Raw genomic sequence first — 72,089 nt, 5'->3', positions numbered from 1 at the left:
TTTCTTTTGAAAATGGACAATATCAGACCTAACAGGAGAACAAGATCCATTGGTTAACCTCGGACAGGGTTAGAGCCACCCACAGCAATGTCAAACAGTTTGACAGCTGTGACTTATTAGCATTAGGGTATGTTACAGTCAAGATTCTAAAATCCATTGTGTTCCCCACTGTTTTAGCCACAGTGATTGGTGTTATATTAAGATTAAATATTCATGAATGCTAAAATAAGTATCCGCTGAACTTGTCCTACCATTGATTACGTAACAACGCTAGAACCAAATATTATCAGAGCTATTTAACAGACAACTTCCCAATCAACTATGTTTTATCGTCTGCACATAGTATATATTGCTGTCATTCTTTGTGAGAATGATGTCTGATGGACATGTGATAAGATCAAGTGGACAAAGCAGTGCCATTTTATTGTCTCCTTTTAACGCATGGCTGTCATTTTTCCAATATGAAAATATATCATACAACTGCACTGCTATATTTCTCCATGACAGTAAATTGTGCAAGTGTAGAAGCACTCTCTATACAGTTTACCTGACACTCACCCTGTACCCTTCTAAGGGAGGTTTGGAGATGCATCAAAAAACAAGATTCAATTCAGACACGGGTTGGTCCATATGCAGCATGATGAATGTTTATTGGAGACTCAACACACGTAGGAACTCAGAAGTGCATTTTGCTATGGTGCCACACGTAATGTATATTTTACAACTGCATATCAAATACACACTGTCATATACAGTGGGGCCCGAAATTATTGACACCCTTGATGAAGATGAACAATAATGACTGTAGAAAATAATTTATAAAAATACTGAGCTATATTGTATATAAAAAATAAAATAAATATATGTTTTTATACTAATACAATTGCTCAGAGTAAAGAGAATGTGTTTGACAAGTAATACTATTTTTTATTGACACCAAAAAAGTTAAGTGTTTGGTCCCATATTCCGAGCACACAATAACTACATCAAACTTGTGACTCTACAAACTTATTGGGATGCATTTTCTGTTAGGTTTGGTTATGTATCAGATTTTTTTGTGCCCAAAAGAAATGAATGGTAAATAATGTATTGTGTCATTTTGGAGTCAATTGTGTTACAGTGCCTTGTGAAAGTATACACCCCCCTTGGCATTTTTCCTATTTTGTTTTCTTACAACCTGGAATTAAAATGGATTATTGGGGGGTTTGTATCATTTGATTTACACAACATGCCTACCACTTTGAAGACGCAAAATATTTTTTATTGTGAAACAAACAAGTAAAAAGCCAAAAAAAACAGAACTTGAGCGTGCATAACTATTCACCCCTCCCAAAGTCAATACGTTGTAGAGGCACCTTTTGCAGAAATTACAGCTGCAAGTCTCTTGTGGTATGTCTCTAAAATCTTGGCACATCTAGCCACTGGGATTTTTGTCCATTCTTCAAGACAAAACTGCTCCAGCTCCTTCAAGTAGGATGGGTTCTGCTGGTGTACAGCAATCTTTAAGTCATACCACAGATTCTCAAGTGGATTGAGGTCTGGGCTTTGACTAGGCCATTCCAAGACATTTAAATGTTTTCCCTTAAACCACTCGAGTATTGCTTTAGCAATATGCTTAGGGTCATTGTCCTGCTGGAAGGTGAACCTCCGTCCCAGTCTCAAATCTCTGGAAGACTGAAACAGGTCTCTCTCAAGAATTTCGCTGTATTTCGTGCCATCCATCATTCCTTCAATTCTGACCAGTTTCCCAGTCCCCGCCGATGAAAAACATCCCCACAGCATGATGCTGCCACCATTCTTCACTGTGGGGTTGGTGTTCTCAGGATGATGGGAGGTGTTGGGTTTGCGCCAGACATAGCGTTTTCCTTGATGGCGAAAAAGCTACATTTTAGTCTCATCTGACCAGAGTACCTTCTTCCATATGTTTGGGCAGTCTCCCACATGCCTTTTGGCGAACACCAAACGTGTTTGCTTATTTTTTTCTTTAAGCAATGGCTTTTTTTCTGTCTACTCTTCCGTAAAGCTCGGTTCTGTGGAGTGTAGGGCTTAATGTGATCCCATGGACAGATACTCCAATCTCCGCTGTGGAGCTTTGCAGCTCCTTCATGGTTATCTTTGGTCTCTTTGTTGCCTCTCTGATTAATGCCCTCCTTGCCTGGCACGTACGTTTTGGTGGGCGGCCCTCTCTTGGGAGTTTTTTTTTTTGCTTCATAGCAAAGGGGGTGAATACATATGCAAACACAACTTCTCCGTTTTAAGTTTTTTTTCCATTTCACTTCACCAATTTTGACTTTTTTATGTATGTTCATTACATGAAATAAAAATAAAAATATATTTAAGTTACATGTTGTATGCACCAAAATAGTAAAAACACCAAGGGGGATGAATACTTTTGCAAGGCCTCTTATAAATAAGAATATAATATGTTTCTAAACACTTCTACGTTCATGTAGATGCTACCATGATACAGATAACCCTGAATGAATAGTGAATAATGATCATAGCTCCAAGACATGCTAACCTCTCACCATTACCAATAACAGGAGAGGTTAGCATTTCTCAGTATTTACATTTTTTTAATCAAGGATGTCAATAAAATCGGACCCCACTGTATGTACCTAAACTCTCCATCATAAGGCCTACATGAAGCTGTCATGAGACTAAAATAACAGATTTAATCTAGAGTATTAAAACTTCTTAGGAATGCAATCCCGTTAACGGGATCGATATGACAACAGCCAGTGAAAGTGCAGGGTGCCAAATTCAAACAACAGAAATCTCATAATTTGTCACGATCGTCTTAATTTAGAGAGAGTGGAACAAGGCGCAGCGTGTGCTAAATACATCTTCTCTTTATTTTGAAGAAGAACAAACGAAACAAAACAACAAAATGACGAACGTGAAGCTATAAATGACGAAGTGCAAACATGCAACATAGACTAGACATAGACAATTACCCACAACCAGCTAAAGCCCATGGCTGCCTTAAATATGGCTCCCAATCAGAGACAACAATAACCAGCTGTCTCTGATTGAGAACCAATTCAGGCAACCATAGACTCTCCTAGACACCTACACTGAACACTAACCCATCTACTCTACTTAACCCCCTAAACCATACAACACCCTAGACAATACAAAAAACACACAAAGACAACCCACCCCAACTCACGCCCTGACCAACTAAATAAATAAAAGAAAAAGGAACAATAGGTCAGGAACGTGACATAACCCCCCCCTTAAGGTGCGAACTCCGGGCGCACCAGCATAAAGTCTAGGGGAGGGTCTGGGTGGGCGTCTGTCCACGGTGGCGGCTCTGGCACTGGTCGTGGTCCCCACCCCACCATAGTCACTACCCGCTTTCGTAGCCTCCTCCACATTAACCCCACTGGATTAAGGGGCAGCACCGGACTAAGGGGCAGCACCGGACTAAGGGGCAGCACCGGACTAAGGGGCAGCACCGGACTAAGGGGCAGCACCGGACTGAGGGGCAGCACCGGACTGAGGGGCAGCACCGGACTGAGGGGCAGCACCGGACTGAGGGGCAGCACCGGACTGAGGGGCAGCACCAGGATAAGGGGCAGCACCAGGATAAGGGGCAGCACCAGGATAAGGGGCAGCTCCGGACTGAGGGACGGCAGCTCCGGACTGAGGGACGGATCCTGTCTGGATGGCGGATCCTGGCTGGCTGGCTCTGGTGGATCCTGGCTGGCTGGCGGATCCTGGCTGGCTGGCTCTGGCGGATCCTGGCTGGATGACGGCTCTGGCGGATCCTGGCTGGATGACGGCTCTGGCGGATCCTGGCTGGATGACGGCTCTGGCGGATCCTGGCTGGACGGCTCATGGCTGGCTGACGGATCTGGCTGCTCATGGCTGGCTGACGGATCTGGCTGCTCATGGCTGGCTGACGGATCTGGCTGCTCATGGCTGGCTGACGGATCTGGCTGCTCATGGCTGGCTGACGGATCTGGCTGCTCATGGCTGGCTGACGGATCTGGCTGCTCATGGCTGGCTGACGGATCTGGCTGCTCATGGCTGGCTGACGGCTCTGGCTGCTCATGGCTGGCGGAAGGCTCTGGCTGATCCTGTCTGGCGGAAGGCTCTGGCTGATCCTGTCTGGCGGAAGGCTCTGGCTGATCCTGTCTGGCGGAAGGCTCTGGCTGATCCTGTCTGGCGGAAGGCTCTGGCTGATCCTGTCTGGCGGAAGGCTCTGGCTGATCCTGTCTGGCGGAAGGCTCTGGCTGATCCTGTCTGGCGGAAGGCTTTGGCTGCTCCTGTCTGGCGGAAGGCTCTAGCGGCTCCTGTCTGGCGGAAGGCTCTGGCGGCTCCTGTCTGGCGGACGGCTCTGAACGCTCATGGCAGACGGGCGGCTTTGCAGGCTCAGTACAGACGGGCGGCTTTGAAGACTCAGTACAGACGGGCAGTTCATTCGGCGCTTGGCAGACGGACAGTTCAGACAGCGTTGGGCAGACGGGCAGTTCAGGCGCCGTTGGGCAGACGGGCAGTTCAGGCGCCGTTGGGCAGACAGGCAGTTCAGGCGCCGTTGGGCAGACGGGCAGTTCAGGCGCCGTTGGGCAGACGGGTAGTTCAGGCGCCGTTGGGCAGACGGGCAGTTCAGGCGCCGTTGGGCAGACGGCAGACTCTGGCCGGCTGAGACGCACTGTAGGCCTGGTGCGTGGTGCCGGAACTGGAGGTACCGGGCTAAAGACACGCACCTTCAGGCTAGTGCGGGGAGAAGGAACAGGGCATGCTGGACCCTGGGAGCGCACATTAGGCCTAGTGCGTGGTGCCGGAACTGGTGGTACCGGACTGGGGACACGCATCTCAGGGCTAGTGCGGGGAGCAGCAACAGGACGCACAGGACTCTGGGGACACACAGGAGGCTTGGTGCGTGGTGTAGGCACTGGTGGTAAAAGGCTGGAGACACGCACCATAGGGCTAGTGCGTGGAGGAGGCACTGGTGGTACTGGGTTGGGGCGGGGAGGTGGCGCCGGAAATACCGGACCGTGCAGGCGTACTGGCTCCCTTGAGCACTGAGCCTGCCCAACCTTACCTGGTTGTATGCTCCCCGTCGCCCGACCAGTGCGGGGAGGTGGAATAACCCGCACCGGGCTATGTAGGCGAACCGGGGACACCATGCGTAAGGCTGGTGCCATGTAAGCCGGCCCGAGGAGACGCACTGGTGACCAGATGCGTTGGGCCGGCTTCATGACATCCGGCTCAACGCTCAATCTAGCCCGGCCGATACGTGGAGCTGGAATGTACCGAACCGGGCTATGCACGCGTACAGGAGACACCATGCGCTCTACTGCGTAACACGGTGTCTGCCCGTACTCTCGCTCTCCACGGTAAGTACAGGGAGTAGGCGCAGGTCTCCTACCTGACTTCGCCACACTCCCTTTAAGGCCCCCCCCAAGAAATTTTTGGGTTGTACTCACGGGCTTCCAGCCTTGCTTCCGTGCTGCCTCCTCATATCGCCTCCTCTCGGCTTTAGCTGCCTCCAGCTCTTCACGAGGGAGGCGATATTCTCCCGGTTGTGCCCAAGGTCCCTTTCCATCCAATATCTCCTCCCATGTCCATGAATCCTGTGTAGGTGGGTCCTGTTGCCGCATGACACGCCGCTTGGTCCTAGATTGGTGGGTAATTCTGTCACGATCGTCTTCTTTAGAGAGAGTGGACCAAGGCGCAGCGTGTGCAAAATACATCTTCTCTTTATTTTGAAGAAGAACAAACGAAACAAAACAACAAAATGACGAACGTGAAGCTATAAATGACGAAGTGCAAACATGCAACATAGACTAGACATAGACAATTACCCACAACCAGCTAAAGCCCATGGCTGCCTTAAATATGGCTCCCAATCAGAGACAACAATAACCAGCTGTCTCTGATTGAGAACCAATTCAGGCAACCATAGACTCTCCTAGACACCTACACTGAACACTAACCCATCTACTCTACTTAACCCCCTAAACCATACAACACCCTAGACAATACAAAAAACACACAAAGACAACCCACCCCAACTCACGCCCTGACCAACTAAAAAAGAAAAGAAAAAGGAACAATAGGTCAGGAACGTGACATAATTAAAATTCCTCAAACATACAACTATCTTATACCATTTTAAAGGTAATCCTGTTGTTAATCCCACCACAGTGTCCGATTTCAAAAAGGCTTTACAGCGAAAGCACCACAAAAGATTATGTTAGGTCACCGCCAAATCACAGAAAAACACAGCCATTTTTCCAGCCAAAGACACGAGTCACAAAAAGCAGAAATATAATAATTTACGACCACAGACCGATGCTGGCACTAAGAGCACACTCAACCAACTCTATAAGGCCATAAGCAAACAAGAAAATGCTCACCCAGAAGCGGCACTCCTGGTTGCCGGAGACTTTAATGCAGGCAAACTTAAAACAGTTTTACCAAATCTTTACCAGCATGTTACATGTGCAACCAGAGGAAAAAAACTCTAGACCACCTTTACTCCACACACAGAGATGCATACAAAGCTCTCACCCGCCCTCCATTTGGCAAATCCGACCATAATTCTATCCTCCTGTATACAAGCAAAAACTAAAGCAGGAAGTTTCAGTGACTCGCTCAATACGGAAGTGGTCAGATGGCGTGGATGCTACGCTACAGGACTGTTTTGCTATCACAGACTGGAATATGTTCTGGGATTCATCCAATGGCATTGAGGAATATACCACCTAAGTTATCAGCTTCATCAATAAAGGCATCGATGATGTCGTCCCCACATTGACCGTACGTACATATATCCCAACCAGAAGCCATGGATCACAGGCAACAGCCGCATTGAGCTAAAGGCTAGATCTGCTGCTTTCAAGGAGCGGGACACTATAAGAAATCCCGCTATGCCCTCAGACGAACCATCAAACAAGCAAAGCGTCATTACAGGATTAAGATTGAATCCTACTACACCGGCTCTGAAGCTCGTCGGATGTGGCAGGGCTTGAAAACTATTGCAGACTACAAAGGGAAACCCAGACACGAGCTGCCCAGTGACGCGAGTTTCCCAGATGAGCAAAATGCCTTTTATGCTCGCTTTGAGGCAAACAACACTGAAGCATGCACAAAAGCACCAGCTGTTCTGGATGACTGTGTGATAACGCTCTCGGTAGCGTTAATGTGAGCAAGACCTTTAAACAGGTCAACATTCACAAAGCCGCGGGGCCAGATGGATAATCAGGATGTGTACTCCGAGCATGTGCGGACCAACTGGCAAGTGTCTTCACTGACATTTTCAACCTCTCCCTTACTGAGTCTGTAATACCTACATGTTTCAAGCAGACCACCGTAGTCCCTGTGCCAAGGAAGCAAAGGTAACCCGCCTAAATGATTACCACCCAGTAGCACTCACGTCGGTAGCCATGAAGTGTTTGAAAGGCTGGTCATGGCTCACATCTACAGCATCCTCCCGGATACCCTAGACCCACTCCAATTCACATACCGCCCCAACAGATCCATAGATGAACCAATTGCACTCCACACTGCCCTTTCCCACCTGGACAAAAGGAACACCTATGTGAGAATGCTGTTCATTGACTACAGCACAGTGTTCAACACCATAGTGCCCAAGCAGCTCATTACTAAGCTAAGGACCCTGGGACTAAACACCTCCCTCTGCAACTGGATCCTGGACGGGTGGTAAGGGTAGGCAACAACATGTCTGCCACGCTGATCCTTAACACTGGGGCCCCTCAGAGGTGTGTACTTAGTCCCCTCCTGTACTCCCTGTTCACCCACGACAGCATGGCCAAACACGACTCCAACACCATTAAGTTTGCTGACGACACAACGGTGGTAGGCCTGATCACCGACAACGATGAGACAGCCTATAGGGAGGAAGTCAGAGAACTGGCAGTGTGGTGCCAGGACAACAACCTCTCCCTCAATGTGAGCAAGACAAAGGAGCTGATCGTGGACTACAGGAAAAGGCGGGCTGAACAGGCCCCCATTAACATCAACTGGGCTGTAGTGGAATGGGTTGAGTTCAAGTTCCTTGGTGTCCACATCACCAACGATCTATCATGGTCCAAACACACCAAGACAGTTGTGTAGAGGGCATGACAAAACCTTTTCCCCCTCAGTAGACTGAAAAGATTTGGCATGGGTCCCCAGATCCTCAAAAAGTCTAGGACCAAAAGGTTCCTTAACAGCTTCTACCCCCATAAGACTGCTGAACAATTAAAAAAGTGGCCACCGGACTATTACATTGACCCCCCCATTTGTTTTGTACACTGCTGCTATTCGCTGTTTATTATCTATGCATAGTCACTTCACCCCTATCTACATGTACACATTACCTCTAACCTGTACCCCCGCACACTGACTGGGTAATGGTACCCCCTGTATATAGCCTCATTATTGTTGCGTTATTGTGTTACTTTTAATTATTTTTTACTTTAGTTTATTTGGTAAATATTTTCTTAACTCTTCTTGAACTGCACTGTTGGTTAAGGGCTTGTAAGTAAGCATTTCACGGTAAGGTCTACAGTACACTTGTTGTAATCGGCGCATGTGACAAATTAAGTTTGATTTGATTTGTTTGCATCAAGAGTGGTGTGGCTCAGAATGGTGAAAGATGAACACAACTTATTAGATTTCTGTCCTTGACAGCCAGTTCAGGGGTTGAAGTACGCCTGTGTACTGAATCTGAACAACGTTTACCTCTTCGTGTAAGGTGGACCTTCACTTTGTTTATGTCTCCTTTGAAGGTTTTCTACTTTCCATTTAGAGTTGTATCATCAGAGTGCTTTTGGAAAAAACGAAATACATTTTCTCTGAAATAAGTCCAATGACACGTATTGAAAAGTGCTATAGACCCATTTCCTGTGCTCGTTATGACAATTTGGCTGTGCAGTTTGTCATCAGAAACCTCTGTTTGCCTAGCAGTGGATACGATCACATGAAACTTCAAATGCAGCTCATGCAAGTTAACAAACAGGTAATCAGATGGTTACCATCTACAACGTGGCAGACTCCATCAGAGGATTGATTACCTAGCAAGCTAGCAAGCCAGCGAGGCAAGGTCAAGTATCACAAATAGAGCTACATAAACCCAGAACAATAGTACGCTTGCTAAACATACTGTAGCTATAGCCATCAGTCTGGTGTAAGTTCATGTTCATCACACACTCACTGTTAAGTTTGTCAAGGTGCCCGACTTTAGCGTTATCTATCCTGCTACAGAGTTTTTTGGTTCCGGGATGCGTGCACATCACTCGAATGTGACGCTTGCTTGTGAACCAAAAATTGCTCTATAAGCCTCAAAATTAAAAGACACCAAAGCCACAGAGGCACTGATCCTTTTTGATTATTTCACTATGCATGAAATAACACCTGGAACAACATGAGGGATTTGGGAAATAGTTGAGTGAGCATCCAGCTGCCTATGTCAAAGACAAATACTTTCAGAGTGTCATGTAATCATATGTAAATGACACAGGTTTTCCACAGCCTTTTGTGAAGCTGCTAATGAGCTTGAAATGTTGATTCCTCGCAATGGAATCAGCCAAAATATTAAGTCCTTGTGTTCCTGTTCTATTCGCGACTAATCAATAATCCACCGACTCAAGCGCTGACATCTAGCCCTGACCAAGGAAGGAAAAGTGTTCTCTGTGCTCTTTCATCTTTTTCAGACTTAACCTTTAGATCAACAGACATTACACGTGAGAGAAAACTGGGAATTCAATGAAGACAGCAAATAAACTCTGCTTTATATTAACCCTGTGTTGTTATGTGGGTGGTTCCTCTTTCCATGTCTCCTCTGTGGTATGCATGATATTAGAGAAGATTGATAGCTGGTAATAATTTACCTGACACCCAGTGTCATAACACATTATAACCATATCATGTGCCATAACAGCTGACATAACTTGTCTTAACCTGTCATGTGGTCCTAACACTGTAATGACCTATATATTTACACCTGTTGATACATATATTGAGTGTGGTGATGACACCTACATAACCACAAAACCCAAGTTAAATTGTTTCTTGTTGTTGTAATATATTCTTTACAGTCATGTTTTGTTCATCATATTTATAATATCTTGTAGAAAAAAATCACTTTATGGCACTGTCAAGAAACATTATGACCATCATAATCATATAAGCCAGATAGGCCTATCACGTACATGCCCTCATATCAGTCATCAGTCAAAAAGAGGGTGTCTTGTCCTGCTCCTGAAATCTGCTCCTGCATTCATCCCAGTAATCAGCAACAATATTGGGATAGATGCATGTCTGACATCAATGTGTGTGCAATTACAATGACAATTAAAAATTATTACCAATGATATAACACAAACACGCTGTTGACAGGTAAATTATGGTGTAATGGAATGTTCTTCCTTGTGTGGTAGGTTTCGTTGGTTTTTAACACGCTTATTCAGGTGTCATAACCAGCCATAAAATAACGCAATATATGTTACAACAGGTCTAAATATGTGTCATGACAGTGTTATGACCATATTATAACCGGTTAAGACAAGTTATCAGCTGTTATGACATATGACATGGTTATTACCATGTCACAACTTGTTATGACGCTGGGTGTCAAGTAAAGTGTTACCCAGTTTTTTTTATTTCTTGCTTTATATTTTTAACCTCTGGTTTGACAATAATTTGAGGGTAAGTGTATGTCAGCATAGTGTAAAAAAGATAACGTACTGGCTGGGTAACCTTGCTTAAAGGCCTGAAGACTTGTGTTGGCTTCCCAGGGCATTGCCTAGGCTTTACCTCAGTGGGCTACCACAGTCTTGTGGTTCGCAGAAGACCCTGGTTTGAACTCTGGCCGGTCACAAGCGCACAACAGGTATGGAGAGCCTAATACTTTGCATGACTGCAACTCAACATCTTATGTCAAAATAAAAACGAGCAGAACTTTATTTTGGATTTGCATTATTTATCATTTTCATTTGATTCATCTTTATGTAATAACATATTTAAATTATTCTCAGTATCCAACAATTATCTAAGTAGTCTATACTAATCTAAACTGTGTTCCTTAAGCATCCTTAACTCAAATGTAAATATTATTTTACAATATGGACACTGAGGAGGCATGAAATTGGCTTATCTGTAGGAAACATATGTTCATCAATCATATATAGAATGGATTCAATAAAACTCTACATCTGGAATATGTCATTAGCTACATGAAACTGTTGGCTGTTGTATCATATTCCCACACACTGCAATGTGACACAGAATCTAAAGATGTTATGCTATTCGATGATGCCCAAACCTGTTTTTTCTTTTAGCATTATCTTCCCTAAATGTAAAACAATTTAGTTCCCCGTCACTAAGCAGCATTTTGCTTTCAGGTGAGAGGGTAAAAGAACATTTGAACAGTCCACAAAGATCTTTGGGCCCCTGGGCCATTTGTATGCCTTATCTCTACCCTTAATGGAATTAAATTCCCTCATATTTGTTTTGTTATCTCAGCCTGGCAGAGGTTATTTTGACAATCTACAACATTTCTACACTGATCAACTGTACTTTAGGAGCAAATTAGTTTGGTAAATATTCACAGGACATATGAGGAATTGTTGGATTAAGGCTATAGCTACAGCAAAGTGCATGCACAAGCTAGAAGACCATAAACTATGCTCTGCAGTTGCTGCATCCATTTGTGGACTTGTACATTCATGATATGTGCCCATTGATTCTTGAAGAATATTTTTTTTTATTTTTTTATTTCACCTTTATTTAACCAGGTAGGCTAGTTGAGAACAAGTTCTCATTTGCAACTGCGACCTGGCCAAGATAAAGCATAGCAGTGTGAACAGACAACAACACAGAGTTACACATGGAGTAAAAAATAAACAAGTCAATAACATGGTAGAAAAAAAGAGAATCTATATACAATGTGTGCAAAAGGCATGAGGAGGTAGGCAATAAATCGAATAATTACAATTTAGCAGATTAACACTGGAGTGATAAATCATCAGATGATCATGTGCAAGTAGAGATACTGGTGTTCAAAAGAGCAGAAAGGTAAATAAATAAAAGCAGTATGGGGGTGAGGTAGGTAAATTGGGTGGGCTATATACCGATGGACTATGTACAGCTGCAGCGATCGGTTAGCTGCTCAGATAGCAGATGTTTAAAGTTGTTGAGGGAGATAAAAGTCTCCAACTTCAGAGATTTTTGCAATTCGTTCCAGTCGCAGGCAGCAGAGAACTGGAAGGAAAGGCGGCCAAATGAGGTTTTGGCTTTAGGTCTGATCAGTGAGATACACCTGCTGGAGCGCGTGCTACGGGTGGGTGTAGCCATCGTGACCAGTGAACTGAGATAAGGCGGCACTTTACCTAGCATAGACTTATAGATGACCTGGAACCAGTGGGTCTGACGACGAACATGTAGCGAGGGCCAGCCGACTAGGGCATACAGGTCGCAGTGGTGGGTCGTATAAGGTGCTTTAGTAACAAAACGGATGGCACTGTGATAAACTGCATCCAGTTTGCTGAGTAGAGTATTGGAAGCTATTTTGTAGATGACATCGCCGAAGTCGAGGATCGGTAGGATAGTCAGTTTTACTAGGGTAAGTTTGGCGGCGTGAGTGAAGGAGGCTTTGTTGCGAAATAGAAAGCCGACTCTAGATTTGATTTTGGATTGGAGATGTTTGATATGAGTCTGGAAGGAGAGTTTGCAGTCTAGCCAGACACCTAGGTACTTATAGATGTCCACATATTCTAGGTCGGAACCGTCCAGGGTGGTGATGCTAGTCGGGCGTGCGGGTGCAGGCAGCGAACGGTTGAAAAGCATGCATTTGGTTTTACTAGCGTTTAAGAGCAGTTGGAGGCCACGGAAGGAGTGTTGTATGGCATTGAAGCTCGTTTGGAGGTTAGATAGCACAGTGTCCAAGGAAGGGCCAGAAGTATACAGAATGGTGTCGTCTGCGTAGAGGTGGATCAGGGAATCGCCCGCAGCAAGAGCAACATCATTGATATATACAGAGAAAAGAGTCGGCCCGAGAATTGAACCCTGTGGTACCCCCATAGAGACTGCCAGAGGACCGGACAACATGCCCTCCGATTTGACACACTGAACTCTGTCTGCAAAGTAGTTGGTGAACCAGGCAAGGCAGTCATTAGAAAAACCGAGGCTACTGAGTCTGCCAATAAGAATATAGTGATTGACAGAGTCGAAAGCCTTGGCCAGGTCGATGAAGACGGCTGCACAGTACTGTCTTTTATCGATGGCGGTTATGATATCGTTTAGTACCTTGAGCGTGGCTGAGGTGCACCCGTGACCGGCTCGGAAACCGGATTGCACAGCGGAGAAGGTACGGTGGGATTCAAGATGGTCAGTGATCTGTTTGTTGTATAACTTACGCCTATTGAGCTTAGTTTACCTTAAAAAAATAAGATTGTTTTACTCCAATATTTGTAAACAAAATAAATGTAAACAAACACTGCTGAGCCTCAAAACATGGTTAGAACTATAATTGTGATATTGTCACGATCGTCTTCTTGATAAACAGTGGACCAAGGCGCAGCGTGTGGAAAATACATCTTCTTTTATTTTAGAAGAGAAAAAAAAACAAGAAACGAACAACTATACACAAAACTAACAAAACAACAAACGACCGTGAAGCTAAATAACGTAAGTGCACAGACAAGCAACAAACGTTCAACATAGACAATTACCCACAAACACATGATGCCCATGGCTGCCTTAAATATGGCTCCCAATTAGAGACAATAAACCACAGCTGTCTCTAATTGAGAACCAATCCAGGCAGCCATCGACATACAAACACCTAGACAAGAAATTGCCCCATTAAACCTACAAACCCCTAGACAAACCAAAACACATACTTCCCCATGTCACACCCTGACCTAACTAAAATAATAAAGAAAACAAAGATAACTAAGGCCAGGGTGTGACATAACCCCCCCCTTAAGGTGCGAACTCCGGGCGCACCAGCATAAAGTCTAGGGGAGGGTCTGGGTGGGCGTCTGTCCACGGTGGCGGCTCTGGCACTGGTCGTGGTCCCCACCCCACCATAGTCACTACCCGCTTTCGTAGCCTCCTCCAAATGACCACCCGCCAACTTAACCCCACTGGATTAAGGGGCAGCACCGGACTAAGTGGCAGCACCGGACTAAGGGGCAGCCCCGGACTAAGGGGCAGCCCCGGACTAAGGGGCAGCCCCGGACTAAGGGGCAGCACCGGACTAAGGGGCAGATCCTGGCTGGCTGGCTCTGGCGGATCCTGGCTGGCTGGCGGATCCTGGCTGGCTGGCTCTGGCGGATCCTGGCTGGACGACTCTGGCGGATCCTGGCTGGACGGCTCTGGCGGATCCTGGCTGGACGGCTCTGGCGGATCCTGGCTGGACGGCTCATGGCTGGCTGACGGATCTGGCTGCTCATGGCTGGCTGACGGATCTGGCTGCTCATGGCTGGCTGACGGATCTGGCTGCTCATGGCTGGCTGACGGATCTGGCTGCTCATGGCTGGCTGACGGATCTGGCTGCTCATGGCTGGCTGACGGATCTGGCTGCTCATGGCTGGCGGAAGGCTCTGGCTGATCCTGTCTGGCGGAAGGCTCTGGCTGATCCTGTCTGGCGGAAGGCTCTGGCTGATCCTGTCTGGCGGAAGGCTCTGGCTGATCCTGTCTGGCGGAAGGCTCTGGCTGATCCTGTCTGGCGGAAGGCTCTGGCTGCTCCTGTCTGGCGGAAGGCTCTGGCTGCTCCTGTCTGGCGGAAGGCTTTGGCTGCTCCTGTCTGGCGGAAGGCTCTGAAGGCTCATGGCAGACGGGCGGCGTTGAATACTCAGTACAGACGGGCAGTTCATGCGGCGCTTGGCAGACGGACAGTTCAGACGGCGTTGGGCAGACGGGCAGTTCAGGCGCCGTTGGGCAGACGGGCAGTTCAGGCGCCGTTGGGCAGACGGGCAGTTCAGGCGCCGTTGGGCAGACGGGCAGTTCAGGCGCCGTTGGGCAGACGGGCAGTTCAGGCGCCGTTGGGCAGACGGCAGACTCTGGCCGGCTGAGACGCACTGTAGGCCTGGTGCGTGGTGCCGGAACTGGAGGTACCGGGTTGAGGACACGCATCTCAGGGCTAGTGCGGGGAGAAGGAACAGGGCATGCTGGACCCTGGGGACGCACATTAGGCCTAGTGCGTGGTGCCGGAACTGGTGGTACCGGGCTGAGGACACGCATCTCAGGGCTAGTGCGGGGAGCAGCAACAGGACGCACAGGACTCTGGGGACACACAGGAGGCTTGGTGCGTGGTGTAGGCACTGGTGGTAAAGGGCTGGAGACACGCACCATAGAGCTAGTGCGTGGAGGAGGCACAGGGCTCTGAAGACGCACAGAAAGCCTGGTGCGTGGTGTAGGCACTGGTGGTACTGGGCTGGAGCGGGGAGGTGGCGCCGGAAATACCGGACCGTGCAGGCGTACTGGCTCCCTTGAGCACTGAGCCTGTCCAACCTTACCTGGTTGTATGCTCCCCGTCGCCCGACCAGTGCGGGGAGGTGGAATAACCCGCACCGGGCTATGTAGGCGAACCGGGGACACCATGCGTAAGGCTGGTGCCATGTAAGCCGGCCCGAGGAGACGCACTGGTGGCCAGATGCGTTGGGCCGGCTTCATGACATCCGGCTCAACGCTCAATCTAGCCCGGCCGATACGTGGAGCTGGAATGTACCGAACCGGGCTATGCACGCGTACAGGAGACACCATGCGCTCTACTGCGTAACACGGTGTCTGCCCGTACTCTCGCTCTCCACGGTAAGTACAGGGAGTAGGCGCAGGTCTCCTACCTGACTTCGCCACACTCCCTTTAAGGCCCCCCCCAAGAAATTTTTGGGTTGTACTCACGGGCTTCCAGCCTTGCTTCCGTGCTGCCTCCTCATATCGCCTCCTCTCGGCTTTAGCTGCCTCCAGCTCTTCACGAGGGAGGCGATATTCTCCCGGTTGTGCCCAAGGTCCCTTACCATCCAGTATCTCCTCCCATGTCCATGAATCCTGTGTAGGTGGGTCCTGTTGCCGCTTGACACGCCGCTTGGTCCTAGATTGGTGGGTAATTCTGTCACGATCGTCTTCTTGATAAACAGTGGACCAAGGCGCAGCGTGTGGAAAATACATCTTCTTTTATTTTAGAAGAGAGAAAAAAACAAGAAACAAACAACTATACACAAAACTAACAAAACAACAAACGACCGTGAAGCTAAATAACGTAAGTGCACAGACAAGCAACAAACGTTCAACATAGACAATTACCCACAAACACATGATGCCCATGGCTGCCTTAAATATGGCTCCCAATTAGAGACAATAAACCACAGCTGTCTCTAATTGAGAACCAATCCAGGCAGCCATCGACATACAAACACCTAGACAAGACATTGCCCCATTAAACCTACAAACCCCTAGACAAACCAAAACACATACTTCCCCATGTCACACCCTGACCTAACTAAAATAATAAAGAAAACAAAGATAACTAAGGCCAGGGTGTGACAGATATCATGGATGGTCAGTCTTTGCAACCATAGCTCTGTCTATGAAAGTGAGAGTGGGTACGCTTCTCAAGCCCCATCCCTCAGCTTGAAACAGAAACAGGTCATTGATATTGTTGCAACTGCAGATTGTATGAAATACTTGAGGGTACTGTACATTTTGTGATACACACTGTAGAGCTTTAGATTGGCCTTTATGAAAGAACGCCGATTGCACTGTACATTTTGTGATACGGTACGTGATAACATAGTCATTCATGAGTCGACCCTCACAAGATTTACCATCCATTACCCAGATGTTACCGTCCCTCCTCCATACACTTCAGAAACCCCAACGCAATGCTCCTGCTTCAGTAAACATCCTAAACATCTAATAGAACGCCATCTGACAGCCCATTGTTATTTAACCTAGGGACGGTGAAAGGAAAAGACTGCACCTTCTGGATGTTCCAGCAGAGGCTTGGTAACCCCCACAGGGCAGACATTAGGATCAGTGCCTCTCATCCACTTGATCAATGATTCCCACTGAAGGATGTCTTTGGCCGGCCAATGTCTTGCTGAGATGCTTGAACATGTACTGTAACTTCGGTTTGAAGTAGGAATCGAAGCGTGGAGTAGCACTTCTACAATCCAGCACACAGTTCATGTAACTGCCAAAATAAAGAAAACACTTGAGGAAATGAGGGATACAAAGTATATTGAAAGCAGTTCCTTCCACATCGATGTAGTTCCTGAGTTAATTTGAGCAATTAACATCCCACCATGCTTTAGGTCATGTATAAAAATGCCCAGCTGCCAATTATTTTGTCTACAATGGCACAAAGAAGAGATCTCATCATCTCAGTGACTTTGAAAGAGGGATTAAAGTGTGTGTGTGAGATAGTGTTTACCACCTCCATCACCAAAACACCAAGTGATGGAATTTCTTGTGGAACAATGGTGTTGCATCCCTCCAACAGAGTTCCAGAAACTTGTAGAATCTATGCGAAGGTGGATTGAATCGGTTCTTGTGCCTCGTGTTGGCCCTATTAAGGCATTTTATGTTGGTGTTTCTTTTATTTTGGCAGTTACCTTTAAGTAAGCCTTGTCCGAGCCAGAACGGCCAACTGGGCAAGAACCTAGCTGCTGTTTTTGTAGCGTACAGCAGCTTGATGTACAAGTCAACCATGTGGACAGGACGCTAGTCTGTCACAACACAGTCATAGGTCTTAGTGAATTTGTGTGGTGCACTAGTGTCTTGGATTTCGTACCTTCCGCAGTCCAATACGAGTCAAACTCCTCAACCACACTTCCTGCTTGTCATTGTGTCATGCATCCATTATCACCCTGTTACGTTCCCCAGTTTCTGTGTTGTTGTGGGTTTGTATGTGTGTGTGTATTTCAGGAAATGGAATCCTGGATTCTTCAAGCAGCTGATTGGTCGGCCCCATCAATGATTGGAGCTCTGAACCCTCCCTCTCCTCAGGGGAAACAGCTGTCTTCGATTACCAACTCCTTCTCCAGCTGGATAAAAGCCAGTGTTCCTTTGTCAGGAGGAGAGAGCTTCTTTGATGTCGTGTGTTGGTTGTTAGTCCGTGAATGTTTTGTTGAAAGTATTTTGTAGCTGCTACTTCTGAAGTGTATGTATGCATGCCAATAGGACTTGGTGTTTTTGATTATTGAACTTGTTCAACCTTAAGTTAGTAATTATTCTGTTTTTGTTCCCTGGGGGAAGGGGAATGCACCTTTGGAGTGTTTAGGCAAGAGGCCTGCGGGCATACATAACCCGTAGTATTTACTCTGTCTATGCACACTAGGTAAGACCTGGGCGGACCACCCCCTGTATTTTGGTTAGCGTGCCAAGAGGTGCTAAAAGATTAGGTAAGTAGTGGGTAGGCAGGTAAGGTAGGAGAGGGGACTCTAACTTTTACTTTCTCTGCTTTGGTTCCGTCCAGCCCCTTTCCCCCACAATATCGTGTAGGAATAACACATTCCCTGTAAACGGTCATTTCCTCTGCCTCTGTCGTCCTTCCCCCGCACCTACGATCACATACCTTTTTCATTCCACGAGGAGTTGAGTTGTAGCAGGGTGTTGCGTTCCCTCTGCCATGAGGTGTACGTAACACACCCTTAGATTACTTCACATCACCTAAGTCCCGGTGGTATGAGCAGTAAATTGCTAAACATTTCCGACATCACATGAATAACTTAACTTACATGTTATGCAATGTGACTCGGAAAACTCTGAAGGACAGCAAGAGAAGAAGGAAAGTCTCTTGGGATATACATTTTAAAATCTCTGGGGCGTCTAAGACGTCTGGAGTTGATGTGTTGTGCGCCATTGACAAATCAATTGTGATAACGGTGTCCAGTTTTGGACTCAAGGTCGTCCCAGACGGTCTCTGGCTGCATGGTTACTCATGAGACCCAGGGTCCAGTCTGGAAGAGTCAGCACTAATTACAGTAGACATCACAGACAGATTTCCTCTGTCAGAGCCCTCAGAGCCTTAGGACACTCAACCTAGACTGTGAGCAAAGGACACAGTCAACAGAGGGAGAAGGGCCTAGCTGGCCCAAATCTTTACTTTGAGGCTACCTCGGTTCACCTAACTTAGTCTGTTGTAAATGCAAGTTTCCTTTCATTTTAGTTTTGAAACATTACCAAATGACAACATATGGTAATGTGGCAAAAATTATTACAAGTGTATGCATGGCTGTATACATTTCACACCTGCGTTATAACAATAACAGGTTGTCTCAAGCCTAGAAAACATCTCAGATGTTTGATCATAAAATATACTGAACAAAAATATAAATGAAAACATGCAACAATTTCAAATATTTTACTGATGTACAGTTCAGTTCATATAAGGAAATAAGTCAATTTATATAATTTCATTTGGCCTTAATGTACTGGAAGCCAGTGCATGCTCCCTCAAAACTTCAGACATCTGTGGCATTGTGTTGTGTGACAAAACAGCACAGTTTAAAGTGGCTTTTGTCCCCAGCACAAGGTGCACCTGTGTAATGAGCATGCTGTTCAGCTTCTTGATATGCCACACTTGTCAGGTGGATGGATATCTTGGCAAAGAAGAAATGCTGACTAACAGGGATGTAAACAAATTTTGCACAGCATTTGAGAGAAATAAGCTTTTTGTGCATATGGGACATTTCGGGTAATTTTTATTTCAGCTCATGAAACATGGGACCAACACTTTACATTTTCCGTTTATATTTTTGTTCAGTGTAGCTACTGTTTCTCTGATTTAGGATTTCTCCCACATTAATCCCATTGTATCCATTACTTTGAAGATGGAGCCTGGAGTTTAATTTGCGTTTTTGTTTCAATTATTTATTTACTTGAACCAGAACAAACCTGAACATTGTGCACTCCAAACACAAAATAATTAATAACATCTTCATAGAAAGTTATTGCAATGTTTTGTCTTACAGTAGCGTCTAATTATGAAAACAAAGTTCCCACCAAGCACACAATAGGATGGTTTGTTTCCCACATTCTACTACACTTTAGAAGCATTTTGCTTAAGCTCTTCAGTGTCTCTTCAATGTCATCATCAATATAAATACATTTCCTAAATTAAGAGGAATTTCTTGAAAAATAATATTTAAATGTGGTTATTTCCAGCAAACTCGCCAGATGTGTGCTAAACATCCTGTAATCACTTGAGGAGCAAAGATCTCTTACAAACACACACATACACACACCCTGACATACACAGACACCCTGACATACACACACACACCCTGACATACACAGACACCCTGACATGTACACACACCCTGACATGTACACACACCCTGACATACACACACACCCTGACATACACACACACACACACACACACACACACACACACACACACACACACACACACACACACACACACACACACACACACACACACACAGACACCCTCACATACACACACACCCTCACATACACAGACACCCTCACATACACACACCCTCACAAACACACACACTCTCACATACACACACACCATGACATACACACACACCCGGACATACACACGCACCCTGACATACACACACACCCTCACATACACACACACCCTCACATACACACACACCCTCACACACACAGACACCCTCACATACAGACACCCTCACATACACACACACCCTCACATACACACACACCCTCACATACACACACACCCTGACATACACACACACACACCCTCAAATACACACACACCCTCACGTACACACACACCCTCACGTACACATACACATACACACACCCTCACGTACACACACCCTCACATACACACACACCCTCGCATACACACACACCCTCACATACACCCACACCCTTACATACAACTTCAAGATGCCATTCAACAAAGGACTTACCTTATGTTAAGCCTTATCCAGTTTGGTGTTAATCAAAAATGAATCTGGTACAAACTGCATTATAACACTGTCTATTGTCATCAGTATTCAACTCCCCCTCCCTTTCAGATTGATACATAGTATGGGTGTCAACCATGGTAAATATATGCATAACATATCATCTAAGCCAGCAGGAATATGGCACGTAATGTCCATGATTATGTATGGAAGAATGTATGGCACAATTTCCATGAGAACCACCCGTCCAAACTGCTCTACATGTGAATATATAGGCATTTATGTCAGAAATAAATCACAAAGGGCTTTGCAGTTAAAGTATGGACATAAACCTGGCAAAGGGGGTGTAAAGTGATCCTAAGAGGTGCTAAAGGGCTGTTAACCAGTAGACATTCTTCCCCTCGTACCCATCCAAACCCCTGTAGTTTGATACATTCCAGATAGCATAGCGTCACGTGCCTTCATGAAGTTTTCATATTGTACACCCTCTCGACAAATCAGAGGCACGTATTCAACAAAGCAGTAATGTGATCATCTCTATAAAAAATTATCCATAAGCCTTAAAATGAGCCATAACTTAACTAATAATGCATTTAGCGATCAACCGAATGCATTTACAAAGGATGCTATACTGATCTATAAGCAGTTATGAATGTGTATAGCAAGTCGTATCATGCGTTACAGTTAGATAAAGAAGAACTATGTCACTGAGATATGTCCCTAAATATGGAGCACACAGAAAATAGAACAGGAGACTTAACTGTGCAGCCTAATTAGCAGTGTCTTAATTCCAGTCTCTAACAGTACTGAGCCCATGCTAAGGCATCTGCGGTAACAAACGCAGACTGTTGTTCAAAGCTACCAGGCGAGTGTCAGACAGACAGTGCCACAAAAACGACATGCCTGTTGGAGCGGAACCCTGGCTCCAGTCCCCGGTGAGACCACTCTGGGCAAGCACAAATGTGGGACGGCTTGAAATATTAACGGACAAGAGTCACGCTCCATAACCGCAGTCAAAACCAAACAGGCAAGGCTTTTCACCCACTACGCTGACACCCTGTTGCAAACATCCCCCCGGCTAACCTGCCCACTCATCTGCAGAATGGGGAGTTAGACAGATACTGTATGAGTTGCTTTTGTTTTTAAACCACCAGCAGGGTTTTGATAATGTGTCATCGACTTAACACAGTGCCGTTTATGTGAGTGTGTGTGTGGTGTGTACATGTCAGGGGTTTTGTGTGCGTGCTAGAAGTTGTTCACTGTGTTTACCACAACGACAAGGCGATAAGTGATTCACCTTTTGCTACCAGCAGCAATACTTGAACAGGCAAAAAAAATTCAGCCATGAACTCCTGAAAAATAATTAAAGATTATGTTAATTTGAAAACACATGTTTGGGCGTTTAGCAATTAAGATGTACTTTGACGGAGGTAAACAGTGGAGTATTTTGATTGGGGTCTATCAAAGTCTCATAGAATGTTTTCTATAACCTACAGGCTAAGTGTGTCATGGTTGGTTTGCAGTATACTTAGGCTTTCAGCAGAGTACATTGACGTTGTTAACGCAGATATTTAGGACGAAGCTCATCTAAGGTCAATTGAAAATAATCATGATGCCAATCATGAGGTTAATCTGCATGATGATTCGCAATAGTGCATCCTTCGGGACACTGTACGCGTCCTTTAAAAAAAACACCATGGCTTGGAGCTTTGATGAGAATGCACTCTGAAGGTCATTGAAAGGTCAAGCTTTTGCAGATAGTACAGAGCTTTGTACTCTCAACAAACAGCTTGGTGTTCTTTCAATAGGCAGACACCCTTCATGTTTTATACATACGACAGGTTTGTTGTTTAGATGAGATGTATTTATATCAGAACAAGACCGATTGTTTCGCCTCTGATCATGGCTCATAATGCGATCACCAACCATGGCTCAATATGCGATCAGCTACAAGTACCACAGGATTTCATAGATCTAACTTTGTAACAAATCCCCTCAGTATTTGATTAGTAGCACAGCTAATGCTTTGTGGGGCATTATATCCAAATTGTTTAATTCTTCCTCTTTCTTGGAACAAGGCCGACATTAAACCTTTTCCAATGAGCCAGCTGCGGTATGATTGAGATGGCTGCTTGCTGTAATCTGTGTCTCCCCAACGTCCCTTCCAAGCTCTCCCATCTGAAGCCTCGGAGCTCATATCTCCCAATCCCTCACGCACTTGATAATCACTCTGTGAAAACATTTACAGATCTATCACATAGGCCAGTTTGCTATGCCATTCTAGATTAACACATGGAAATGAGATCACTCCGCCTTTATTACAGCCTTGGCATATGAACTGGGCCTTAATTACACAACATTCTAGAGACGGCCAAACACCCCAATGTGCACAAACTACGCTCTGTGACTCTTCTGGACAATTAACAATGGACTAGCATTGCGGCAAAGGGAGGCTGTGAGATTTGATTCTGTTTTTTAAATGGTTGTGTTTGATCTATCTTTGCACTTATCCCTCTTCTGGCTCTCTCTCTTCCTCTATCTCTCTGCCTCCCTACCCATCTAATACAGCACTTCAAAGGCATCTCTTTTAGCATCAAGTGTTGACTCAGGTCTGGGACACAATGCAAATCAAATCTGAAATGGCCCATGCAGGCCATCCGTGGCAGTTGGTGAGGGGTAGGGTTTGGGGGGGGGGGGGGTCAGTTGTGGAGGAGAAGAGTTATATTGGCGAATGGCGGGGAGGTGTGCTGGACGAATAACTCTTGCTTTAAGATACTGTGAGTGGACTCAGGCAAGGGGGGACATAAATCTGTGCGTGACACCCTCAGTGAAAGTCATTAGTCAGCTGTCAGAGTGTGGCCTCCTGCCATGCCACAGGAACAACCTCCATCCCCGGCCGCTCGGCCTGCTCTGGCCGCTCGGCTTTACAACGGCAGCCATTGTCCTTTAGCCTCATTCATCTAATGAAGGCAATGAGTATGTTTACATACACACTAATAATTTGATATTAAACTGATTATGACCGTAGCCCGAGTATGGCATTAGTCATGTGAACACCTTACTCTGCTTATCTTAAATCGGCGTCAGGTCATAATCGAAGTAAGCACATGCCGATTAAAACACATGGATTTCTGAGCTATCTTTATTATTTATTAGGACATGTAAACGACTTAATCAGAGTTTCTGTACATCATTACTTATTTTGCTCAAGTGAAGTAGAGTAAGGAAAAACTGAATGTATGCCTAGTTTTCACATACAAATGTTCCAAACTCAGAATGAAATAGTTTCACAAAAATGACATGGTCGCTGTGGTAGAACGTTTATTTTGATTGGCGATGTTCTGCATTTCTCGAAGTCCCATCAGGTGGTCTGGTTTCAGATGTATCCATGTAAACAGGATTATTAGGGAAATCGTTCTTCTTCCAAAGCATGTAAACGTTTAAATCAAATTATTATATTTCTTGAGATCGAGAGAATAATAGAATTTGAATTGTTCATTAATATATCATAGCATGGATCAAAATTGTGCTTGAGGTCTTTTATCTAGGGAACATGATTCAATTGATTGTTAAACCATAATAATTGATTCACATCAATGTAATTACTTGTTATTTCAATGTTCTCTCGTCTGTGTCTTGGTAGCATGCTAGGGGTTAAAAGGTCAATGTCAATGGTTACTATGTGTCACATTGGTTACACATAATGGAGTTAAGATTTTATCCCCAATACCAATAATCCACTGAACACACCAAATGGTGTGGCATGAGTCTGACTTCATATTTCAGAGATCAAGCTACAGTGCAGCCTCTTCTACTCACACCTCCCCCTCATAGAGACAGACACAGAGACAGAGACAGAGAATGAAGCCAATTGAATTGATAGAGAGTGATAGATAAAGCCCTTTGAATTGAATTGATAGCCTCTCTCTATGTGCACACTGCCCACAGAATGAAATGGAAACTGAGGTGCACTTCCTAACCTCCTGCCAAATGTATGACCATATTAGAGACACGTATTTCCCTCAGATTACAGATCCACCAAGAATTTGAAAACAAACCTAATTTTGATAAACTACCATATGTACTGTGTGAAATGCCGCAGTGTACATCACAGCAGGAAGATGTGTGACCTGTTACCACAAGAAAAGGGCAACCAGTGACGAACAAACACCATTGTAATGTAAATACAATCCATATTTTTTCTTTTTTTTCCCCTTTTGTACTTCAACTATTTGCACATCGTTACAACACCGTATATAGGCATAATATGACATTTGAAATGTCTTTATTCTTTTGGAACTTTTGTGAGTGTACTGTTTAATGTACATTTTTGTTCATTTAGCTTGTTTATTATCTACCTCACTTGCTTTGGCAATGTTAACATATGTTTCCCATGCCAATAAAGCCCTTGAATTTAATTTAATAGAGAGAGAGAGAGAGAGAGAGAAGAGCAAAACTTTAATTCCAAGCAAGAAAGGAAATATGCTTACCAAAGCAAGACCAGATTCAATTTGACAGGACTTTCAGGGAAGGGTAATGCAGTGTTGCATGACAGTTCAAAATATTTTAAAAAGGTCTGTCTGTACCCTCTGTGAGTGTGACTGATGCTAGGGAGGCTTTTGAAGAGATATGGCTTATCTATTCTATTTCCAGATGTGTAACGATGTGCCCTGAGAGTCGGGAAGCAAGTTCAGTGAGTGAGTGTTTTAATAAATAAAAGAAACAATATACACGAAACACAAACAACGCACTGACACGAAACAGAGTCCATAACACCTGAGGAAAGAACCAAGGGGAGTGACAGATGTAGGGAAGATAATCAAGGAGGTGATGGAGTCCAGGTGAGTGTCATGAGGCGCTGGTGTGCTTGACGATGGTGACAGGTGTGCGGGATAATCAGCAGCCTGATGACCTAGAGGCTGGAGAGGGAGTAGACGTGACAAGATGAGTATTCAAGGATCTCTCTCACCAGTTAGGTGCTATGAATTGAGAAACACTGTGGGGATTTAGCAGCTACTGTAACTGTTGAAATCTGCTTTCTTGCAAAAACATTTACAACACTGTAAACAACGCTGAGAACTGAATGATTGTAAATGTACTGATTTACTGCGATCGGGGATAGTATGTGTTTATGTACTATTGCTTAATTGATTCTTTTTGTAATTAGCTAACATTCTTATCTCTTCAGAGGGATTCAGACTGGAAGAGGCAAAGCTGTTAATTAAGAGAACTTGATCCACCACATACATGCTTTTAATACAAAATTGAGAGTTCAAACCGTTCAATTTGTAGAATGTGCATTCCAAACATGTTAAATGTGGAGCAAATGCATCCCATTTTGCATTTAAATGGCACTTGATTATTGAAATATGTCTGTATCAAGGAATACCCTTCCATGAAAGCAAAATACAATTTACTAAACAGATTTGTGCTGCTTGTATGTAATGGCAAACAAAGGTTTTATGAATGTGAGGTGTTTACTCTATTCAACCACATTGTTACCCTGGTCACCTACAACATGCATATCTCAACCTTTCTATGAGCCACCAGTCGATGTGTTTGTGTCTGATTGACTGGTTGTGTTGACTATGCGTGTGTGTGTGTGTACACCCTGATCAAAACTGTGCTTGGCAACTGGCATCAACCATTATGGACGTCTTCCTCAGATGAATAATTAGCTCAGAAAATGTTTTAAATATATTTACAGTACCAGTCAAAAGTTTGGACACACCTACTCATTCCAGGATACTATTTTCTACATTGTAGAATAATAGTGAAGACATAAAAACTATCAAATAACACATATGGAAGCATATAGTAACCCATATATTTTATATTTGAGATTGTTCAAAGTAGCCACCCTTTGCTTTGATAACAGCTTTGTACACACTTGGCATTCTCTCAACCAGCTTCATGAGGAAGTCAATTAACAGGTATTTCAATTAACAGGTGTGCCTTGTTAAAAGTACATTTGTGGAATATCTTTCCTTCTTAATGTGTTTGAGCCAATCAGTTGTGTTGTGACAAGGTACGGTTTTCATACAGAAGGTGGCCCTATTTGGTACAAGTCCATATTATGGCAAGAACAACTCAAATAAGAAAAGAGAAATGACAGTCCATCATTACTTTAAGACATGAAGGTCAGTCAATCAATTAAATCTAATGAGGACTGCCACAGGAAAGGAAGACCCAGAGTTACCTCTGTTGCAGAGGATAAGTTCGTTAGCGTTAACTGCACCTCAGATTGCAGCCCAAATAAATGCTTCACAGAGTTCAAGTAACAGACACATCTCAACATCAACTGTTAAGAGGAGACTGCGTGAATCAGGCCTTCATGGTTGATTTGCTGCAAAGAACCACTACTAAAGGACACCAATGAAAAGAAGAGACTTGCTAGGGCCAAGAAACACGAACAATGGACATTAGACCGGTGGAAATCTGTCCTTTGTTTTGATGTGTCCAAAATTGATATTTTTGGTTCCAACCGCTGTGTCTTTGTGAGACGCAGAGTCTCTGCATGTGTGGTTCCCACTGTGAAGCACGGAGGAGGAGGTATAATGTGTGGGGGTGCTTGCTAGTGACAATGTCTCTGATTTATTTAGAATTTAAGGCACACTTAACCAGCATGGATACCACAGCACTCTGCAGCGATACGCCATGCCATCTGGTTTGTTTAACACTTTTTTGGCTTACTACATGATTCCATGTGTTATTTCATAGTTTTTGATGTCTTCACTATTATTATACAATGTACAAAATAGCTCAAATAAAGAAAAACTCTTGTATGAGTAGGTGTGTCCAAACTTTTGACTGGTACTGTATATAACTGTATTTTCACATTCACAGGATAGGTGCAGTGAAATGTGTTGTTTTACAGGGTCAGCCATAGTAGTACAGCGCCTCTGGAGCAAATTAGGGTTAAGTGCTTTGCTCAAGGACACCACAGATGTTTTACCTTGATGGCTCGGATATTCGAACCAGATACCTTTCTGTTACTGGTCCAACGCTCTAACCACTAGGTTACCTTGACACAGCCTGTTACTTGATTATGTTCCTTGCCTGACCATTCTCTCTCTCTCCAGGCTTCCTCAATTGATTCACCTTTGCTTTAATTAAGCTAGCTGAGCCTCAGTCTAGTCAACAGGAGTCTCAAAGGCCCAGTAAATCACCCAGCGCTATGCTGCTAAGTGGCATGGTTGGCATCACTGTGGTAAAGTTGGTTTACATTGAGTTGTGTGTCGTATAAGTGAATAGGCAGATTGTGTGCTGTCTTATTATGTCACATATTGCTATGTGGCAGCACATTAAAAGAACAATAGCCCTGTTTCCTATGTATGGTTTAACATTGAAGGCATGTTAGCTAAGCTAGCTGTTGTTGGATAAGTGCCAACAGCTTTTGCGCCACATGGCAGTTACTAACCAGAGGTGAAATGGAAAGCATAGAGGATGACGCTTGCATGAACTACAGAGCATTCGAAAAAAGTTTAATCCACTAATATTTATTTCGACATTCTTAACACTGATAAATTAACTGGTATCACAGTCTCAACTGGTAACAGTCAACAGTGTCTTCCTCATTTTATTCATTGCTTTGTCATGACAAAATGAGAGACATCCTATGCATTGTTGATGCTGTGTTCCCAGGAGCCCGCTAGTGTAAGCTGCAAAGAGAGAATGGACTAACACACTCGGCGAAGTGTTACAATTGCAGGAATTTGCCAAGGAATGCAAAGTAAAACATCTGTCACATCATTAAGATGCCGTAGGAGGAGACTGAATAGAAGGATGAATAGAAAGTGGATCTTCAAAAGGAAGGATACACATGAGGAACTTGTGGTGGGGACGGTTTCTTTTCATCCATTAGCTAACCCAGGAAGTCACATTGAAAATCACATTCTGTTCTGAATGTATGTTTCGGTTCGCTGGGAGGGCATGCTATTGATGAAGGTATGATATGATTTTGATATGATGACGCTAAATTATTATGATCATCCAATACAGAAGTTGCAAGGTATCCATAATATTCTACATTGTTTATCAGTGGCAGATGTATCTTTGAAAAACCCTGTAGACCTATGAATTAACACAAGCCACCAAAGACTGACTGAGCAAACACGAATAGAATAGTCAGCATCATATATGTATAAAAAAAAGCTCAGTACATAAAGGATCTATCTAATGCAGCCTCTGTCTCTACTTCTGAGAGAGGTTTTCAGAATTGATTGTGCTGCTCTTTAGTGTCTTTGAAATGATCAATACATATTTCTTTGTATTGTAGCATAGCGTTTTAGTGAAAGCATTGAGTGCATGAAAAACAATGTCCTTGCTTCATACTTGCTGCTTTCAGATGGTCATGCCTGAACCATGAATAAGAAATTGTGTCAAAGAAAGTGGGCAGCAGTGGGGGAGAGACCTAATTTGATCTGTGTGGATCACAAAGGGGGTATATTAAGCGAATGCTTCGTTAGCTGAATAGAATCTGATTACATGCTTGCTCAATTTATTACTATCCCTCTCAAATCTCCTTGGTCTATAGCACATGAATACATCTAATTATTACAAGAATATCAGGTCAGGCTGATAATGAATGGGTCCTATTGTAGCTGGAGCACAGTTGGTAATCTTGACTCCAGTGACACCTCTTGCTGGAAAGTAACACTTACAGATGTAGGATCTTAATTTGACTTGCAACAGGAAATGTGAATTATTGTGTGGATTATAATTAATGGACAGTTTTTGTTGGGGCAAAACAAGTCTGACATTTTAAATAGGAAATTCCCAACTTTAGAAGCCTTTTTACACTACAAGTTTGCATTTCCTGCTATGCAAAAAATGTCCTGCAACAACAGGGTGATCAAATTAAGATCCAACATTTGTACAGCGCATGAATCAGCCCCAAACCTCAGTCACCATAATGATCCGTGTTATGTTCTTATTACCAACAATGAGTGTGAAAAGTGTGTAAATGAGAAACATCTGTCAAGAAGCCAAGGAAGGAAATACCCTCTACTGTCCTCCCAACCGAGCTGTGCCCTCATATTCCTATGTGAGTGCTAAACATCCTAAACCTGTCGGAAGGCTGTTAGTCCCAGTACAGTGGTTTAATTTCCCCAAAAGCAATGATGATGGAAATGAGAAATTAAGCATGAATAGGGTAATGAATTCAATGTTAATGCATAGTCAGCTATGGGACACTGCGGACATTTATATCATTCAAAAATAATCATAAATTAATCTAAAATCAAATCAAATTGTTTTGGTCACATACACGTGATTAGCAGATGTTATTGCGGGTGTAGCGAAATGCTTGTGCTTCTAGCTCCGACAGTGCAGTAATATCTAACAAGTCATATCTAACAAATTAGACAACATATACCCAATACACACAAATCTAAGTAGGAATGAATTAAGACTATGCACATATGGACGAGCGATGGGGGGCCTACTCGGAGTCATTTAGCCTTAAAGGGATACTTCGGGATTTTGGCAACGAGGCCCTTTATCTACTTCCCCAGAGTCAGATGAACTGGTGGGTACCATCTTTAAGTCTCTGTGTCCAGTATGAAGGAAGTTAGAGGGAGTTTTGCAAACCAATGCTAACTAGCATTAGTGCAATGACTGGAAGTGTATGGGTATCTACTAGCATGCTAGCAAATTGGTAAATTCCCACTTAAAGGCTAAAGTGGCGATGACTTTGAGAAGCGATGGATGTTATTTGCCCACAAAGGGGTGATGTGTGTGGAATGCATCGCGGCCTAATTGTGAAGAGAGATTGGATTCACAGGAATTATACGGAAAAGGGATTACTTGGGTCTGCCAAGAAAGTCAATAAAGCCATAATTGAAGGCAAATGAGGAGGAAACATGGAGGGTGGAAATGAGCTTAAGCAGCAGTGGAGCCCAATAAATATGAAATATGTCTTCAGGAATTGATTGGCGCATACCAATTTAGCAGATCTTAAAAGTTGGGCCTTGAACCCACACAGTCAAAACATGATTAAATATTTTAGGGGATGTTTTTATTCTCATTACCAGTTGTGCATTGTTCTTAACATCTAGCATACTATTTAGAAATGTGTATATTGTAAGCCCATGCACAACAACGACGCTGTTCTAGGCATCCTAGTCAATTTCTCATCCTAAAGACAGTAGGATTACTCACAATCCTCTAGAGCCGTAGTAAGACCTCATCCAGAAATGTTAAGTCCAGGCCTCTGACACAAAGAGAGCCGCGGGAGCTTGTTGGTGTTTTTTTTTAGCTTGATCTCTGTTACAAGGCCAGAGGTCACATAAATCATGCATCGTTATCAATGGGAGCTTTGCATGGACTTTTGAGTAAAGAGTACTTAGATCTGAAGTTTGGATTCAGTCACCATTGACTAAACCACACCTTGTAGCCAATCAACATTGATTCACCTCAGTCTACCTATCAAGACAGATCTGCTCTAAGCACAAAGACCAATCAGCTTTGCTCATTATACATTATAAGCTGTGCTCATTATGCATTGCAAAGTATCCTGGAAATATGAGGCTTTTTGGAGCATGGCTGCTAAACCATACACCAATTATCAATAAGGGTTGTATTAGTTTTCATGGCTCAGGGATTTCCAACTGTAGATTTCTGCTGTTTGACTAATTAACGTCAGTTAAATGAGGTCCACCATCTTTTTGAAAGGTAATTATATCGTTTTACGACTGACTGCCCATATGTCACAACTGAGCATAAATTAAGCCTCGTCTCCCTAATTGTGTCTAAGAACACTGAGCAAAGTATGTCGAGATGAAAGAAATGATGGCGAAAAATAGTTCTACTTATGTTCTGCTGGAAGTTTCAGACATCCAATGAAGATGAAGCACCCAGGGCTTGGGCTGTAGCAAATTAAAAGGAAAAGTTCGTAATACCTCGAAAGTGTTTGTAGAACTTGCTGACTGTGGGTTACAGCTAGCGAAACTGCCAAGATCGCTACTGAATTGTTAATGTTAAAGTATTCACTGGCAGTCACTGTTATTCAAGGCATATATCAAAATTGCTCTTATTGGTAAACCAGTTGTCCAAGATGAAAATACTTGTCTGAAAACACTGCTGCGTTTAAACAGGCTTCCCAATTCTGATATTTTTTCCTCTAATTGGTCTTTTGACCAATCACATCAGATCTTTCACATCAGCTCTTTTTCAGAGCTGATCTGATTGGTCAAAAGAACAATTAGTGAAAAACAAAACATTAGAATTGGGCTGCCTTTCTAAAAGCAGCCACATGACTCACAATGCAACCTCATTTTAACTTAGTTACTTCCCGAATGCTATACCTCCAGGAAAGTGGAAAGTTTAAATTGTGTAACCTTTTGAAACATAAGCAGCCAAAGAGGCCTTTCAAACTTGAGTGATCCCTCCTCACTCTTTCTACATGCATCGACTTTTGATGAATCATTCATCAGCTACCATTTTCCCCAAAAGTTTGAACATTTTGGCATGAAGCACATCCCTTATCAGACTTTCTGGCATACACCTCTCTGTGGATATGTTGGCTTTTTGTCTGTCTTGTACGGCGGATGTGAGGTATGTCTGAGGTTGCCTCATCCTGAAAATATGTGGGGGGTGGCAGATTCTCACGTTTGGCCGTCACTGCCTGCTGTTTGATGTTGGGAGGTAGACAGGGAAGATTTTGGCGCACCACATTTTTGGGTCAGCAAAGTGTCCATCAGAGGCCCCTGTCAAAGCACCATTACAGTTCACGTATCACCTGTCGAAATGTCTTCAGGACTCTTTAGAAGAAACTCTTTACAGGAGAGTTTCCCTGACTTTTGCACTGCTTGTTCTTTTTATCCACTGCTCACTGCTCCAGCTGATATAGCTGAAGATTTAAACTCTTTGTGAGTCTCTGACAGTGTGTCTGTCACTTAGGCTTTTGCCCTGCACCTCTTCTTTCCCGGAGAAATGGGTTTAAGAGATACTGGGGAAAGTTGGGGGAAGTTAATGTTACAGCTGACTGAGTTTTCTACAAGATAAACAAAGTATTGTGGACCCCAAAAGAGCCACCCAGAGTAACAGAAATCCACTGCAGCATTTTCCAAAGGTGTGTATCACAAGGGTGCAATAAAACCCAATGCAATTTTACTTTATTGACTAAACCCTAATTGTATAAAGTAATTTCTGTTGAAGATAACTGTTAGTGTCCATTTTATTCTGATTAATGTGCTAAAAGAACAAGCCTTTGTCTGTGCATTTATATTGTAACAAGGGTTGAAACTGAATAAACCCAGCGGGAATGGCTCAATTAGGGGGGAGCATTTGATGAGTTTGCGAACAAAGCTGCCGTGTTACAAGTTGAAAATTGGTTATCGGCTGGAAGGCCGTTGCCGTAATTTGGTCTTGGCTTTGTTCAATGCTTCAGCCCAAATTGCTCTGTCACTTAAGATTATGAAAAAAGGGAGACCTGAAAAGAAACTGGAATGCCTCTAATTATCCAATTCGCTCTGTTTGGGTGACATTTTGGTGGATAGATATACATAGAGATGAGCAGACAGGGAAGATAACATTTATCAGCGACTCAGCCAGTACTTGTCTGACGAGGCTGTTTGCTTTTAAAGGTTTCTGTAAGATACATGGCCAAGTCAATGGACTACTTTGCCTGATAAGTTCTTAAAATTCTGCTGCCGAGCTGCCTTCCCCAAGTGAACGCACTCTGTCATTCTTATGCCCAGACATTAGCAAATAGCATGTGATGCTCTGGTGTTTGCAAATAACTCATAGACAAAAATTAGACACAAACAGTGATTACTTTAGCTATTTCCTTTGGGCATAAAATGAATATTTTGCTTCGCTGCAGGTTTTCCAGATAAATACAGAATGTTAACACATCAAGACACATTGAGGTATAATACATAGTACAATGGTGCTCACAGGAAAAGCTTACTTGGCAGTTTGTCCAAATTAAATTGTTATTGATTGATTTCCATATACCTTGCCAAAGCATTATCACAATGAATGGCCGGAGAAGAGAACAAACAAAAAACACATTTTCAGCCTGTGTAGTGGCGGGAATGACATCTAATCAGTGATCTTGCTCCAGTTCTTCACTTGAATTAGACAATGTCAACAATACATCCCCTTCCTGTGTCCTCCCTCTTCTTAATTTAGGCATTGTTCTCTATCTGTGTCTCTGGAACAGTTAGAGAAAAGGTAATGTAGGTAATGTAGCAAACTAGGGGTTTTGCCCTGTTGTAATAATGGATTATCATAGTTGACATTCAGTACATTTTCTTCTGTGTTATGAAACGGTAAAATATCCCTATATAAGGTTGTATTTATATGGTGTTGTCAACAGAAATAGCAAGACCCTAACACGGGGTCAAAACACAGGCACATGGGAGATTTCAGACAATATGTCTGGTTCTCAGAGGAAAGTGGTCAGTATAGATCAGTTCACCTCATACTAGCACATTGATAGCCTTGGTGAGGTCATTACAATTTCCTCTCCGGCGGCGCCAGAGAAAGGAGTCACATTCTTGCTAACCAGAGCCATGCCAAAATAGATCCACTTTACAAGACGGCTTTGGGGGTATTTGACACTATAGAATTGCTTATTACGTTTTTTTTCTCCATTCATTTAGATTCTGTTTCCTTAGACTGCAATTTTAGCCTACTAATGCTAAAATTGTACAAGGTCAGGTAGATCAGTGCAACAAATCCTGAAGGAATTTGTCAAAATGTGTAAGTCAGAATAAGTCTAATGGAACATAATATGAAAACTACGAGCCAGAGGAATGTTATTTCCTTTTAAAGGAAGACATTTTCAAATGTTTTGACATCCCACAATACTTCCAGCACGTGGCAGAGAGAAGACCATTCAATGCAGTAGCTTATCTGACCCAATAGACAGGGGTTGTCATTATTCAGGCTTATGGGACTTACCACTGTTTGGATGTCCATAATAAATTGTCACTAAGATTTACAGACGCATGGGGATTAGGAGGTGGACAAGGTTAGTGAATTTCTCCTAGGAATCCCCTATCCTGCTGAATCCAAGTTTTAAGCTATCAGTCCTCTCCAGGTTAACAAGACATTTGCAATTCTGAATAAGTAAGCAGGCAGGAAGATGCCTTGGGAATGGCTACATATTGATGTACATTATGAATATCACTGAATTTCTTACCCAGACTTGAGTAGACCTAATTAGAATGGACAAAGGCAGGTTCTCGGAGGCAGAGGCTGTCAGATACCTTTGAAGCAGCTTTTTAATGACAATGAACAAAGAGGACTCCAGCACAAATTGTGTTCGTAATGCATGGTTAAGCATTTGGCCTGTGGCATGAGGAAAACGTGTCCCACCCATGAACTATGTTTCACCCATATGCTTAGATAAATAAGACAGTCCATAGACACATTTCCATTCAATGAAAAGTGTGTTTTATAAGAACATTGCGTATTACATTGCACTAAATCAGAACATATAATTGGATATAAACTAGTTGACATCAATCCCAATAGATCATTATTGAAAGAATAGATTTTTTTAAAGTGTCAAAGAAGGAATCAGCAGTAGAAACAATAACACAGCGTTCTCCCCACCCTTGTTTTCGAAAATAGCTGAGAAATGGGGCTGGAGAAATGTAATCACTCTCAAATTCATAGACAGAGCTCTGGACGCAAGGACTGACCATCCATGACATCAAAATTAGACTTTGAACCATGTTTTGAGGCTATACAGTGTTCGTTTATATTTACTTTGTTTACAAACATTGGAGTAAAAGAAGCTTATATTTTGGGTTCTGGAGGGACACGACAGTTGAACTAAGCTCATGAGGCTTTTATAAGTTATATTTGTCAAGGATCAGTGGACACATATCATTAATGTTTAAGTCCAAAAATGGATTTAGCAACTGCTGATTGTCTCTAACCAGAATGCATTTCCATACAGTGTTGATGGCATCGGGGTAGCAGCCACTCAAACAAATGGCTTTGTAATATCTCTGCATTTTACTGTGTCACAAGGTTTTTCATTTTAAGCGCCATCAAAACACTGTCATGGTGTGTATCCATACTTGTCATGACCATAAAGCAAACATTTGAATTCTGAATAGATAGTTACCTCAGGGCTCTTTTCTTCAGCCAAGCGTTTTTATTAACTACCATTCTTTATGGACATCATTCCAAGGTACTCACATCCAAAGCTACGTGACGCCATAACCCCAAAGGAAACATCAGCACTCAGTGGCTATCCATCAAACAATGAATGCAACAGAGGGTGGAGAGATACCAACATTGTCTTCTTAGCCTAACCCCACTACTTGTCATCTCATTTACAGCTAGAGATTGAACGTCTGGCCATGGACATGATGTTCTCAAGCGTTCTGTATATATCAAAACACTGCGGATCAAGGGCCCAGGAACAGACTCCGCTTTCCGATTAATAAAACTGACCTTTAAAGGGAGGCATACCCTAAGCGTGAGCTTCATGAGTGGAGGAACAAAGTGATCAGTGATGGGAAAACAACAACAATGAAACCTCCAGGCCATTTTGGCCTTGTAAATAGTGTAACATACGTGTTGTCACATCCAAGAAAAAGGGCATTGTTACGTGATACACTGCCCTGTGTAAGGGTCCTTCTTGTGAAGTGTAATAAGCTACAGAGTGATCCACACAGTGGTATTAAACAACACTAACAGCGTTTTGTGTCTGGACATACAGGTGTCACTACATTTGTGGTGCATGCTGCAAGATCTGACGACTACATACACCGAGTGTACAAAACATTAAGCACACCTGCTCTGTCCATGACATAGACTGACCAGGTGAATCCAGGTGAAATCTGATCCCTTTTTGATGTCACTTGTTAAATCCTCTTCAAATCGGTGTAGATGAAGGGGAGTAGACAGGTTAAAGAAGGAGTTTAAGCCTAGAGACAATTGAGACATGGATTGTATATGCGTTCCATTCAGAGGGTGAATGGGCAAGACAAAATATTTAAGTGCCTTCGAATGGAGTATGGTAGTAGGTGCCAGACGCACTGGTTTGTGTCAAGAACTGCAGCGCTGCTGGGTTTTTCACGCTCAACAGTTTCCTGTGTGTATCAAGAATGATCCACCGCCCAAAGGACATCCAGCCAACTTGACACAACTGAAGCATTGGAGTCAGGGGGGAGGGGGGGTGCAACTCAATACAAGGAAGGTGTTCCTAATGTTTGTACACTCAGTTTATATTCAGTGGCCTCAAAAGAAGCATGATGTTTCCAGTTTGCTCACCTCAAACTGTACGAAGAGTTCTTCTTCAATGAGTCGGACGGGAGGGATATAATACAGACACCCAACCAGGCCCAGATCCCCGTTATTCGCTGGAGAAGGAAACGGAGGTTTCGCGGAAAGAGATCAGGGTACCTTGTAAGGATCAGGCAACGAGTGGCTAATCTGCCCTTGCCTTCCGCCCTGCTAGCTAACGTTCAATCGCTGGAAAATAAATGGGACGAACTGAAAATACGTTTATCCAACCAACGGGACATTCAAATCTGTAATATCTTTTGTGGTTGAACGACGACATTAAGAACATACAGCTAGTGGGTTATACACTATCGGCAGGACTGAACCGTAGCCTCTGGCAAGACACAGGGTGGGGGCCTATGAATTTATGTAAACAACAGCTGGTGCACGATATCTAAGGAAGTCTCGAGGTTTTGCTCACCTGAGGTAGAGTATCTCATGACAAGCTGTAGACCACAATATCTACCTAGAGAGTTTATCATCTGTATTTTTCAAAGCTGTCAATATACCACCACAGACCGATGCTGGCACTAAAACCACACTCAATGAGCTGTATACCGCCATAAGCAAACAGGAAAACGCTCACCCAGAGGCGGCGCTCTTAGTGGCCAGGGACTTTAATGCAGGGAAACTTAAATCAGTTTTACCTCATTTCTATTAGCATGTTAAATGTGCAACCAGAGGGGGAAAAAAATTCTAGACCACCTTTACTCCACACACAGAGACGCGTACAAAGCTCTCCCTCGCCCTCCAATCAAAAATGAAAGCAGGAAGCACCAGTGACTCAGTCTATAAAAAGTGGTCAGATAAAGCAGATGCTAAACTATAGGACTGTTTTGCAGCACAGACTGGAATATGTTATGGGATTCTTCCGATGGCATTGAAGAGTACACCACATCAGTCACTGACATTATCAATAAGTGCATCGAGGACGTCATCCCCACAGTGACTGTACGTACATGCCCCAACCAGAAGCCATGGATTACAGGCAACATTCGCACTGAGCTAAAGGGTAGAGCTGCCGCTTTCAAGGAGCGGGACTCTAACCCGAAAGCTTATAAGAAATCCCGCTATGCCCTCCAATGGAACATCAAACAGGCAAAGCTTCAATACAGGACTAAGATCGAGTCGTACTACACCGGCTCTGACGCTCATCGGATGTGGCAGGGCCTGCGAACTATTACAGACTACAAAGGGAAGTACAGCCGAGAGCTGCCCAGTGACATGAGCCTACCAGACAAGCTAAATAACTTCCATGCTCGCTTCGAAGGCAAGTAACACTGAAACATGCATGAGAGCATCAGCTGTTCCAGACGACCGTGTGATCACGCTCTCTGCAGCCGATGTGGGTAAGACCTTTAAACAGGTCAACATTCACAAGGCTGCAGGGCCAGACAGATTACCAGGACGTGTACTCCGAGCATGCGCTGACCAACTGGCAAGTGTCTTCACTAACATTTTCAACCTCTCCCTGTCTGAGTTTGTAATACCAACACATTTTAAGCAGACCACCATAGTCTCTGTGCCCAAGAACACTAAGGTAACCTGCCTAAATGACTACCAACCCGTAGCACTCACGTCTGTAGCCATGAAATGCTTTGAAAGGCTGGTCATGGCTCACATCAACACCATTATCCCAGAAACCCTAGACCCACTCCAATTTGCATACCGCTCCAACAGATCCACAGATGATGCAACCTCTAATGCACTCCACACTGCCCCTTCACACCTGGACAAAAGGAACACCTATGTGAGAATGCTATTCATTGACTACAACTCAGTGTTCAACACCATAGTGCCCTCAAAGCTCATCACTAAGCTAAGGACCCTGGGACTAAACACCTCCCTCTGCAACTGGATCCTGGATCCCCTGTATATAGCCCCGCTATTGTTATTTACTGCTGCTCTTTAATAATTTGTTATTCTTAATCGCTTACTTTTTTTTAGGTATTTTCTTAAAACTGCATTGTTGGTTAAGGGCTTGTAGGTAAGCATTTCACTGTAAGGTCTACACCTGGTGTATTCAGCGCATGTGACAAATACAATTTGATTTGATTATGCAAAAGGACACACATTAGAGCACTTAGAAAAGCGGTGACAGCCAGGGTACTATGTCTATGTCTACAGTATGAGTCATGTATGCACACTGGTGTTCCTTTTAATTAACCACTGTTGTCTTCTCTTCAGGGCGTCTGTCAAATGTTGATATGTTCTTACCCTATTCAGAATAAATTTGCTCTTAGAGCGTTGTGCAATGCCCTAGTATTGCTGTCGTGGCTAGAAGGGATACCACTTTTGTCAAATTAACGTCAAAAGTTTTATTTTTGCATTTTAGCTAACCCTAACCCTTTTCCTAGCCTTAACCTAATTCTCCTAACCTGCTATGTTAGTTCTCCCAACCTGCTACGAAAAGCCAAATCTGACTAAAGCTGTATCCCATCTAGTCAAAACTCAGTATTACCTCAGACAAAGTGCAACACTGTTTAGCAATGACGTTGGACATCTATCGCACACCACCCACAACATCATTCAAATACATTCCACCCAGCACTACTAACTTCCAAGAGAGCCATCCATCTAGGGTTCAATGGCTAGCAATTTGCTGAGCAGGGGCAAACAAACAACTATATTCAGGTCTGAGGAAAAGACAGTCACTACCCCAAGCCGCAGATTCTCAAGCATCCTAGTCTCAGATGCTCAACTGCACCTCTTCATTAATGTCCTGGGGATATAGATAGCACAGTGGAAACATCTGGACCTTCAGGACTCTTAACTCAGTGAAAAAGCTGTCACTACTATAACATTTAATGGGCACACAAGAGACAAGGGGACATATCAGAAGGTACTTACAAGGGGGCTTATTGGCGGATAAAGCACTTAGTCATCACAGACACACATACTAGTTGCTAATTAGATACTTTTAATTATGGATAATGTATCCTATTAGAGACAGAGAAATACAGAATAAATGTTCAACGTGCCTGACATTGTAACGTAACAGCTTTTTAATTGTAGGAGGTCATAAATGGCTGTAATTAGATAGGGGTTATTCTCGGCTAATAAACCATACACCATGAAATGAGTTATTCATTAGCCTATAATAGGGAATGCATTAATTACTTGTTGTGTGCCATAGGTGAATTCCGATACAGTCTTGTGGCAAGAGGGTTAAAAAATTATGAAAGAAATATGCCCAGCTTGATATAACATACTAAACAGATGCATTTCTAAGTATTTGCGAATGGGAATAATAATTGCAATTGTAATGAAAGCATTGTTTAAAACGATTGTATATAATTAAATAGTTGTGTCAAACAGTTTGTTTAAAACAATGCAGCCAAAAGAGTGTCCTTGGTATGATGCCCCCCCTGCTTACAATATGCTATGCAAACTTCTCACTTAGCCAGCAAAATTCTCCCATGATGGTGTGTGTGTGTGTGTGTGTGTGTGTGTGTGTGTGTGTGTGTGTGTGTGTGTGTGTGTGTGTGTGTGTGTGTGTGTGTGTGTGTGTGTGTGTGTGTGTGTGTGTGTGTGTGTGTGTGTGTATTTGCACGTTTTTACTGCATTGTGTGGTGGTGGACTTGAACAACAGATTGCATTTGTTGATTCACTCTATCCACTCTTTAAAACAAGCAAATTACTGAAATTAATTTCTGGGTGTTTAAACTGGGGGCAATTTTGTGATGTTTGATTACCAATGTTCTAAACCTCCCGTTGTCCTTGAGATGGTGTAAACAATGAAATGATTGCTAAAGTGCTTGCTGAATGTCTCATTTCAAGATATTTATTTCCCCTGGCGTATTCATACAAAGCGACGGTTGATTGCCTTGAAAATGTGCCCTCACTATTCAACAGCAGTAGGACTAGTGGACTAGGACTAGAAGGTATGTGAGTTTAACACATATAGTATACACTACCGGTCAAAAGTTTTAGAACACCTACGTATTCAAGGGTTTTTCTTTATTTTGACAATTTTCTACATTGTAGAATAATAGTGAAGACATCACAACTATGAAATAACATATACGAAATGAAGTAGGATTTTTTTATTCATTCAAATACCCTTTTCCTTGATGACAGCTTTGCACACTCTTGGCATTTTCTCAACCAGCTTCACCTGGAATGCTTTTCCAACAGTCTTGAAGGAGTCCCCACATATGCTGAGCACTTGTTGGCTGCTTTTCCTTAACTCTGCGGTCCGACTTATCCCAAACCATTTCAATTTGGTTGAGGTTGGGGGATTGTGCTGGCCAGGTCATCTGATGCAGCACTCCATCACTCTCCTTCTTGGTAAAATAGCCCTTACACAGCATGGAGGTGTGTTGGGTCATTGTCATGTTGAAAAACAAATTATTGTCCCACTAAGCCCAAACCAGATTGGGCGGTGTATCGCTGCAGAATGCTGTGGTAGCCATGCTGGTTAAGTGTGCTAAGAATTCTAAATAAATCACAGACAGTGTCACCAGCAAAGCACCCCCACACCATAACACCTCGTCCTCCATGCTTAACGGTAGGAAATACAAATGTGGAGATCATCCGTTCACCCACACCACGTCTCACAAAGACACATGGAATGAAAAATCTTTAATATATACTTCAGGCCAAAGGACAAATTTCCACCGGGTAATGTCCATTGCTCGTGTTTCTTGGCCCAAGCAAGTCTCTTCTTCTTATTGGTGTCCTTTAGTAGTGGTTTCTTTTTAGCAATTCGACCATGAAGGCCTGATTTACACAATCTCCTCTGAACAGTTGATGTTGAGATGTGTCTGTTACTTGAACTCTGTGAAGCATTTATTTGGGCTCTAATTGAATTGGGCTCTAACTCCAATGAACATATCCTCTGCAGCAGAGGTAACTCTGGGTCTTCCATTCCTGTGGCGGTCCTCATGAGAGCCAGTTTCATCGTTAGCACTTGATGGTTTTTGCGACTGCCCTTGAAGAATCGTTCAAAGTTCTTAATGTTCCGTTTTGACTGACCTTCATGTCTTATGGATATCTTCTGTATAACCCCCCCCCCCCCCCCCCCCTACCTTGTCACAACACAACTGATTGGCTCAAATGTATTACGACTGAAAGAAATTCCACAAATGTAACTTTTAAGGCACACCTGTTCATTGAAATGCATTCCAGGTGACTACCTCATAAAGCTGGATGAGAGCATGCCAACAGTGTGCAAAGCTGTCTTCAAGGCAAAGGGTGGCTATTTGAACAATCTGAAATATATAATATATTTCAAAACTACATGATTCCTTATGTGTTATTTCATCGTTTTGATGTATTCACTATTATTCTACAATGTAGAATAAATAGTAAAAAAAAAACTTGAATGAGTAGGTGCTCTAAAACTTTTTACCAGTAGTGTACATGCATTGTAATATAAGTTGTTGTTGGGAGTTATGGTTTCATACCAATCCCTACCGCTTATCTGTTTACTATAGGCCTCTGGCATAGTAAATAAAGTTGCATGGATTAATATAGGCCACATTCAATCACTTAAATATATTGTCAAAATGAATGTGACACACATTCATGTGAGAAGAGAGTAGAAAGAAAGAGAAACTGGTATATCCAACCAAAGTACCATTATTATTTAGCATGGATTCTGCATTCAACGTGTTCTCATGAAAAGGGTAGGCCTAGACAGTGTGTTATATCATGGGTGAGTTATATTAGTAGGTGAGTTCCAGGGTAAGGGGAATTGAAGGGCAAAGGCTTAATATCTCATAGTGGGGTATCTATGCAGAATGCAATATGAGTCTTTCCCCTCCAAGTTAGCTGGAAGGAGAGTGATTGGCATGGACTTGATTGCCCTCATAAACACCACTGCTGAGCTGGGAGCTTGTGCCTGCCCAGAGGGGGGAGGGTGTCCAAAATTGGGGATACTACACCATGCTTGAGAACTCCCCCTGAAACCATTTAACATTTCTATTTGCATCAGATTACATTTGGGGCTATGTCAGGAGTCTTAACGAAGCACTCTTCAAATTCGCCCAGAGGTCATTCCCACTTATGCAACTAGCCAATGGTAAATCTTCTTTCTTATTTTTGAACACTCCATTCAGTTATTTTTACTAAGATGATTTTTTTCTTTAGGGGCTGATTTTTCTTCGGGGCCTGATTTCGAGTCGAGGTGACCTCGTCCCCAGGCTTTAATTACTGGCGCAGAGAGCCTGGTAACACTGTGCAACAAATTGGGACTGGAAAGGCGTGTGGTCAAAAACGAGACGGGAGAGGGAGCGAGCCTGCTACAGCTGTATTAAATGGGATTTTAAAAAATTAAGAAAATCGCCAAATCTAAATAAATGTTCAATTCAGTGACCATAGTATTTTTGGAAAGCCCAATTTATTCTGAGTTCGGGCGTGAAGTTCATTTGAAAACTACTTCTGAGATGAATAATTCCTTGTTTAGCCCATTACTTGAGCCAAAAACAGTAATTTGGAAGAGGATAGGTAGAAACTGTTCTCCAATTGAAATCCCTGATCATGCTTGTAAGTCTCTCTGGATAAGAGCGTCTGCTAAATTACAAAAATGTTCATGTAAATATTGTAGGCGATGTCATGCTAAAATTGGCTAGCTAATCATATACCGTCATCAGATCTAACGGTCGTCTCACACCGGACTGCGCATGTGCAGGCCATCAAATCAAAGGCACTCCTTCGATATAAACCTGTTTGTCACTTTTACAAGGTTGGATTAATAACAAATTACATGTTCAGCTACCTAAGACATTTGCTCGAATCTAGGTGCCTTTAGATTTCGAGAAAAGTAAGAACAAACACATTTTTCACTTCTCTCATTGACTTCTCAAACTCCAAACCCCGGCCTGGTCTGCCGAGTTCGCTTCGTTCCCGGAAGTCTCACGATGTTGAGCCTCTGGGATTAAAAACTCTGTGCTTGCGCTGCTCACCCTTTGAAATCCATGAAGAGGGGGAGATGCTAGATGGTGATGGACTACGAGATAAGCCAATTAAAACTTGTGGCTGTTTTCGCTGTCGCAAGTCCTTTTCTGAGGCGCACTGAAACCAGACGTCTCGACAAAGAGAGAGCCGACTGGTGGGTGAGATTAAAGTTGAGGTAAGCATGAACAAAATGTTATTAAGGAAAATGATGCACCTCTCCTCTCCAATATTCTGACTTCAGGCTTATTCACAGACTGAAGCGCTCCCTGACGATTACTGAGGGAGTGGGATGGATTTCTCCATAATAGAGGAATATTAGTTTACTGGTTGAGACCTGAAATAGTTGATAGTTAGTCTGTTGCAATGTTTTGGCCCTGAGACATGTTAGATCATTAAGCTTGCTAATTACAGCTACCATTATCTATGAGGTAATCTGTAGCTCAGTTGGTAAAGCAAGGGTCTTGCAATGTCAGGATAGTGTGTTTGATTCCCAGGACCACCCAAACATAATAAATGTAAGCAAGCATGCCTACTGTAAGCCGCTTTGGATAAAAGTGTCTGTTTTGGTTATCAGACAATTGATAAGTTATCATGCATCGCCTTTAAATGCTTCTAGAGTCTGAGTTGGGGAAAATCTGATTTCGGTTAACCCAGAACTAAAGTCTTGCGTAAATGGTTAGATGCTGGATTAAGTTCTGGGTCCATACTGTACGTGTTAAGAGAAGAAATGGAACTAGGAGTGGAACCGGACCGAAGAGCTCCACCCTCTCTCTTTGAAAGTTACGGACAAGTAGCTCCACCACTCACATTCTGAAATTCGAAAGATAATAACACCTGCGATACCGTGTTTTGTCCAATTTACCAGTGATGAAAAGCCCAGCACCGGAACTAATGCTGCTCCTTATCTCACACAACTGGGTTGTATCATGACAGATCTACGGTACCATTTATATTTACATAGTCTGTCCACAAGAGATCAGGGGGGGGGGTGGAAACAACGCTTCATCGATTGTTAGTTGGCTGTAGTTGGATTGATGCAGAAGTCATAAGACTTCATAATAGGATATATAGGTAATAACCTGTTTTTCATGGAAACAGTTACTTTGTGAACTGTTGGGCAGTTGCTAAGGCTGTAGTTTGAAGTCGAAGATAGATGTCCATCCAAGTCCCAAGAACGTCTAGAATTGCCTTAAAAACTGGCCACTACAGGCAACAGTGAATGCTATCACCTTCTATCACGCTCGCGCATTGTGCCTTTGGAATAGTGAACTAAACGCGCAAACAAAACGGAGGTATTTGGACATCAATATGGACGTAATCGAACAAAACAAACATTTCTTGTGGAAGTGGGAGTCCATTCCAACGAAGATCAGCAAAGGTAAGTGAAGACTTATATTGCTATTTCTGACTTTTGTTGACTCTACAATTTGGCGGGTAACTGTATGGCTTGCTTTTTGGCTGAACGCTGTGCTCAGATTATTGAATATTGTGCTTTTGCCGTAAAGCTTTTTTGAAATCTGACACAGCGGTTGCATTAAGAACAAGTGTATCTTTAAGTCTATGAAAAACATGTATCTTTCATCAAAGTTTATGATGAGTATTTCTGTTATTTGATGTGGCTCTCTGCAATTTCTCTGGTTGTTTTGGAGGCATTTCTGAACATGGCGCCAATGTAAACTAAGGTTTTTGGAAATAAATATGAACTTTACCGAACAAAACATACATGTATTGTGTAACATGAAGTCCTATGAGTGTCATCTGATGAAGATCATCAAAGGTTAGTGATTCATTTTATCTATATTTCTGCTTTTTGTGACTCCACTCTTTGGCTGGAAAAATGGCTGTGTTTTTCTGTGATTTGGCGGTGACCTAACATAATCGTTTGTGGTGCTTTCGCTGTAAAGCCTTTTTAAAATCGGACACTGTGGTTGGATTAACGAGAAGTGTATCTTTAAAATGGTGTAAAATACTTGTATGTTTGAGGATTTTTAATTATGAGATTTCTGTTGTTTTGAATTTGGCGTCCTGCAATTTCACTGGCTGTTGGCGAGGTGGGACGCTAGCGTCCCGAACGATCCCAGAGAGGTTAACTCACCACCCTTTGAAACGCCCATGTCAAGAAACTGGATGCAGTGAGCAGTGTTGCAGGAAAATCATTGAAATTGCATCAATTATATACATTTCTGTCTCTTGTGATGTGGTTCACAGCAGCACTGACGGATGTGTTGACTTGACATCATATCATTTTGTTCCATGCTGGCTGAAAACCTATCTAACCAGTAACTAGCTAACACCAGACACAGAGGAAATGGGAGACTTAAGTATCTTTGCCGTAAATATAACTTTTAATTATATTTTCTGACACCCTACAGTCAAATGTTGGCACCAGTATAGTAGCTGTATAAACTACATTGGTGTAATAAAATGAAAGTTAGGGTGATGTCACCCTACCCCCTTAATAATCCATCCTGAATGCAAGTATTTGACATGGGGGAGGGGACCAGTAACTTTATGATCACACTTTATTAATGTAGAAGTAACAGTCATGCCATACTTTGGTCATCATACATTGGTCTGCTTTATCCAAATATCATCCAATTTCATGAAAAACATGATTTTTACTGATCATGACCTTTAAGCCTTTCCCAAACTGTAACCCTTAACCACTCTGAATTAATTCCTAAGCTTAACCCTATCCCAAACTTGATCCCTTAGCTTAACGAGATGTGAAACCCCCAGCCCGACTCCAGTGCTTTTGGCTTCACTTTTGAGGCGTTAGTTAACAAGTGTCTCAACTTAAACGCGAAAAACCAAAGGTTAGCTTTACTTCACCCATAAAAAAAAAAAATTTGGACAGGCATAAAATGTCAAAGTCAAACTGTAATACTTTGCTGGAAAAGACATCTGTGCATAGTGAAATATAGTATCAATTGACTTACTTAAAGTATGTACGCATAGATTAATTAGCCTTCCTTCAAACTGTGGGAAACAAAGAGCCCAAATTGTATTTGCCTGAAACCTCTTATACTGCTGAAAAATCCTCTGCTATTTTCACAGCATAGCACATCCACTTCTGCAAATGTCTGCTGTGGGCAGTGATAAAAAGTCAACCCTCTGCAGATTTCACAACTCCAGCAGACTCTGTGACACTTCTAATACTGCATGTGAAGCATCAAGTCAATACAGTTAAACTTCTCTCCCCCAATACTCTGCCATAGATTTTGTCTTACTATTGGAATAACACACATATTCCATGTTCATTCTGAATAGGTTATTTTGAATAGTAATATAACACTGTTAAGAATAGTAATGTAACGGCTGTCGTCGGTGGAAGAAGGTGAGGACCAAGGTGCAGCGTGGTAAGTGTCCATGATGTTTAATAATCATCAAAACAGAACACTGAATAACAAAATAACAAAGAAACAACCGAAAACAGTTCTGTCTGGTGCAGACACACAAAGACTGAAAATAACCACCCACCAAAACCCAACAGAAAACAGGCTACCTAAATATGGTTCCCAATCAGGGGCAACGATTGACAACTGCCTCTGATTGAGACCCATCAGGCCAAACACAGAAATAGAAAATCATAGAAAAACTAACATAGACAACCCACCCAACTCACGCCCTGACCATACTAAAACAAAAGACAAAACAAAGGAACTAAGGTCAGAACGTGACAAGTAGTGGCAGAATAAACCTGTGGTTCACTTGTTTCACACACATGGTTTTGATGGGCCTCTGTGTTTCATGTCCAACATGATCTTTCTACAAGGATACAATTCTAGTTAGATGGAATAAATTGGGCAAATGCAGCTTAATCTGCCGTATCATAACAATACACTGTATAATCCCTGCAACAGCCAGTGTTTTCTCTTGTTTTCTCTTTTTTTACTCAAGTAAGACATCTTGTTTGCTTCAGCCTCTTTAAATAGCATCTGTTGCCGCTGGCTGGTGGCGACTGCAGCATGTTCCGAAAAGAAACGATGGTAGATAAATGTAATGTGCACACGGCAACAACAACGAACCATCTTTATTTTTGAGGAATGTATTCTGGGTTAACAGACAATATGAGTGTTATAATATCTTAATTGTATCTTAATGTAGACATAAAGCATCGGAATAACCACATCTCCAAATAATCCAATGGATTTTAGAGGCTTTCTTATTCCTGTTAACATATCAATGTGATACTTATTTGGATATGTAATTTCATTCGACGTTAATAAGCAGAGAGGATAAAGAAAATCTGGGTTTGAAAATAGTTTTGTAGCACTGTCGCTCTAATGCAATGCTGTGCATAATGTAGGTCTGCCAGTGTTCTGCGCTTAGTCACACCACTATCAAAAGGATTAGTACACCATCTCACCATGAGTCATGGTATACAGACATAGCAAATATGAATTCATTTTATTTGCAGGTGTCTCACTCAGGGCTGGGGGAATAGGGGGAGGATAGATAAAGAGACCAGCATGGCAGTCAAATAGAAAGAGAAGTGTCAGAGGGGGAGAGAAATAAATATAATTTAACCCGTGGGAATTGGCCTATATGGATAGAGCTAAATTGAAATGTTTCTTGCAGAAGAAATATGAAAAGCATACGTAGACGCATAGTAGCAATTGAATGGGAACAGTTTGGAGATCATGGGGAAAATATTAGAGCAAAGTTGAGGACAACAGTTCACCTGACAAGACTGAATCCAAATATCACACTGTTGATTTCATGTGCATTTTAAATTTACTGTACTTTTCATTGTATTTTGTTAACAAAATCTGAAACTACTCTGGATACATTTCAGTAACATGATGAGAATATTCCTGGAAAATGTGAGAGGTGTCTCCATGTGGCCACACACTTCTCCAAAGAGTACATAGTTCGTAAGTCATTTCTAGTGGTGGAAAAAGTACTCAATTGTCATACTTGATTAATAAAAGTAAAGCTACCTTAATTAATAGAAAATGACTCAAGTAAAATAGAGCCACCCAGTAAAATACTACTTGAGTAAAATCCTAAAAGTATTTGGTTTAAAATAAAATAGTTAAGTATCAAAAGTAAACTTAATTGCTAAAATATACTTAATTAACCATTTCAAGTTTCTTAAATTAAGCAAACCAGACGGCAAAATTTTCTTGTTTTTTGAATGTGCGCATAGCCAGGGGCACACTCCAACACTCAGACATAATTTACAAACAAATATGTGTTTAGTAAGTCCACCAGATCAGATAGAGTAGGGATGACCAGAGATGTTTTCTTTAAGTGTGTGAATTTGACAATTTTCCTGTCCTGCTAAGTATTCAAAATGTAACGAGTACTTTTGGGTGTCAGGGAAAATACATGGACTAAGAAGTACATTATTTTCTTTAGGAATGTAGTGAAGGAAAAGTAAAATTTAACAAAAATATAAATAGTAAAGCACAGATACCCCAAAAAAACACTTAAGTAGTACATTCAAGTATTTCTACTTAAGTACCTTACCCCACTGGTAATTTCTATGCACATTTATGACTCAAAGAAGAATCTTCAACTATAAGATGCTTTTTAAGCTCTCCTAGCTGTGCCATTGAGGAACTAAAGCAAGCACAGTTGTTTTGTTTGGAACACAACCTTGCATCATTGCCATCACTCAATTGCTGTTGTTGTTTATGCAATCCAATAACGGCCCATTATACAGTACCAGTCAAAAGTTTGAACACACCTACTCATTCAAGGGTTTTTCTTTATTTTACTATGTACTACATTGTATAATAATAGTGAAGGCATCACAACTATGAAATAACACATCAGGTAGTAACCAAATCAGGAATCAGGTAGTAACCAAAAAAGTGTTAAACACTATTTAAGCTACCCTTTGCCTTGATGACAGCTTTGCACACTCTTGGCATTCTCTCAACCAGCTTCATGAGGTAGTCACCTGGAATCCATTTCGAATTAACAGGTGTGCCTTGTTAAAAGTTAACTTGTGGAATTTCTTTCCGTCTTAATGCGTTTGAGCCAATCAGTTGTGCTGTGACAAGGTAGGGGTGGTGTACAGAAGATAGCCCTATTAATTAAGTAAAATACCAAGTCCATATTATGGAAAGAACAGCTCAAATAAGCAAAGAGAAATGACAGTCCAGCATTGATTTAAGACATGAAGCTCAGTCAATCCGGAAAATTTAGAGAACTTTCAACGTTTCTTCAAGTGCAGTAGCAAAAACCATCAACCGTTATGATGAAACTGGCTCTCATGAGGACCGCCACAGGAAAGGAAGACCCAGAGTTACCTCTGCTGCAGAGCCTCAGAAATTGCAGCCCAAATAAATGCTTCACAGAGTTCAAGTAACAGACACATCAACATCAACTTTTCAATGGAGACTGCGTGAATCGGGCTTTCATGGTCGAATTGCTAAAAAGAAACCACTACTAAAGGACACCAATAAGAAGAAGAGACTTGCTTGGGCCAAGAAACACGAGCAATGGACATTACTTGTGGAAATCTGTCCTTTGGTCTGAGGATATTTGGTTCCAAACGCCATGTCTTTGTGAGACGCAGAGTAGGTGAACGGATGATCTCCGCATGCGTTGTTCCCACTTTGAAGCATGGAGGAGGAGGTGGGATAGTGTGGGGGTGCTTTGCTGGTGACACAGTCTGTGATTTATTTAGAATTCAATGCACACTTTGCCACCATGGCTACCACAGCATTCTGCAGCGATACGCCATCTTGTTTGCACTTAGTGGGACTATTATTTGTTTTCAACAGGACAATGACCCAAAACCCACCTCAAGGCTGTGTAATGGCTATTTGACCAATAAGGAGAGTGATCGCCTCCACAACTGCCCGACCTCAACCCAATTGAGATGGTTTGGGATGAGTTGGACCGCAGAGTGAAGGAAAAGCAGCCAACAAGTGCTCAGCATATGTGGGAACTCCTTCAAGACTGTTGGAAAAGCATTCCAGGTGAAGCTGGTCGAGAGAATTCCAAGAGTGTGCAAAGTTGTCATCAAGGCAAAGGGTTGCTACTTTAAAGAATCAAAACATTTTTAGGGGGTTACTATATGATTCCATATGTGTTTATTCATAGTTTTGATGTCTTCCCTATAATTCAAATTCTGCTCAAATTCAGAATGGCTATCAGTCAAAACCCTTGCAGAGCTGTGAAGCGGAGATACTGAGCTCTGACGTCATTCATGTTACTGTACAGCATTTGCATTCCACTTTAGGTGTATATCAGTCACCAAATCTGCAATTTTCAACCTTTATACGGGTATGACTGTAAAGGGCTACTGTACTACAACGCCTTGTTCCTGTCGCCAGGTTTCTGGCCATGCAGTTTCTGACTAATGGGGGGAGGGTCAAGCATCAGTCAATGACACTATATTACACTCTGTGGGAGAAAATGACATTGGACAGACCCAGATATAGTGTCACTATATGGTCCTGAGCACCTTGCTGTCTCCCGTACAGACCCATACAGCCAGTCATTAATGCGGTCACGCTTAATCTGGGTTGAGGCCCCATGGATGGAGAGAAGCAGACTGGCGGTCAGTTCAATTTCAACTCCAGTGTATTAAGGAAAATGAAATGAATTGACATTTGCTTGTGCTTTTTGGGAAGGTTTTCAGTTTTGTTTGATTGTTGAAGTTGACTGGATTTACATTGAAAGCACTGGCCAACATAGCCACAGTATGTGCAGTAAAATGCCTATTTTAGTTTATTCGTCAACTACATTATTCTTCAACTATGTTATTCATCAACTACGTTATGTTTTGTCAACTACGTTTGTTTGATTGTCAACTACAAATCATTGCTCTGCCAGCTGTTGGCCAGGTACCTGACAGACATGCCCCCTCTACCACCGTCTGACAGTTATGCTAATTAGTCATTTTCATTTCCAGGGTAAGGATCCCTGAAGACACAGTTGACACCATGGTTTGTAAACTCTGTCAATCAATCACTCTAAAGGGAATAAGTCATGACATATTGGTCAGCTGCCCGAGCCACGGTCTGTTCACTCTGCTACCTTCTAACAGACAGAGACGGTACAGGTGCATCAAAGCCAGGACTGAGAGACTGAAAAACAGCTTATATCTCCAGGCCATCAGACTGTTGAACAGCCATCACTAACAGGCTACTCGCCCGGTACTTTGCCCTGCACCTCGAGACTAATGCCCTTTGTATATAGAGTCATGAACGCTGGCCACCTCATATACACATATACATTTACTAGCTGTGTATGTATATACTGTATTCTTGACATCTTAATATACCTACTTCTGTACTACCATTTTCCAATGTATATACTGTCTATACACACCACATTTATATTGTGGATTCTGACACATGCTCACTCTAATATATCTACTCTGGGTTGTTAATTGGACCCATTCTGTCATTTCTTGATTTCTTGTTTTTTTATTTGTATTTGCAAGCCATTCTACTGCACTGTTGGAGCTAGTGACATAAGCACTTCGCTGCACCTGCTGTAACGCCTGCGTACATGGCCAATAAACTTTAATTTGATTTGATTATAGGACACTACAATACTGTTCCAACTGTCTCTCTTTGAAGGTTAATGTAAGGGCAGCCAACATAAGCCTTACGGGGTCTGTGTGTTTGTCCTGTGCTGGGAATGAACATCACTCTCAGTACAGTTCATGTGTGCCACGGTGCATTTTATCTGCCTTGTTTGCTGTTGTTTGAATACATCAAACGTGCAGCCGACAATTATATAATAGCTATTCATTTCAACGTGTCACATTTTAACATTTCGCAATTGACTGTGGTATTTTTAACTCACTCTGGCAGGTAAATGGGTTGTCAAATTTGCCAGACCAAAACCAGTGATATTTATTTCCGTTTTTAAGGAAAGAGGAATGCTTGATACAACGTCTGACAATCATGCCAATGTGTCCCCATGGGACCATCACCATTGATTCAAGGCAAATAGAAATTATAAGATAAAGCGCAAGTAAAACACTGGGTTATTTAGAGTCTGAGCCTGTCTGAATGAGACACTGGATACATTGAAATGGGTTCGAAATCAACATAATGCACGAGTTCAATGTATTTCGGACCTCTCTCTCTAAGCATATGTCACAAAGTATTTTTTTCTATGCACATGTGTATACCTACTAATACACATTTTAGTCATTTAGCAGACGCTCTTATCCAGAGCGACTTACTGTAGTGAGTGAATACATTTTCATATTTGTTCGTACTGGTCCCTCATGGGAATCGAACGCACAACCCTGGCATTGCAAGTGCCATGCTCTAGCAACTGGTCTACCAACTGAGCCACACTGAACTTTATTGTAGGAACACTTACTCAGATGTTGAACATATAGGATTACACAGGTTAACTCAACTGCTGTGCTCCACATACACGTCAACATATCAACTCACATGTCAATCAATCTTACCTAGATAGGAGGGACCTTAGCTCCAAGGTCAACATAATGTCATACAGTGTGTTGCCCAATCTCAGGATAACCCTTAGCCCCTATAAACATTTGTGGAGATCTGAGAGGATTTGATAGGTGTAAATGGTTATAGCTCCATCTTATCCCCTGATAGGCTAGGCAGAATATCTGGGGGGCCCTGCCTTGATTGGGTAACTGATTAATACAAAATAAAAATAAATGTGACTGGTCAATTGTGTGAGCGAGGGGCTGGGAACAAGCCCATAGCGGCTTGGGCTCTCAACCACAGGAGCCCGCTCTGAATGTTCAAAATAAACCAGAGAGCATAATTTAGCCACAGAGGATCAATAGTTTAAAAAATATATATGTCGATGAACTTTTAGCACAAGCGCATACAGGTAACAGCCAAAATGAAGGAAGCACCAACATAAAATGTCTTAAAAGGGTGTTGGGCCACCATGAGATGCCAGAACAGATTCAATGCGCCTTGTCATAGATTCTACAAAAATGCACACCACATAAACTTTGTATTCTTCATTTACTCAAGCGTTTCCTTTATTTTGGCAGTCACCGGTTGCCTACAGTCAGGAAGGCCGCAATTTGGGCAGTATGAACGCCAAATCAAATCATAATACATCGTTATGGTCAGTAAAGTTGTGCCTCGAAAACATCCGGCAAATTTTCAGAGAGCCACATCAATTTACAGAAATACTCATCATAAACTTTGATAAAAGATACAAGTGTTATGCACAGAATTAAAGATATACTTCTCCTTAATGCAACCGCTGTGTCAGATTTCAAAAAAGCTGTACCGAAGAAGCACACCATGCAATAATCTGAGTACGGCGCTCAGACACAAAAACAAGCCATGTTGTAGAGTCAACAGAAGTCAGAAATAGCATTATAAATATTCACTTACCTTTGATGATCTTCATCAGAATGCACTCCCAGGAATCCCAGTTCCACAATAAATGTTTGTTTTGTTCAATAAAGTCCATCATTTATGTCCAAATAGCTCCATTTTGTTAGCGCGTTTAGATCACAAATCCAAACTCACGAGGCGTGGGCAAGTCCAGGCGAAAGTTCAGACGAAAAGTCCAAAAAGTTATTTAACAGTTCGTAGAAACATGTCAAACGATGTATAGAATCAATCTTTAGGATGTTTTTAACATAAATCTTCAATAATGTTTCAACCGGAGAATTCCTTTGTCTTTAGAAATGCAATGGAACGCAGGTCGCTCTCACGGCCACACGCGTTACCAGCTCATGGCACTCTGCCAGACATCTGGTTGAAACAGCTCTCATTCTCTCCCACTTCACAGTAGAAGCCTCAAACAGGTTCTAAAGACTGTTGACATCTAGTGGAAGCCTTAGGAAGTGCAATATGACCCCATAGACACTGTATATTAGAAAAGCAATGAGTTGAAAAACTACAAACCTCTGATTTCCCACTTCCTGGTTAGATTTTTCTCAGGTTTCGCCAGCCATATGAGTTCTGTTATACTCACAGACATCATTCAAATAGTTTTAGAAACTTCAGAGTGTTTTCTATCCCGATCTACTAATAATATGCATATATTAGCTTCTGGGCCTGAGTAGGAGGAAGTTTACTCTGGGCACGCTTTTCATCCGAACGTGAAAATGCTGCCCCCTATTAAAGATACTCACGTGATACTCCCTTAACCAACAATGCAGTTTTAAGAAAAATACCCCTCCAAAAAAATAAGAAATAAAGTAACAAATAATTAAAGAGCAGCAGTAAAATAACAATAGCGAGGCTATATACAGGTGTACCGATACAGAGTCAATGTGCGGGGGCACCGGTTAGTCGAGGTAATAGAGGTAATGTCCACGCGGTAGAGTTATTAAAGTGACTATGCATAGATAATAACACAGAGTAGCAGCAGCGTAAAGGGAGGGGGGGGGGCTTTGGGATAGAAGCTGCTTAGAAGCCTCTTGGACCTAGACTTGGCGCTCCGGTAGCGCTTGCCGTGTGGTAGTAGAGAGAACAGTCTATGACTAGGGTGGCTGGAGTCTTTGAACATTTTTAGGGCCTTCCTCTGACACTGCCTGGTATAGAGGTCCTGGATGGCAGAAAGCTTGGCCCCAATGATGTAATGGGACGTACGCACTAACCTCTGTAGTGCCATGCGGTCGGAGGCCGAGCAGTTGACATACCAGGCAGTGATGCAAATATACAGCTTGTTGCGTTGTGGCCATAAACATATAATCCATAGAAGGATTTTGGAACGTCTTACACTGTCAATTTGAGTGTTAAACTCATGGGTACACTAGTAATTGCTGCCAGACCTGACTTGAATTGGAAATGGCATTTATGGATTATGATTACATTTCTATGGTTGATTGTGGCTGTCTCTTTGCCTTTTGCAAATTTCTAAATAGAACCGAGGGAAAATGTACAGTTTGGAAAGCAAAAGCTTACCACTGAAAAGAGAAGACTAGTCTGTCTGTAGAACCAATATTTGTTTTACTTAAAAACTCTAATTTTTTTTGCGAACAGCAGCTTTTTTTCAGAGTAGCTCATCTTGAGATGAGCTACTGACAAGAGGAGCGCACCGGCCATCACCGTGAGTAGCTTATGGCTTCATTTTCATCATTAGGTGAGTCTGTGTGCCACTGGACATTGTATTTAGTAGCCTACTGTAGCTTATAAGATAAGCCTTATTGTCACGTTCCTGACCTATTTATGTTAGTTTGGTATGTGTGTTAGTTGGTCAGGACGTGAGGTTGGGTGGGCATTCTATGTTTTCTGTTTCTGTGTTGGTTTTGGGTAGCCTGGTATGGCTCTTAATTAGAGGCAGGTGTTTGGCGTTCCTCTAATTAAGAGTCATATTTAGGTAGGCGTTGTCACAGTGTTCGTTGTGGGTGATTGTCTTCCGTGTCTGTGTTTGTACACCACGCGGGACTGTTTACGGTTTGTTCGGTTTGTGTAGCCTATGTTCCTATTCGTGCGTTTTCTTGTTTTATGTAAGTACGTCGTCTAGGTCTGTCTACACCGTTTGTTGTTTTTGTTAGTTTATCAAGTTCGTGTTTTCGTTAATAAAATATGTCATTTCACTACGCTGCGCCTTGGTTCCCTCAATACTCCTCCTCTTCAGATGAAGAGGAGGAGGACCGCCGTTACAGAATCACCCACCAAATCTCCAGAACCAAGCAGCGGAGTAAACGGAGTAAGGGACAGGAAAAGAAGGAGGAATGGACTTGGGACGATATATTGGACGGGAAAGGTTGCTACACATGGGAGGAGATCCTGGCTGGTAGGGATCGCCTCCCATGGGAACAGCTGGAGGCACTGAGGAGAGCAGAGGCTACCGGAGAGAGGAACCGGAGTTATGAGGGAACGCGTCTGGCACGGAAGCCCAAAAAGCCCGTGAGTAACACCCAAAAATTTCTTGGGGGGGGGCTAAGAGGTAGTGGGCCAAGGGCAGGTAGGAGACCTGCGCCCACTTCCCAGGCTTACCGTGGAGAGCGGGAGTACGGGCAGGCGCCGTGTTACGCAGTAGAGCGCACGATGTCTCCTGTACGAGTGCATAGCCCAGTGCGGGTTATTCCACCTCCCCGCACTGGTAGGGCTAGATTGGGTATTGAGCCAGGTGTCATGAGGCCGGCTCAACGCGTCTGGTCTCCAGTGCGTCTCCTCGGGCCGGCATACATGGCACCTGCCTTACGCATGGTTTCCCCGGTTCGCCTACATAGGCCGGTGCGGGTTATTCCACCTCCCCGCACTGGTCGGGCGACCGGGAGCATTCAACCAGGTAAGGTTGGGCAGGCTCAATGCTCAAGAGTGCCAGTACGCCTCCACGGTCCGGTATTTCCGGCGCCACCTCCCCGCCCCAGCCTAGTACCTACAGTGCCTACACTACGCACTAGGCTACCAGTGCGTCTCCTGAGCCCTGTTCCTCCTCCACGCACTCTCCCTGTAGTGCGTGTATCCAGTTCGGTGCCTCCAGTTCCGGCACCACGCACTAAGCCTCCTGTGCGTCTCCAGAGCCCTGTACACACTGTATCTTCTCCCCCTACTAATCCTGATGTGCTTGTCCTCAGCCCGGTGTCACCAGTGCCGGTACCACGCACCAGGTATAGAGTGGGCTTTGAGAGTACAGTGTGCCCTGTCCCTGCTCCCCGCACTAGTATGAAGGTGCGTGTCCTTAGCCCGGTGCCTCCAGTTCCGGCACCACGCACCAGGTCTACAGTGCGCCTTATCCGGCCAGAGCCATCTGTCTCACCAGCGCCATCTGAGCCATCTGTCTCACCAGCGCCATCTGAGCCATCCGTCTCCCCAGCGCCATCTGAGCCATCCGTCTCCCCAGCGCCGTCTGAGCCATCCGTCTGCAATGAGCCTGCAAAGCCGCCCGTCTGCCATGAGCCTGCAAAGCCGCCCGTCTGCCATGAGCCTACAGAGCCGTCCGCCAGACAGGAGCCGCTAGAGCCGTCCGCCAGACAGGAGCCGCTAGAGCCGTCCGCCAGACAGGAGCCGCTAGAGCCGTCCGCCAGACAGGAGCCGCTAGAGCCGCCCGTCAGACAGGATCTGCCAGAGCCGCCAACCAGACAGGATCTGCCAGAGCCGCCAACCAGACAGGATCTGCCAGAGCCGCCAACCAGACAGGATCTGCCAGAGCCGCCAACCAGACAGGATCTGCCAGAGCCGCCAACCAGACAGGATCTGCCAGAGCCGCCAACCAGACAGGATCTGCCAGAGCCGCCAGCCTGCCATGAGCGTCGAGAGCCGTCAGCCAGCCATGAGCGTCGAGAGCCGTCAGCCTGCCATGAGCGTCGAGAGCCGTCAGCCTGCCATGAGCGTCGTGAGCCGTCAGCCTGCCATGAGCGTCGAGAGCCGTCAGCCTGCCATGAGCGTCGAGAGCCGTCAGCCTGCCATGAGCGTCGAGAGCCGTCAGCCTGCCATGAGCGTCGAGAGCCGTCAGCCTGCCATGAGCGTCGAGAGCCGTCAGCCTGCCATGAGCGTCGAGAGCCGTCAGCCTGCCATGAGCGTCGAGAGCCGTCAGCCTGCCATGAGCGTCGAGAGCCGTCAGCCTGCCATGAGCGTCGAGAGCCGTCAGCCAGCCATGAGCGTCGAGAGCCGTCAGCCAGCCATGAGCGTCGAGAGCCGTCAGCCAGCCATGAGCGTCGAGAGCCGTCAGTCAGCCATGAGCTGCCCTTCAGCCAGAAACGGCTATATACCCAGAACTGCCCCTCAGTCCAGAGCTGTCTCTCTGTCCGGAGCTGCCTTTCAGTCCGGAGTTGCCCCTCTATCGTGATCTCCCTCTCTATCTTGATCTACCTCTATTTTCTGATCTATCCCTCTGTCTGGTGCTATCCCTCTGTGTTGATTTATCTCTCTGTCCCGGTGCTGTCCATGTCATTGATGTTACTAAAAGGATTTTGTGGGGGTAAATTGAGGGTGGACATTTTTAGGGGGAGAGGGAGGTTAGGATTGATTATGGTGGGGTGGGGACCTCGCCCGGAGCCTGAGCCACCACCGTGGTCAGATGCCCACCCAGACCCTCCCCTAGACTTTGTGCTGGTGCGCCCGGTGTTCGCACCTTATGGGGGGGGTTATGTCACGTTCCTGACCTATTTATGTTAGTTTGGTATGTGTGTTAGTTGGTCAGGACGTGAGGTTGGGTGGGCATTCTATGTTTTCTGTTTCTGTGTTGGTTTTGGGTAGCCTGGTATGGCTCTTAATTAGAGGCAGGTGTTTGGCGTTCCTCTAATTAAGAGTCATATTTAGGTAGGCGTTGTCAGTGTTCGTTGTGGGTGATTGTCTTCCGTGTCTGTGTTTGTACACCACGCGGGACTGTTTACGGTTTGTTCGGTTTGTGTAGCCTATGTTCCTATTCGTGCGTTTTCTTGTTTTATGTAAGTACGTCGTCTAGGTCTGTCTACACCGTTTGTTGTTTTTGTTAGTTTATCAAGTTCGTGTTTTCGTTAATAAAATATGTCATTTCACTACGCTGCGCCTTGGTTCCCTCAATACTCCTCCTCTTCAGATGAAGAGGAGGAGGACCGCCGTTACACTTATTGTCTCTCAAATACATCGTTACAGTTGTTGGTTGGCTAGCTAGCGAATTGTAGCCATATTAGCATATTTGTGACATAAGTCAAAATATCTCAAAACAAGACATGGTGTCAAGAACGGGATACAACTAGCTGAAACAACATGCCACCTACAATTCCCCACATGGCAGCTTCTTGTCATTGTTGCTAGCTATCAGACCGTTCAGAATCATAACAACACTTCTGCCCCAACGATGTGTGCACATCATTTCCGTGATGTTGTCAGGCAACTCGTCTATAGAGTATTTGTTCTCATATATTTTTCACTACCACTGTGACCGCTCTCCTGCCCATCACAAATTCATAAACATACCCTATAAATTGTCACTGTCAAGAATCCATTCTCCAAGTAGGATGTTGTCCTCTGTTGTTCTCTGCAGATCATAAATATTGTAGACCAAGTTCAACACGGAGGTTCCACAAGGATGGAAACGGAAACATTGTCCTGGTGGTTGGGGTTGTTGGTTATTGATGGTTGGTTGTTGTTGTTTAAAACATGTATTGTGCGGTATTCCTTTCCCAACGTCCATCAAAATCCCAGACGTCTACAGCAATGTACAACAAGTATGTCATTGTTGAGTCATTTTTGAGGTTGTGCATCCTCTCTGGCTTTCACTGAAATTCCTTGTGGACAATGATGTCTGCCAATGTGTCATACTGTAGCATTCCCACAGATCTCTTTTTGTCTCACAGTATGCAAATCTGTCCCTTGTTCACCTAACACCCTTTTTGCACTATTGGTTAGAGTCTGTAAGTAAGCATTTCACTGTAAGGTCTACACCTGTTGTATTCGGCGCACGTGACAAATAAACTTTGATTTGATTTGAATCTGTCCCCAAATCTGTCCCTGTAACCCACATTGCCATTAATCTCTATTTTACGTTAAACCTCAGGATGCTCCCGCTCTGAATTTTTGGTTCACTTAACTTAATGGGCTTTTAACACGATATCACTAGTTATGATCCAATAAAACAACTTGAAACCTTGATTAAATGACTTTTTCTCACCCATTTCATCACCCAATGATTTAAATCTGCAATTCTGAGGCGAAGTGCTGGATTTTTATATTCATAAGGGAGGAGAAAATTGCTGAGTGTCTAAAATTATGCAGTTGTCTGGAGTGTTCGGGGCCTGTCCAGCTCCAGTTGGGAAATTACATTTTAAAAGGCCGCAGGACACTAGGATGGGGCCAGAACTTTGGTAAGTTATGTGTTTTCCCCATTTCTAGAGAGTCTAAAAACGTAAGACAGACTCCATTTCAAATGTAAATGGCCATATCACACAAAAAAATCCTTTTGAGTTGTGAAATATGGATTGATTGCTGACATAGAATTTTATGGAATATTTTACATATTGATGTGTAGTTTGGTCCCACTGTTCGGATACTGAATAACCTAGTGGGCTGATGATCCCACTCACAGAAGGTGATGGGGTCAACACTTTACTAGGATGGTCCCAAGTAGATGGTTTGTAGGTGTTCAGTAGATGTTCAGTAACTGTCAACAACATTTGAACTAACTATCCACTAACCCTAACCTTTTTTGCATTATTATTTTCATTTAAATGTTTTAACTTGCAATCTACCTGCAGTGAAGCCGCTCAACATTTAATGTACATTACATTCAGTCATCTAGCAGACACTCCCATCCAAAGCAACCCACAGGACCAACCAGGGTCAAGCGCCCTGGATCCAAGACCCCGGTCCCCTCTGAAAAAACTGTGTGTGTGTCCGTGTGTGTGCATGTGTGTGCTTTTGAATGCAAGTGTGTGTCCGTGTGTGTATGCATTGCACGCATGTGTGTGTACGCGTGTACAAGCGCAGCCTAGCCATAACCTTAACCGTTATCCTAACCCTAAACTTAACCCTTACCCAGGGGAGTGTATTCATGGATGCCAAGGGAAGCCAGGCTTCCCCCCCCCCAAAAAAAATGGACCAAAAAATATAGAAAATAACATAAAATAACGTATCTCACTGGATAAAACATCCGCGCGAACGTAACAGCGCCCCTCTGCCTCTGTATATGAAACCCATCTATCTAATATTGTGGCTAGCTAGCTAAAGTTGTCCCTTTCCAAAATTAGCCATGGACGCAGACAGGGATTTGGACTTGAGGTTTTACTTAATTCTCCATACTGGCCAATGATTACAGTATAACGGCAATTCTGATCCAACCATACGTTCATATATTGTTCCTCTGGCCAGAAAGGATGGAGGTTCAATATGTAGCTAGATGTAGTAGACTAATGTTAACTAGCTTGCTAATCGTTGCCCATTCAAGTAAGTAAGTTAGGCTAGCAAGCACACATTTAGCCAGGTAGCTTAGGATAACAACAACTAAAAGTTTGTACTGTATGACAGAGTCATAGACCGTAGGGTGAGTCAATATGTTTTTTCCACACACACACACACACACACACACACACACACACACACACATACACATACACATACACACACACACACACAGAGAAATCAGAACCATGGAGAGCCACATCATATTTAGCTTACATTGCTTGAACTAAATTGTTTTTGGTATCTTTTAGTAGTCACTGTATTAGAGTAATCAGAGGTGATTTGATGATGATGAAATTATGCTGGAATAGTGGAGGCAGCTCCTGTTTTCTCTGCGACTTCCAGTAACTCTCCGGACTTCTAAATCAATAGTTGTTTAATAGTCCGAAAATGTCAAACATGAACTTAATTGACCATGCTGTAGGTCATGTAACTGTTTTGTTACATGCAATATGCTTTGTGGACTCCACCAGACAGATATTGCTCTCTGGTTTTGTGGTGAATTTATTCTGCCACTGTCTTCTTATTGTCTCGGCCTTAGGCCTATGTATTACAGTGTCAAGGCATATGAACTAACAGGTTATGGAGCGAACAACGCAATTATCACAACACATACAGTAGGTTGTAATATTACTTTTTTCCCTGACTTGACTTCTCCAGTGATTTTACCAACGGATCGCAACTGCCCTTACCCTAACCTAAAGCCTTATTCTTAAACTAACCCTAAACCTAACCCTAGCAAGCATCTGCTTATCAACAGATAGTTTGTTGACCATCTGTGGATCAGCTATATGGGACTATCCAAATAAAGTGTGACCGTGATGGGAAAAATATCTAGACTATTATTTTCACCTTGAAAAATGCATTGCAATTTAATGTCTTGTCTTGTACTGAAGAATGCCACAAACGGCAAGTATACTTATCAAGCAAAGCAAACTATCTTGACTTGTAAAAATCTTTATAGTGTCAGGTTTCTCGGTCGCTAGTCGTGACTCAGTCATGTACATACGTAGTCAGCACCGCTACACAAAATAATTTTCTCTGTGTGTGCGCCAGCTCACGCTTTTTATTAGACTAGTATGCTTATATCTGACTATGCGCATTAATATAGTGGACTTGTATAGATAACATTGACATCATATAGGTTATATTATGGGAGAGGTATGACTCCTAGCTTCATGGATAGCCAGTCTTAATCACCATTACATTTGTTATGTTACAGTGTGGTTGGCCTAATCCTTTAACAAACCAATACCTTACCCATAAGTGCGTAAGAATCTTAGTTGAACATCTTTGCCAAAAGACGGTTTGTGAGGGATTGGCTTATTGTTGTGCAGAGGTTATATTGATCATCCCCATCTAGAAGATGTGAAGGTGGCTTCTGTCGAACCCCCTGTTGCTCGATTTAATTGAGGCATGTAGTATCCACCTGCGAAAAGCAAATGGGGTAATCTCACTTTGCCACGAGTCAAATATGTCTAGCGTAAAGAGAGAGCATAACGCCAGCACCACCATTCTCTATCCCTCTCTGACTGCAACTGGAGAAACAATTATTCTCCGTCCCAAATGGCACCCTATTCCCTTTGTATGTCACTACTTTTGCCCAAACCCCATATGGCTCTGGTTAGTGCACTATATAGGGAATAGGATGCCATTTGGGATGCAATCTTTGGATCAATACCAGAGAAGCAGCATGAGTGGAAACTCATGATTGTGGAGGTTAGGGAGTTCATCCTTCTGGCTTAAATCTTGAAATGCATTGTCTCTACAGGGAAGGAAACATGGTGGTCACTCTCAGAGATAAGGACGTAGGCGAAGACAGATATGATGTTCAATTATTATATGGCAATACTATCTGCAACAAATATTTTTCTATTCTGTTTGATAAATTGTCCCCGTCCTTTGTAAAGCCCATTTAATTTGAATTCCTATTAAAAATATATAAACAAAAGTGACCTACTATGGTATGCTGGAGAAATAAATGACTGCGATGTCAGCGACGCCTGGAACTTGGCAGTTATCTGGGTCAACCGCAGTACTTTCAGTGTCTCAAGGATACGTTCTGATTCTCAGAGGTCATCTATAATGCCAAATAAGGGAAAGTCTTGCCAATGTACTGAATCACTCACCGGCATCATGCGGCGAGAGATGCTTTTTATTCCCGTTTCTTTTATTTGCCTTCTCCAAGTGAAAAAACGCTCTATTTATTAAATACATCTTAAAATAAACACACTTAATGTCAGACGCAGCGCCTTCAACCCACTTAACGCCCACACCAATCGCCTTTCAATCGTCGTCCGCCTTTTCAACTCAAATCACTCTTCATACAGTCTTTTATACTAAGTGCAAATTTGTCTTGAAAGGGACACATGGTTCTTCGAGTACAAAGTGCTCCTCATTTACATCACCGTGTTCCAAGTTGTCTTACAAAAGCTTCCACCTCTCACTATATGGTTGGTAGTGTAGACATGCCCAGGCAGAATGCTTTTCAGGTGTTGTCACCAAGCATTTTGGTCACAATGATGGCTATAGCCCTTTACAGATATTTTTTTTTTATCTTAACAGTGTCCGTTTCTGGAGTGAACCCTGAGAAAAAAAAGTAGTAGCATAATTTGGGTGTGAGTGGCTCTACAGGTACACTTATATGCTCATGGTTATTGCACCTAACACAATCACAGGGGCCCCTTAGCTTCCACGGCTCCTGATGGCCAATGGGGAGATGGCTTTATTAACTACAGACTTTTCACAATGGTTCCCCTCACACTTATATTGCATTTTCAATTCTGTATCTAATTGGTGTTTCATTGAATTCCAAATAACCTCCCTTTAACTCACAAGTGAACAAGGTGAAGAATTTACAGTCTCTTGAATACAAAGCGTGGTGAGTGTGTGCCACTTGAGTGTTCCTCTTTTTGTTTTTGCATTACCTAGCAGTGATTACCACTATTATTTTAAGACTTAGGTGACACATTGTCTTTGCTATAATTATAGTTAAGGGGCCAATCAATTAAATTAGGGCAATCATAAACAGCTCCAAGGACCTTTATACTGTACCAGGTGGTGTGTGAGGCAAGGCTGGAAGATTTCCTAAGACTTCAGCCACCCAAGCCATGGACTGTTCTCTGTCTTCCCGTCAGTTACTACCGGATCATCAGGTCTTGGACCAACAGGCTCCGAGACAGCTTCTATTTTTCTTATTTGAAAGACTGACTAATAGTTTGGTACTTGTATGTTTTTTTATTGACCCTCAAGTAAAAGAGACAGAAAATAGTTTGGTAACACTTTACTCTCGGTAAAACCCTTGACATTAAATTGATCTTGAACCTGTGCAATTACACATTATTCACTATAGAGACTACATTGTAATAACATGTTCAAATTTTAAATGATCATTTCAAGGTAGCAATTCATTTTAATTTCACTGAATAGTTTTTCACACGGACCCTTGTATTTCTAACATGCCTGTTATCACATGTTGCACCAGTACCGGTATCATCCTAACTGCAGGTGCTGATCAGGGGTTAAGCAGCGCAGCATGGCTTCCCCTGTAAGGTGTTAATAACTCCAGTCTCACTCTTGCTCACTCAGTCAGACTGACCATCTATTATTCAACCAAAGAAAGAGAAGCAGTGACAGGAGGACCGGCTGGCAGAGAGGACTTGTTTGACATTTGGAGTGCCTTCCCCTCTTCTCCGTTCCTTATCTAACCTCATCACTACCGTCCTCACCATGAGGGCTTTGGCGGGATAACATTCCTAAATTGTTTAGTTAAATAGGTCCGTTCTTCTACAAGCTGCCTCTCCTGAAACTTTAATGGAATACATTGTCAGTACCAGATCATAACAGAATGCCATCTAAAGTTTAAACGTAGACATACATTTTATAGAAATTATCACTCAATATCACTACTTTCATAGCCTGAAACAACTAACCATTCTAACGGAATATTGCAACTGTTTCTGGAAATGTTCCATCGAAGCATAGAGAAAGGTCACTGCTGTGCAATACATTCTGATTGAGAATGAAGATGACAAGTGTTCCCATTGATATGATGGAACTGCATATCGCCCACAGTACTCTCAGATGTCCCCATTATCCCACAATTCCTTTTCAACCATTTAAGTATCAGAGGCCTTTGTGCATATATTTTTGGTAACACCTATGAATACAGTTTGTAATGCATTATGAGCACATTTGTAATGCCGTATGACCTATGCATTATAATGTGAAACATAGCCATTCATAGAACATTGTAAGCTATATATTCTAATTCCCTATACCTAAAGCTTATTAATAAAGGGTCTTAGTCAGTCTTGTGTTCCTTGTGGACTTGGAAATCTCCTTTCTAAATAATTGAATTAGCTTTCTAATATCCTGTTTCATTAATCAGTTTATTTGCAATAATTAAAAAATACAGTACCATATGTTATTTGTGGCCAATTAATTCATTTAAACTTTGCAAATGCAGTGCGATTGACTTGGATAAATTACCAAATTAACAAATAAAGTCAATGGAAATCACCAGCACATACAGCCCTGAAGTCATTATATTCAATACCCAAAAATTGATGGAAGATAACCATTTTTGGGTAAGTTTGCATGAAGAATAACAACATACATGTACACAAAAGGCTATCTCCCCATACACACGCCACAGGGGTTATCTCACTAATCCGCTTTCCATGGCAAGATGCAGGGGTAAGATCCTTCCAGGGCTCCAGTCACGTCAGTGGCCTTGGAGATATATGCTGGAGTTGCCTTCCCGTATAATTTCCCCTACCAATTATTTATCCACAATACTGAGAGTTGGCTGCCTTTAATTAGCCAAGCAATTTCAATTTGGCTGCACTCACTAGCATCACATTAATGATTGCAGTTTCTAAGTGGTTGTTGACGTGTTTGACGGGTACATGCAGGAGATGGTTTTAGATTTGAGATTCAGGCAAGGCTTTGCATTTCAGACGTTCATCCATTATTACTATCACTATGAAACGGCACGCTTCTTTACAGTTGTCTTTTCAACTAAATTCAACTGTATTCTATTTAATAATTCTACTTCATGTTATATTCTAAAACGTACATGTTATCATCAATGATATGTCAGGCACAGTCAAAAAGAAATATATTTCAACGGGAAGAGGACAGATACAAAGGGAATATAATTCCATACATATATCAACTAAAAAACTTTCCAAATTTCCTGGCGCTTCGTAGCAGGAAGTCAATCGTTAATTTAGCCACATTGGCTGTGCTTTCTCGCTCTCAAATTACTCTAACCACAGGGCCTTCGAGTTCTGTGATTACTATATTTAAATGAATCTGCGGTAATGCTTCAACTGCTCTCATTATAATGAGACCCTCATATTGGCATAATCAGATTGTATTGTTCTTTAGTGCCAATCCAAAATGAATGACTGACTCTTTGCATGCACATGCATGTGCATTTGCCTTGTGTTTATGTATTTCTTGAAGTTATTTCATCGGTAAGCTGTAAAACCCTCTCTGCATGATGCTGCAATTTAAGCAGAGGGGGGTGAATATATAGAGCACTTTCCCCTAGTATTATTCACAGTCTGCATAAATTGTGTTATCATGGTTAGGCTGGGTGCAAGATATGAGATGAGGAGGAGTTGCTGAGATCCCCTGGATTTGATGATTGGCCATTTGCTGCCAGAGCAAAACAAGTGACGTCTGATACTCAACCCCCTCAGGGGGGTGGCTGAACAGGGCAAAACAGTGAATACATCTCACACCATGCGGGCTGGTGAGATACATGCTAATTGCCTTAGCTTGAACCCCTTGGCTCTGGCATGTACAGTAGTTCTGCTTGCGTAGGTACGCAGATGATCCAGCCCCTCTTCCCACCCTCCTGAACAACAACAAGAAAAGTCAAGGGTGAATAATTATGTGAGGGGCTGAGAGGTTGCAGTCACAGGAAAAATAAAATAAGTACCCAGATAGCATCGCTGAGTTGTGAAAGGGGAATAAATGATCTAGTCCTCAACTTCTGTTTGTGACAACTGACATAATAACCTTGATACCATGCATGAAAATATCAGCTGCTACTAACAAAACCTGGATATCACCACCTGTGGTGGATTGTGGGGACAAAATATATTGGCTAATGACACTTTAATAACAACATTAAGACAGCGCATCTGAGTTGACAAAATAATTCTCCCCTTCACATCCCCTCTATAGAGGCCAATTATGCATTCACCTCACAGCAACATGATGGGAAGAACTGACCCCTGCTATTACTGACATGCTCCCGCTGTCAAGTAGGCAAACTCTAGCTGATTGCAAACATAAAGATCTGACTAGCAACACCAAGGACCGGTCTGGCCAATGACCTTTCCATGTTAAAGAAACAGAACACCAACTTCATCAAAACCTAAAAGGGCCAGGATTCTATATGCAGATGTTTGGCCCGAATGTCCCCACATCCATTCAATTAAATGAATAGTTCAGGCAAAATCTATATTTGGGTCGAATTACCTTTAGTTTGAGTTGTGTCTGAAGGCCCCAAGCGACAGAATCCACAATAATCTATTATTTTCTTCTGTCACAGCCAGAATTCATGAATGGAAACAGCCGAACCGATATTATTAAAGCTGCAATGCAAGCAAAAAATTCTTCAAAAACACATTAAACTAAGTTTGGCAGTGTCGATACTCAAAGAACTTGTCCATGTTTTCTTCTCTGTGGGAATGTAGTAATTTTTGCAGTAATATCAGAATAGTCCAACACTCTGATAATTCCATCAGAGCAGAAGGGGCAAAGCGAGAGGGTTTACTTCACCAAAAATCTGTCCATGAGAAACTGATCTGAAGTCAATATGAAGTCAATTTGACCCGAGCAATTTGACCATGACCTTGGCCTATATTACTTTTGAACGATGTGTCCATCCTAGAAACAAGCTGCTTTCTGCACAGGAATGGTGCAGCCATGCTGATCGCAGGTAGCCTAGGGGTTAAGAGTTTTTGGCCAATAACTGAAAGGTCACTGGTTCGAATCCCCAAGCAACCTAGGTGAAAAATCTGTTGATGTACCCTTCACCAAGACACTTAACTGTCACTGCTCCTGTAAGTTGCTCTGGATAAGTGTTGGTTAAATGTAAAAAATGAAATAAAGGTATGGATGCTCAGAGGCTGACCACACAGATTTGAAGGCAATTTGACCTTTGACCTATAACTCTTGCACAGTGTGTCCTAGAAACAATCTGCTTACAATCTGCGTGGCCATGATGTTGACAGATTTACAAGTCTGATTTCCCTATGATGCTCAGAGGCTGAGCAACACTGATGTGAATTTGAGTTAAAAATGAGTTATGACAAATTATCACAGACGATCTGTATTTAAGACTTTTTACATGCATCAAACATTTGGCTTTAACTTTTGAATGGTTGGATATATCAAGCCAGGGAAAAGAGCATTTGAAATAAAACATTCTCATCAACATTTAGACTCTGCTTAGTATGTTTACTGTATTGGGTCAAAACTCATATCTTTTTCGAACATAAAAGAATGGTTAAATTGGATTTTATTAAATCAAATCAAATTTTATTGGTCACGTACACAGATGTTAATACGAGTGTAGCGAAATGCTTGTGCTTCTAGTTCCGACTGTGCAGTAATATCTAACAAGTAATCTAACAATTTCACAACAACTACCTTATACACAAAAGTGTAAAGGGATGAATAAGAATATGTACATATAAATATATGGATGAGCGATGGCCGTGCGGCATAGGCATGATGCAGTAGATGGTATAGAGTACAGTATATACATATGAGATGAGTAATGTAGGGTATGTAAACATTATATAAAGTGACATTGTTTAAAGTGACTGGTGATACATTTATGGCATCCGATTTTTAATTATTAAAGTGGCTAGAGATTTGAGTCAGTATGTTGGCAGCAGCCACTCAATGTTAGTTATGGCTGTTTAATAATTCCTCCCAAACCCGGATCCGGGAGCACCCCCATCAGTAAAGAAGCTGACTAGCATAGCCTAGCATAGCGTCACAAGTAAATACTAGCATCTAAATATCATTAAATCACAAGTCCAAGACACCAGATGAAAGATACACATCTTGTGAATCCAGCCATCATTTCTGATTTTTAAAATGTTTTACAGGGAAGACACAATATGTAAATCTATTAGCTAACCACGTTAGCAAAAGACACAACTTTTCTTACTCTATCAGGTTTTTACTCCATCAGTAGCTATCACAAATTCGACCAAATAAAGATATAAATAGCCACTAACCAAGAAACAACTTCATCAGATGACAGTCTGATAACATATTTATTGTATAGCATATGTTTTGTTAGAAAAATGTGCATATTTCAGGTATAAATCATAGTTTACCATTGCAGCCACCATCACAACTCTCACCAAAGCGACTAAAATAACTACAGAGAGCAACGTGAATTACCTAAATACTCATCATAAAACATTTCTGAAAAATACACAGCGTACAGCAAATGAAAGACACAGATCTTGTGAATCCAGCCAATATTTCAGATTTTTTAAGTGTTTTACAGCGAAACACAATATAGCATTATATTAGCTTACCACAATAGCAAACCACACAACAGCATTGATTCAAGCCAAAAATAGCGATAACGTATAACCCAGCAAAATATATAAATTTTTTCACTGACCTGCTCAGAATTCTTCAGATGACAGTCCTATAACATCATATTACACAATACATATAGAGTTTGTTCGAAAATGTGCATATTTAGCGGCACAAATCGTGGTTATACAATGAGAAAAGTAGCCAAGCTGCAAAGAAAATGTCAGGAGAAATCTTGGGAAAGGCACCTATTCTAATCGATAAGTAATCATAAACTTGACTAAAAAATACAGATTGGACAGCAAATGAAAGATAAATTAGTTCTTAATGCAATCGCTGTGTTAGATTTTTAAAATTAACGTTACTGCGCAATACAGCGTGCGCTAAAGCGAGACCGCACCGAAATTCATGGCGGAATTATTATTTGACATTTGTCAACATAAATACGAATTAACAGCATAAAGACTGCTTACTATTTGCTGAGCTTCCATCAGAATCTTGGGCAAGGTGTCCTTTCTCCAGAACAATCGTCTTTTGGTTGAAAGATGTCCTCTTCTCCTGTCGAAATAGCCGCTAACGTTAGCTATGTGCCGGAAAGGTGTCCAACTCCTGATAGCGCGTCACAAAGAAATCCCAGAAAATCGCAATAAACTGATATAAACTGCTATAAGTCGGTTTAAATTAACTACCTTGTGATGTCTTTAACAACTATAACGAATAAAAACATGACTGGAGATATAGAACTGCTAAAACGAAAGCTTTGCAGGACGCCATTGTGATGTCCCTCTTGCGCCAGGCGCCCCGTTGAAAAGAACGGTACTTCCGTTCCACGGTCTTATATAGGGCCCCAGATGGTGCAATCCACTCCATTCAAATTCTCACCGCTTACTGACATCTAGAGGAAGGCGTATGCAGTGCATGTAGCCCCACAGCTTGCATGGGGACTTATAAACTGACCTCAGAACAGGGACCTCGATTTCAGAAATCTCACTTCCTGACAGGAAATGTGCTGCAGAATGAGTTCTGTTTCACTCAGAGAAATAATTCAAACGGTTTTAGAAACTAGAGAGTGTTTTCTATCCAATAGTAATAATAATATGCATATTGTACGAGCAAGAATTGAGTACGAGGCAGTTTAATTTGGGAACGAAATTATTACAAAGTGCAAATAGCACCCCCTATTGCCAAGAGGTTTTAACAGTCTGATGGCCTTGAGATAGAAGCTGTTTCTCAGTCTCTCGGTCCCAGCTTTGATGCACCTGTACTGACCTCTCCTTCTGGATGATAGAGGGGTGAACAGGCAGTGGCTCGGTGGTTGTTGTCCTTGAGGATCTTTTTGGCCTTCCTGTGACATTGGGTGATGTAGGTGTCCTGGAGGGCAGGTACTTTGCCCCCGGTGCTGCGTTGTGCAGGCCGCACTACCCTCTAGAGAGCCTTACGGTTGTGGGCGGAGCAGTTACCGTATCAGGAGGTGATACAGCCCGACAGGATGCTCTCGATTGTGCATCGGTAAAAGTTTGAGTGTTTTTGGTGACAAGCCACATTTTTTCAGCCGCCTGAGGTTTAAGAGGCGCTGTTGCGCCTTCCTCACCACGCTGCCACTACTGTCCCATCGATGTGAACAAGGGGGTGCTCCCTCTGCTGTTTCCTGAAATCCACGATCATCTCCTTTGTTTTGTTGACATTGAGTGTGAGGTTATTT

This window comes from Salvelinus namaycush, chromosome 40 (assembly GCF_016432855.1).
Source record: "Salvelinus namaycush isolate Seneca chromosome 40, SaNama_1.0, whole genome shotgun sequence".
Taxonomy (NCBI): Eukaryota; Metazoa; Chordata; class Actinopteri; order Salmoniformes; family Salmonidae; genus Salvelinus; species Salvelinus namaycush.
This window is presented reverse-complemented; position numbering follows the sequence as displayed.